Consider the following 69,405-nt stretch of genomic DNA (forward strand, 5'->3'; position numbering starts at 1 on the left):
TTTGACTTCGACACAAATTCCCTTTAACTGTACTTATTGGTTTAAAGCACGGATCTTAATTACTTGACAGTAGTTCACTTTTTAAACACTTAATTCTATGAATTTGTGCAACGCATTAACCTAGTTTTGAAGTTAAAACAGTTCGTTCGTTTCTTATCAGAATTAAATATCGTAATACAAAAATTGAGTTACCAGCAATATACAGTCTAGTCAACACGGCCGGCAGTGTATGGGTCTATACTGATGACAAATGCTTATACCTTTACAATTTACAACAACAGCTATTCGGGTTATGTTTAAGTTCATGCACCAGCTAAATGCACTCCAGCCATAGCAATAATGATTTTTTTAAATCAATGTATGAAAAAGAATGAAATCAGTGTATATTGAACAAGGTTTATTAAATTATGTTATGCAAGTCTCATATTATGTGATAATAACACATACATACTCATATATGTTCATTTAAAGAATTGTGAAAACATAACTGTTTATTTGTCTTATTCTCGTTCCTTGGTGTTCTATTTTATCATCATATATCTACCCTGTTATTAATAGTATACACTATAATACAATAAAATTTATATCAAATCATAAAAAGGTGATCTCCCGTTAACAAAACAATCAAAGGCAACAAGTGAAATCTCAGACATAGTTCATTTAAGTCTCTATTTATTGATGAAGACAATTCACAAGAAAGAAAGGCAATCGTTTTTGTATCAATTTTGTATTTACCAAAAGGGTGAATGCCAAAAATGTTTCAATCTGATAAACACAATACACAAGAACGAAATTGTCTACCTAATTTACAGATTGATATGAAAGTGACAATGACAATTATGTTTCTTCTCTTTGTTATAAACTACAAAATATATACTAAAACGAAATTCCGTGCATACTGTCAAACAATGGTCTTTTTTTAAAATGATTTTTACAAATAGTGGACAACAAAAATGATAAGCAAACGTTTTAAATCAAACACTGCATAATAAGTCAGTAGTGCATTTTGCTCATAATAATAAGAAATAATCATACAGTTTGTATTACGAGTATTCACTGTCCATATTTAGTAATGTTTGCTGCCGAGGACATAGATTGTGCGTCCATTTTATTGCAATATGTACACGTTCATGAATGTTAGATGAAGTCAATAAACAAAATGAAATATGAATAGAGAATTAGATACATTACTTCAGATCAAAAACTTCGATTGAATCACAACCGTCATATGTAACATACAGTCTATTCTGATTTGGGTCAAAACAAATCGAGAGATGCTCGGGTTTTGATTTTAGAATGCCCAATTTTCTTTCTGAATCTTCTCTGATCTGAATAATACACGGTGATTTAAATCCACATGCAAACATTGTTCCTTTGCCATCTGTACAAACCGCTCTCGCATCAATCAAATCAGGATCATTGAAACTAGACACATACGACCCTTGCTTTTTCGAGAGTTATTAGACCTTTGTCCATATCAGCCACATACATGAAGTCTTTGTTTGTGCTCAAACACATATGCCTTGTTTTACTGAAAACTGATTCTCCTGACTTTCCAGTTTAACCTCTTTTGTATATAGGTATTTTCCCTGTCAAGCATACAAATGGTACTTGATCCGTTAGTCATGAATAGTTCTCCATCATTATATGCCAGTCCACTACAATAGTGATCCATTTCAAGCGATCTCGTTGCTGTCATCTCGTTTGCCAGCGATATAAACTGAATGTTATTGTTTGAAAGACTTACTGCTGCTTCATCTCTACTTGTTTGACAAACTGCATTTGGTGCTGCTTCCAAACATAAATGGTCTTTTACTTTTTCTGTAGTAACGTCTATTCGTTTTATATTTTTATTATTACAATCTGCAAGAAGCAAACAGCCATTGTCGGTTAGGCAAGTACCAAATATTCGACAGGTCTTTTTATCCGTCGATATCTTGATATCAACATCTCTCTGCTCGTTTACCGTATAGAGCTCTTTAACTTCCTCTTCAACACATAAATGTCCCAATGATTTGGTTTGTTGAATGTAATTCTTAAGTTTGAACTCACCATGGAAAGTCTGTACCTTTACATCAGAAAGCTCCTGTAATAATTCTTTGGAGTTTTTGGCTTTAGCAATAGCCTTCTGAGCCATTTTGATAGCTAGACAACTTTGAACTTTGATTTCATTTAAAAATTCAAGCTTTTCTTTAAATTGTACTAGCTCATTAATATTTCCCTCTGCCTCTTTAATGGCATTTTGCAAATTTCTTTCAGTATTTCCGTATTCTTCATCAATTTGGCGAATTGATTCTTTTTCAAGCTTGCTGAGCTCAGTCACTAATTCTGCTTTGTGGTCTCTAACAGAATTAACTGCCAATTCCTTTTTTTCCATGAACTCGCTCAATACATTCATTGTAGCATTCTTTGTAGCCTCTAAATCTAGTTTATCATTCGAAAGTTGTTCAATGATTTGATCACTAGTTGCCATTTTACCTATCAGAGAATGTATCTTTTTTCTCCAAAGACAATAATTTGTAAAATGCAAAACTCTTCTTTTCCTCGTTATAGCTATTTTCCTCCCTAACGCATTTAAAACTTAACCTTCAACGTACATTTGTAGTAGTCGTTTATATTAGTGTAAAGTAACAAATTTTGTCGCCGCGTTAAGGGTATATCATGCCCCAAATCATTCGAATCCGTGTGTGATCATTGCACACAATATTATATGACAAGCGACAACAATGGTAGGATACTACGTCATCGCGCACCTGCAAACCTTTTTTGTAAACCTCCCGTCGACTCGAAGGTAATCTAAGAAATTGTTAAAATAATTTTTATCAATAAAATAATGTAGCGCACCGAAGGTCGGCTTTAGAACTTGGGTTAATTTTTTTAAAAGTTTAAAGTTATACTGCCAAGTTGAGTCCTGAAAATGGGATAAAGTATAAATGCTCCCACTCAAACACAATTTACCGCGTTTTCAGGTTTAAAGTTAAACCAGACAGTAAAACTTTTAGTAAAACTTTAAACGATTTTATATATTATATCACGTATGAAGGCCAGTCTTAGGTGCACTACATTACTTTTTGATATTCAATAAATAAATATATTTTATCTTCGAGCCTACAAAAATGTCCATTTTGCAGGTGCGCAGGAATTCGCATTGTTAACATCAATATTGACAAAAAGAGATGTCGATAATACTTATAGAAAAGCATACTGTTTATCGCCTAAATCTTTATACGGCTTAACAATTACCCCAACGTAATAGTGGTAGACAGTTTGCTTTGTGAGTGTAAAGACCCTGGTACGAATCTTGGAAAAAGCTTTTTTTCTTTCCTTTTTTGTTTTTAGATTTTTTACAATTTCTCATGAATTTCATTCACAGAATACTATTTTAGAACATTTAGTTTTACGCACATTCGCATTCAACAGGTTTAGTTAAATAAAGACAACATAGTCGTGATAAGAGTGATATAAAATGAGCAATGGAAGAATATATAGATTTTAATGATATGGCCTTCAGAGTTTCAAACAGAATAAAACTGATAATACTGTCAATCTGTTCAATGACAGTGAAAATTAAATACATTCAATTTGCTAAATCGTCATAAGCCTAACTTTAAATGTTGTGAAAAACATTAAATAAATTATAGGCTTATAAATAGAAAATAACGTGAGAAAGTTACTTGACACATTTTAAAAATATATTCTGAAAATGAAAACCATACTAAAATGTGCACAATTGCAGATTTGAACTCGAAAAATCAATTCCATTACACGAGGTCTTCATTATTTGAACTATCTAACAACAAAGCTACTCGGAAATTCGATTCCATATCCACTTAAAACTATTCTTCTTTGTTGCAAAATATGATAATTGAATAATTTGCTAAACTAATTATATCATAATCATAATGGTACGACGTTATCGTGTTCGACCAGGTATGTATATTAACAATATACGTACCTGGTTCGACTTATACGTACTTTGGTTTACTTATTGCATGGTTGGGAATTTTTATAGAACAGAACAGAACAGAACAGATACTTTATTTTTGACTTGTACAATCATACATCGTCATACATAAATAAACAATTTTACAATACATACTAACATAAATCACAAGATCGGATCTAAACATGTCTCTTTCATATCAATATAGAGGATGAATTATTAATATATTTAGTTGTATCTACTATATCTAAGGTATTTCTATGAGGCATCACATCTCTTACATACAAGAATGAATTTAAAAGTATACTTCTATTGTTTGATTTCAGCATATCAAGGAATTTAAGTATACTAGATCTAGTATAATAGTATCTTTTTATATTTTTTTCTTATATCAATATAACAAGACAAATTAAAATGAAAATGGTATTCATCTTCGACGTCATGTAGATTACAATATAAACAATATCTTTCATTTCTAACAATTCTATTTCTATGAAACCTACCAGTTTGCACATGTAATGAATGCGAAGATATTCTAATTCTTGTAAGATACTTCCTTAAAGTACTTGGTATTATATCAAGATAATTTTCATATACAAAAGAATCTTTAACATGATTTTATACAGATACAAAACAGGACTGCTCTCTTTACCAGAAAGCCAACTTGTAAAAAACAATCAATTACCTTTGTTTAAATATTGGTAAAAATATTTTACTATTTACGGAATCTGGAAAATCCCAAATATCACTAAAACCATGATTACATAATAACAATTTAAGATTTGATAACCAATTTGTCTTACCATTATTACAGTCTTCAAGAGCAATGCTATATACATTTTTAAGAATGATATTATCTGTCTCAAGCATTTTAAACCAGAATCTTAAAATCTTAACATATCTTGAAATATATAAAGGATAACGCCCCCCCCCCCCCCACTGCTTAGTTCACCATACACAGCAACATTACATGAATTAACTTTTACATTTAATATTTTTTTACAAAATTTAAGATGAAGTCTTTTCAATTTCCTTTGATTTAGTAAAAACCCCAGATTTCAGCAGCGTAATTTAAAATTGAACCAACAAAAGAAGTCAAAAAGCTGACATAACACTTTAGGTTTTAACTGATATCTATTACAATTAATCAATAGTACATTTAGAGCTTTATGAGCTTTACCAATCAAATGTTCTTGATTTAAACTAAAACTACCAGTATAAGTTAATAATTGTTCCTAAGTAATTGAAGCTATCGACAATATCTAAATGTTTCCCTTCGTAATAAATAATTCATTGTTTTTTAAACCTCCACGTCTTCTGAAAACAACAACTTTGGTTTTATCAATATTTACTTCTAAGCTCCATTTTTTACAATAATCATTCAATAACGTCAAACTTCTATTTATATCATCTGGTGTATTTCCTAAAATTACCATATCATTAGCGAACAGTAACAAAATCAAAACAATATCGTTTATAGTCAAACCACTATTTATATCCCTTTGTAAAAATAATTCAAAGTCATTTAAAAGTACAATACAATAAACTTATAGTACAATACAATAAATGGTAAAGAGCAATGCAGTATACAGTGCAGTGCAGTACAGTGCCATACAGTGTAGTACAGTGCGGTGCAGAACAGTACAATATGTAGCATAAAAGTGTGCCGTACAGAACATGAAGAATTTTCCAAGAAAACACAAATTTAATGAAAAAAACTAATTATAATAATAATAAATATGTGACAACTTTTAACTCAAGGAGCATGTGTTTAAGTCTAACCGGCATCACTACCATGTTTCGTCACGTGACACCAGTACTTGTCTGTTCCAAATGCCGGACTAGTGAGAATGGTTTGAATTGATTTCAAACATTTCTCCACATTCGAGCTTTCATGGAAACTAGTTTCACTCTAATCAGCAAAAAATTTAGAGTAGACTGAAAAAGTACATGATTTTTTCCGTATTCTAATGTATATCTCCCTAAATAATGATTTGATTATTTGTTTTTCATTAAAATATCGTGCACAGTACAATATTGAAGACCTCTGATTGTTATCATTCACAACTAAATTAATTTTAACATTTCGCAATAGCCCCCGAGACATTATATGACGTATTCGTTTTTATTTTGTATTAATTATTATGCTAAAAATATTAAAGAGTATTTTAAACGAAACTTGAAATAGAATATAACGGAGAATGACAACAAAAGTGTTTGCACATAAATTAAATACATGCCGATATTATTTTTTCATCATAACATTAGTGCTGATACTGACTACATTTGGAATAAATAACTTAGGTTTGTCGACTTTAGTTTGATTTGTTTTTAAATATAATAATTTAATATTTTATAGAATATATTTATGTGTCTATAATCTACGAGGGATGATCAAAAGATTTACGTGTCTTTAATGCAATCAAGGGGCGACACCCAATACATATTTCCTTTATATGTGTTGTTTTATTCTGTGTCAGATTTCATATTTTGGATTTCAAGAATCGTAAAAGACGTGTGTGTTCATTTACTACATTTAGTAAGAAATATTTTCAAATATCTTAAAATTTCACTCTAATATTACATATATTCTGCCTCTACGAATTTCAATAAAATTACCCTTTTTACGCATAATGCATGTGAACAATAATTTGTGACCTAGATTTTGACATGTTATTTCCAATCGAAACATGCGAGTTAATGCTAGAATGGTTTCCAATGTTTTATTTAAATGAAATAGATTAATTAATTAATTAAATTTATTTAGAATGGATTTAGTTGCAGTGTTCGTGCGTTCAAAAGTTGCAGGAGCAAGTCCTCAATGATAAACGCACTTTACACTTATTATTCTTTTCTTTTTTTTATCATTTTTCCAATCATTTTCAGTAGATTGGTTATTCAAGTTATCGCGTCGTCTACTCTGATGTGTTGTTTGTATATATATTATTTATCGCAGATGTCATACATGTATTTCATAATAAAAACGATCTGTTAAACTGTACAATATAGTTTTAAGAACCTTCAGTTTCGGACTATAGTATACAAAAAGGTCACATAAACGAAAACCAGGTCGTATTTCAGTAAACGTTTTTATTTAATCATTTCCATGTACATATTTCTTATTTAGAGACTAAACATGGTAAAATACAAGCACCTAGTTACTATAGCAGCGGTGGAATATTCGAAAATCTCCGACATGTTGGACTTTTGAATGATTCATACATGAGGCAAACGCAGGTACTTTTTATCTGTTTTCTTTACATTAGATTCTCATATACCTTTTTAGATTAAATGGTAGAATATGAAGCTTTTGTTTGTAGATCTATAATTTCTGCCAAGATATTTTAAACATTATTGAAAATTATTTTTTAAAAATAATAAAACCCTCCTTTCAAGCATATTTGGATAAATTTTTTTAGGTTTTCATTTCGGTGAAATGGCTTCTTATTCGCTATGTAGGTAGCTAGGATTATAAAGAATTTGCATTTTCAGGTTCATTTGTGTAATTTAACCAACTTGTAAACGTAGGCCCTGGTGCTTGTTGAAATATTTATTAGATCAACCACGTATCATGGCGTCCGCGCATCTGACAGTGATCGTTAGTTAAACAGGCCTAATTTATGAAGAACTGTAATAATAGCCGCTGCTAAGGAAATTGATATATATTTTGAGGGTGTACATTGTATACAATTGCATGTTTGTAGGTCACCTAAGTTATCGAAATGTATCTTAACAGTTTTTAATCATGAAAAAATGGGAAATATTGCGTGAATATGTTATTTTGGCGTGTTGTATGGCTCGAGTTGTATTACTACTAGCCCGCATGACAAGTTTGAGCAATCAACATGAGTGATATGATCCTCACTGTCTTATTATATATACAATTTATAAAATATATAAAATATAAAATATATACAATGCGTCAGAACCGAAGGAATTATATCTTTCTGATGAATAGGCTTTAGAATGAGCACATTCATCATGTATAAACTGTTCAAGCAGTATCGATTGATTGCACGAGTATGTAAATGCATTCAGTTATTTGTTAGGTATGAGATAAACTATTTGGTAATAGTTTCTTTATGTTTTTTTTTTTAAATTCTAATATCAATTATTTTCATCGCAATCACCATACAAGTACGCACACGTGTAAACTTCTTATTTGTTTTTTATTTCAGGACAAAGATACACTTATGTTGGCCAGGAAAGACTTAATGAAAAGAGTTTGTTCCGCACTGCACGAAAAACCATTGGTTGATCCAGCGCTTATACGTCTTTATCGCAACGAATATCTTCAAAATTTACTTGTCAATTTACAGCAGAAACTCTTATATTGTTATCTGCCAAAAGACTCAAAAATTCAAATCTGGTTGAACGATGCGGAACAAGCTGATGAAAATAATAAAGATATGGTTGATGAGAACGACGATTTGGAAAACAATAACAACAAATTCTTCTATCTGAAAAACGTGAAGGACAACCTAGTTGAAGAAATAGTGTGGAATTATAAAAAGATTATAATAGTGAGACATCCACTTGTTAGACTACTTTCTACCTATCTTACTAAATTTGATAATCGATCTCTTGAATCAGAACGGCAAATTTTTTACAGCAAAGTTTTAAAATTTTATTCCGATAATCCACAAATCAAAAGAGAATTTTCAGAATCTTTAGTCTATGCATCCAAGTCCCTTTCATTTGAGAACTTCCTGACATACTGGACGGACACCTTTGATATAAAGTCGTATGTCACTGAGCATTTCGTGCCGTATTTCTATCTGTGTAATCCATGCGGTGTGCCGTATGACTTTATTGCAAAACTCGAAACATTACAAAGTGATGTTGAATTCATATTTGAGAAGAATAGATTACAAGTCCCGTCATTTTCAACGGACAGCTTTAATATGAGTTTAACTACAGATGACATACTTGAGGAATATTTCGAAACAATTCCTGAACCATTAATTAAAAAGATTTGGCATATATTGAAATATGACTTTTTAATGTTCGGATACAATTTACCGCACTGGTTTAAACTGAAACTGAATTCCAGTTGATTTTATTATACTTTACAGTATGTTCAGTTGAATTTTGTCGTACCAGGATTTCTGTTCAATTACGGCTTTAATTACAGCCATGGTTCAATCGGACATTTATTAACATTTATCTTTTAAATTAAAAAAAAAAGAATCGAGATATTTGTTTTTGTTGTTGTTGTCCGGAAGAAGTTTAGTATAATATAAGACCGCGCACCGTAACTGTTGGCGCGTGGTATAGATAATAATGGATAAGTGCCTGTGATTTCTTTATGCATCGACAAAAATTAAAATATCAAAATCAATACAAATGTATGAAATTATCTGTTTGATCTTTTTGTCCTTGTAATTTGCATTCATTATTGAAAGATTTTTGTGCACATTTGCATTATTATGGTAAAGTTGTCTTTGTGCAAAATCGACAAAGTTCACGCGCTTGAAATTATTATTATCCCAATAATATGACTTGCAAAGAAATTTAGTAAATAAAATCAGTATCAGTTTGTTCCGATCATGAATTTCATGTTCTCTTTACACGCGCTAACATTTCAAAACAATAAATATAGAACAAGTCAGATTTTATAAAGGTGTGTTGGCTTGCTCGAGTACAATAATGGAATAAGTATATTAAGCCTTAAAGAATGTTGAGGGTTTTTGTTTGCAAATATTATGTGCAAAATTATTCTTATCAAAAACGACTGCATTTGTTCTGTTAAATCTTTATTCAGTAATTACTGTAAATATGTGGATATAGTATGGTAAAAATGTATAAAAACGTAAGCAAAATAAGTAAACATCATCTCGTCTATTTTTATATTTTGTTAAAACTCCAGCATACTTGTCCTGTCTTTATGCTTTCTAAAACAATGACAAAATATCAAATTCCATTTAACTTGTCTCTGAACCATTTCGGTAAATGAAAACCAAATAGTAAAGAATCAAATTTGATAATATCCCATGTTTTGTGTAGTAACCATTCAGGGATGGGTTTATAATACTCCTCTACCAATGAACTTGTTGAAATAGAAGAATAGTTGTCATTCCTTCCCGGAAAGTCAATATCTATGTTTAAATGGTCAAAAATATATTTAACATCGGTCTCTAATGACTCGTATTTCCCAACATAGTCATAACGTATGTTACACGGGTTACAAAGCTGGTTTGATGGCACAAAATGCTCGTTTAGATATTCATTGACTTCATACACATCAGTCATGTATAAAAGAAATTCTCTGAAAGAAAGTTCACCAGAGCGGAAATCTGTCCGAACATTGTTTCTGCGAATAAGGTGGGGGTGATTTCTGTAAAATGCGGTGACTCTGTCATGATACTCTGCCTTATGTCCTTTATTAGGATGAAAGAATTTATTTCTGTATCCAGATAGAAGACGTTCCAACGGATCTCTTACAATGATGAATTTTTTGTAAGTTCGTAGTAATGTTGACTGATCAGGGGGTTTAAATGATTTCAAATATTTAAACGTTTTATCGTATTTGAAATATATTTCATATCCACTGATGTTTCCGACATTTGATTTCGGCACTACTCCTTGTAAACCAAGAAAAACACGGCGGAAGTTTGTGTTGGCAACTTTTGGTAGAAAGCAATATAAAATCTGGTGGTTATCATCAACAATTAAATGTTTGAGATCTTCATGACGAAAAAGGAGCTGGTTTGGCGGAGAAACATTGTTTTCTTTCATCATTGCACATACTGTCTCTACTTGCTTTTTTCTTATCACCATCTTCTCCTCAACACTTGACACATGCGTCTGAAATTTACAAACAAGTACGCTTTTGAGATAAAAAAAAAAAGCGAAATCAGTATATGCTCGTGAATTTCGTCTCCATATCCAGTGACGCCGAAATGTGAAAATAAGCACGATTCGTGCATAAAGTAACGCAGAAAGAATTGTGCAATGAATGGCGGATACCCAGCATGATTTCCAACGGGGTAAGTAGACTGGCCAATACATTTTTTATTTAACCAAACTGAAAAAAAAGACTAGCCGCATACGACTGCAAAGACATTATTCTTTAACCCTCATCAAGATTATTCCCACGGTATTGTTTACTCTTCAAGATCATTGGTGAAAATTATGGCTTTGCCACCGTTTTGAGTGCGATTTTGGCTTTTCGTCGACTCTTGTAAGTACAACAACGCATATAATACCGTGTAATTTCAAGTTTTGGTACGCAAGTGACATTTACTAAACTTCTGGTTACACCGAAAATTAAAAATAAGCTCCTAAAATGTGATTCAATTTGTTTTTATGAGGTAACGCCGATGTACTTGAATAGTGCTTCGCGGTAACGCCGGAAAATGTGATTTTTCATAATATGGTACTGAATTATTACACAAGTTTATCGCCATTAATCGCCATCAATTAATAAGAACTCATTATGTTAAGATGCAAAGGATTCTTCAGTCCCCGGATATGGCTTTCGTTTCCATACTGACTTTTAAAAAAAAATTGTTGAATTTAAGTAAGAATTAAGGTACTTCAAGCGTATGTATGCACAAAATATAAGGAGACTAATAAAGTACAAAGACCCTGGGTATACAGAATACCTGTTTGCAAATAAAATAATGTTTAATCAGGATAATAACAGACACTATCTTTCAATCAGTACATGTATATAGATTAAGAGGATGGTTACTCATCGCTTAATTGTATTATTTCATTATTAACTTGATTGCAAAAAAAAATGTACTTTCAAAAAAACAGTGCAAGTTCATGTCAATTACATATTGTATGCAAAAAACAAGTATCTATGTACTTACATCGTCATATTGCAGAAAATCTCTACTCAACAACTGGTCAAAGAGGTCCCCTTTCCTGTCCTCACTGCGGATATTATGGTATACGTTATTGTGTAAACTCTTACCATCTTCTATTGCATATAATCTTTGGTCTTGATTAGTATCTATAATGCACAGATATATTTCTTAAAACATATTATACATTGTTTAATTTGTTTTGTTTTGTTGGATTTCAAGTCAAGGCGACGCTGTAAAAATCATACGGTGACTTTTCACCTTTACTGGTGCAGAAAGATATCAAATGCCTGTTTTGTCCTTTAATTAATTACGCTTATAGAGGACTATCATAAATACTTATTAATAATTAGATTATGGGTAATGATTATAAGCCAGGTACGTAGACAAACACAAATAAAAATCTAGTACAATTTGCTGTAGTCTGAAATTGTCGCTTCGTTCTCAGCGAAGAATATAAGAATTGGAAATTGGTAATAATGACGAAATCATTTCTATAATATATAAATTGTAGTATCTCTAAGAAATGATGTATACAAGCGTACTTATATTAATTGAAAATCCTATGGAAAATGATAGATGTTATTACTTAAGTAATGAGATATATTTATAAGATGTCCATATTAAATATAGTTTCACTTTGTTAAGTCTAATGAAGACCAACTTACTGTATAAGACAAAAGTTGCCATGACAACGAGGATAAATGCCGTACAAATGACTAGTAATAATTTGCGTCTTCTTAAAACAGCCATGATCGATGTTCTGCAAATATAAAATATAATATATTTAACCAATAAACATATCGTACAGCTTATTTTATGTTAAGATAAATTCAAGGATATTCGATACTGTACAAAACTATTAAATCGTAAACAAAATATTTGTATAAACCTGTTCTGTTGAACTGCCAAATGTTGTTTTGTGGAAGATTGCGAATTTGATAGGTATTATAAAACTTAACCACGGGCTATTTACAAAATAAGTACCTTTTACAAAATAATTTACCTTTTTACACTTCCTGTCATGATATTCCATTGAAAAATATATAGTTTGTTTTAATAAAAAACCTTTTAACCTTGAAACAATTCTTAAAATCCTTTAATATTTATGTAGTTTCGTTTTTTATAAATTTGGTATTAGCTGTTGGTAACCTTAGCAACATGCTGTAAACCTTTATCGATGTATCTGACAGATATAAAGAGAGAACATGTAGCTGCATATACAATAAGCAACGTAAAGTATAAAGTAAATTTAACGAAAATATACATAACTGAATGATGTTTATTTAATGACAAAAGAATTTAAGTCGGAAGATCAATACAGTACTGAACAATTATTATTCAAATTGACTCACATGTTCTCTTTAATTCCATTACAAGCTTAAACTAACATGTTCTTGCTGGCAAGCGGTTTGTTAACTTAGATTCAAATTTATTCTTTAATTAAGTCCGATAACTATCTGCATAGCCTTGATGGTATGCCATTACATACTAACACAGCCATTGTTACAGGGTTAATAAAGACCATCTATTATACCGATGTATACATGAAACCTACCACCGTTCAAGTTCAATCATGTTAATCCAAAACTTATATATTTAGTAAGCATTATCGGCTTATTTCGGGACATTTTAGTTTTATTGTCGATTGGTAAATATCATACATGTATATATGATTTTAGTAAAATGCGCTTACAAACTTCATGAAATATTATTTTTTATAAAAATGCTCTTTTTTGTTTTGTTTTGTTTAATTTTATCGATTGACTAGCTCAGTATTATATAATAATATTTAAATAATACCATCAAAAATATTTTGAAGTCGTCTCACTCAATGCTCATCCTCTATATTTTATAGTAAATCAGCCATATTTAAGGCTAAACTCTGGACTCCAAAATCCATGTTGAAAAATATATCGTTTTCAACTTTAAAATTAAACACTATTTAAGGAAACTACACCGAAAATGTACTATGTTAGTCATCTTTGTGCTTCAGAGGATTTCAATTTGTATTGACCAGTTTAAAAATCCTGTCTGCTGATGTTCATAGTTAATATCCTTCCGCCCAGAAATGAGGTCCTGAAAAATTAACGCAAACAACTTGTAATATTACTAGATAAAACACAGAAACTACACAGATGCAAAAAAAAATAATAATATTAAAATATGACCATCAAACTTGGATTAACTTCTATTTGGGCATATCAAATTTCTATAGAACTATTTTCTAGCCTCACAACCTTAATATGATTACTTCAAGTCTATTGGCAGACCCAAGTACTACCCTTTTCGTTGATTTAGTCAATTTTGAAATACCCTAATTTGATCTGAGCCACAGAGCTATATTTATCTCTAAGAAAAGTCTGTGATAGAGAGTTGGACAGTGAATCGGACGACCTGGGTTCGATTCCCGGACGGTGCATATTACTTCCGTTGTGGTTAATCATAAAATCCTTTCTACGGTCATTCGTACTGTACCACTACTCTGGCATTTATAGAAGTAACTAGCAGTGAGTTCCTTACGGAAGTAAAGACATCTAATACTGGTAAATTGCTCGAAAGCTTGCACCGGAACCATACGGTGGCTGAACTATGCTCTGATAAATCCAAAGTGGCTTTCTGTAATAAAGAAATATACTCAGAACTACACATAAGTTGAAAATCGATGTCTTTGTGCAATTCTTGGCATGATTTGTGAAAAGGCCCTTTCATATGTAACGGAAACAACGTGACCAGTCAATAAGGGCCAATATTTTGGAATTACATGTATGTCGATTTTATCTCAATTAATTTGGAGATTCTCATTTAGTCTATTCATCCATATTAATCGCCATAATTCCACGCTATCATCAATGAAAGGTCGTGTTGTCTCCTTTACGTTTACATATGCAAGGGATCTTTCACAATGCCGATGGCAATGGTTCGATCACATAGTATTATATTTTTAGCAAAGCTCTTTAAAGTATTTTTGTGTTGAGCCAAAGGAGAGGTTGGAAGAAAGTTGTATGCAAGATTAAATGAATAAACATTAACTTCATGGTAGACAAATCACTCAAAATATGTCTTCTCGTGAACGAAAACACAAAAGTCAATATTTGGCACAAGTTCTAGCAACGACCTTCTGGAATATTTCATATAGAAACTGCATCCAACATGATGAGCAAAATGTTCTACATGGCATAGCATTCTTCGATTTCTGAAAAAAAAATTCTTTAAAAACGAATATCTTTACCTTTTTCAGCTTTGTTTTGGTCGATGTCTCTAAAACGGACTAGAAGTGTCGAGTGCTCTTATTTAAAAGGCTAACCAAAATGTGAAATAGCCACTGTTTAGTAGGGGTGAAGTATGTGCTAACCGATCTATTGGACAAGTACACAACTGTCAAGCTGGACGAGGCGCCTGAAAATGTAGAAACGTCTATCTTGAATTATGTAACGAATGGCGATTCCCGAATTCAAAGAAAAACTAACATTAATTAAGATTCTTGCATGCGTTTTGAACTTTTCTGGCGTGCGCGCGTGCGTGCGTGCGTGTGTGGCGTTTGTGTGTGTGTTTTGCGCGCGGTAAATTGCATCATTATCTCCCATTTTATATGAATTTCTTTTCAGAGATCGACTAGATTAAAACCACAGCTTCTATGAAGAAACTTGAATTTTAATTGTGCACCTAAAAGGCACCAGAAGCAATAATTTAACAAGCAGTTTCCATTTTCTTATGGAGGGTCCAGATCAAAGTCATATTCATATGACACATGATGAATATGTATAAAGAAGAAATCGGAAGTGCATAAGTACTATGTTGTGTTATATTTTACAATTATTGACTAGTGAGCCATTGAATATGATGTGATATTCATAACGCCGAGGTCAATATGACTTTCTGCCGGTGAATATCACATAATTATATTCAATGGCTCACTGGTCAATAATTGTTTTATTATATGAAAAGTAAAACCTTACATGTACATGTACAAATTTTGCCTCCCTGAAACGCGGGAAAACAAGACGCACGTGTAAGGCGTGCAACGACTACGCGAACGCTGCGCATACAAAAATAATTCAAGTTTATACTCATCATTGCGGTGTAGCCTTTAATTATAATAGTAAATAATGATATTTTAATCAAGAAATATGCCATAAAGAACAAATAAATATTTAGATCATATAATAAAAAGTTATATGCCCCTGGTCTCGTATTATATGGTCAATAAAAATTTCTGTTTCATTTTCATTCCGAAGACATTAATTAGGCCTCATAAATTTTGTTTTAGCTCAGATAAGCCTAGCTATGATCTGGGACAGAAGATAATGTATCTTTTTGTCCCAGCTATGATCAAAATTGCAATTTTCAGGTATCATAAATTACATAATGAGTATAGATCTAGATATAGATTAAGACATACATATATGACCGTTTCTTTTTAATAATTCAAAGTGTTTGTCAATACAATAACAGATATGCATTGGTAATATACATTATTGTTTTATTGCTGTTTGACACTTAAGTTGTTACACCTGACAATAAGTTGATAATTCAATTATCTTGTAAACCACCCGGTATAATCCACGTGTATAGATTGTCGTGAAATTCCGCTTTTGTCACGTCGCGGATTTGATTGGATGTCGAAACTTGTACGGTAAAGCACGGCACAATATTTTACTTCCTGTTTTCAACATGGCGGGTTTGACATGCATTTTCAGTTTTCTTTGCTTTTTCGCGTCATTTTATTCAATTGATTGTTCAAATTATCAACCTAGAGCAATTCAACTTACAGAAGACACATGGCAAGATATTCTGCAAGGCGAATGGATGGTCGAGTTGTATGTATGATTTTAAATGCTGCTTTGTTTACATTATCTTCTGCAATATATTGTGGGTGGGGTATGAACAGTACATCTTTTTTAACATACTTGGAAGTCAGGGTGTTAAATATTAGATAAACCCATTTTGGAAGATAGATAGTATTTTTTTAAAGTTTGACAATTAATAGTCGGAAAAATCGGTTCTGTTATTGTTCCATTTTATTAACTTGTTTGTCATAAAGTCTTGTCAATCAGTGTCAATTGCATCAGGGTCTTTCAAATAGAATGGTCTGGAGACAGACCAATTTTACGAAAAATGCTGTCTCGGTTGAGTCACGGGTTATCTACCGACCGTGATATGGAATAGCACATCACCATTCAAAAATCAAATTATAAGATAATGTTTTGTTAAATCAATCCAAAAATTATCCACATACTGCCAGTTTTCAATCACAACCACTTTTCAATCATCCCTAGAATTTTTTTTATTTTTGACCTTATTTGTCATGTTACCAAACTGTAAGCACATCTTGTATTCACCTTGACTACATTTATTAGCAGCAATGTCAATTATGGCGATAAAAACGAAAATGCTAGCATTTTAGTTCAAAATATGTAAAATGTATGTTTTGCACTAATCCTTTATTTACCCAGTTACAAATCGCAATAATTTTCTAAAAATAATTGACTTACAGACTCAGTTTTTTGTCATTCTGCGGAAATGGATATTAAGTTGGACAACTGTTTCAATATCATGAAGTCATTATGATTATGTCTACTGCACTTCGAAAGCTATTATTTTAATATGTACATGTTTTACCATACAATTCTTATTTTAAAGGTAATACGTCAGTAAAGTAACATTCACTTATTGACTTAACCAAGGAAAACATTCTCTCTGATAACTTTTCAGTAAGCTTTCACTAGAATGGAGTCATATAGACCCAGGGCTCTCGATTGACACGGGGATCCGGGTTTTGACTCGTGAAAATCGGGAAATGCACAAAATTGACACGTGATAAAATCTGCTCAAGAGTCAATTTGCCACATGGGATTTTCAGCTATGCAAAAATAATTACCTTTAATCCACCCCTAATTACCTATCAAATCCTACATATGTTCAAATCTCACTCATTAAAAATGTCAACAGGCAGTATAAGCCGTGTATAAAATGCTTTACACACTGCATTGTTTATACCCTGTGCACTGAAGCGTGACAATTCAGTGGCTGCAATTTGACAGTGCTAAAAATAGCTCTACACAACTGATAAGAATTACATACTTGAGGTGTCAATTATTGATTGCTTTTAAAGTTTTATAATACGTCTTTGATTTACTTGGAGTACCTGTGCATTTGTTATTTCTTTTTCCATTAAATATTCCAAGGTACATTTTAATGTTTAAAATCAATATGATAAGCATATCAGTAAAGATGATTTTTTTATATTTTATACATTTAATCAGAAAAGCTGCTGCTTATTTTATTCTTTCACAGCAATTCATTTTTTTGTTTTATTTGGTTTTTTTTTAGGGGGGGGGGGAGGTATAGACATTTATAATTATGGATTTTTTCTGTCAATTTAGACTTTGGAATCTCCAAAAATGACCTCCAATACAGTCATTTTTGTAACATAAAAATGATTCATGTAGTCAAGTGACACTAGAAAAAAATGATTTGACTCATGAAAATTTTGGCCAAAGAGTCTTTGACTCGTGAAATTCTGACCCTACTGAGAGCCCTGTTAAGACCCTAAGATCCTAAAAATTTCTCAAGAACATGCTTTCTCTGTTATGCAAATTGAAATGTACATCCATACCCCAATTACGACAGCTTTACCACTGCAAATAGATATCAAGATTGAAAAATGGCATTATTATTAGGTTAAAATTGTTTATTACCATTTATCTGAAGTTGAGTTTGTCAAAATTTCTCCATAATACATAACTGATTATATTTTAACATTGTATGACAATTTTTGTGTGGTGCAGTTTATATTTTGTTAACTGATTGAAAAGTGGTTGTGAAATTTTGAAGAACAGGAAAATGGGTCAGTAATGATTTGTCCTCAATTCATAATAATAATTCAGGTAAAATTTTAAAAAGTTGGTGCATTTATTAGCTAAAATGGTAATATTCGCAGAATTGAAAGAGTTTTTTTTTACATATAATTTCACTGTCAGTTATTGTAGAAAAATCTGTTAGCTGATTGGAAAGAGGCTGTACGGGGATACTAAAAACTAACTCATGACTACATTATATTATCAGTTTTTACTTTAAAAGTAACAATTTTATAGATTTGCAATGAAACTAGAAATTTTTCGCTCCTGGTGTCAAGGTAAAAATCTACTGCTCATATTTGAAAATAGGTCCGAGTTTCATGAGCTTTTTTTTAATTTATGCATTGTTAAATGACAAAATAGAAATTGATTTTACAGAGAAAAGATGTTATTAGATTTAATAACATCTTTATGATACGATTGTATCATGTAAAAATAATATAATATTTCACGATGTTATTTGCAAATATTTGATGTTTAATTTGGTGCATTTTCAAAATGGCGCCGATTATCGGCAAATATTGTGAACAAACAATCTGGTTTTTTTTAACAAAGATGGCTTTAAAAACATCATTTCCTAAAATATTTATCTTTTTTTTCGAAAGTTTAAAGATTTTTAAATAACATCATGTCATTAAAATTTTCATTTTTGCTCTTGTATTTAATATTCGCCCTTTTCTTTATCAGTTACATAATTTGCGTATAGTAAACTATACTGATTTATACCGAGACATGTTTAATTGTAGCGAGAAGGGTTTACATTGCGTGTTTCCAGACCATTCTATTTGAAAGACCCTGATTGCATACTCAATGAGTGATGATACGATCAGTACATACAATATATTAATCTTAATATATAATCTTATATACTAATAATATGCAGTAAGATGTGATTTTATTTGTGTGAAAATTTTACTAAGCTTTAAATTATAGGGCATTAATTAGGGTAAACTACGCCATTAAGGTTTCTAGTTTCTATTCTTGTTAGTTTGTTTTTAATATGTTTGTTCTCATTTTAGTAAAGTCTATACTCTTAAAATAGCATGGTTAAATTAGTTATTAAAATTCATTTATATAAAAAATCAATTAATGTCATTTCAATGCAATAAAACACAATACAAATCAAGACAAAGTTGCATCATAACCATGTAGACAATTTTGCCAATACTTGGCCATTTCTTTAAAAATATACAGCAAAAATAAAAAAAAGAGGTGTTAACTGTCAAAACAATAGCAACAATAGAGATCAAACTACAAACATCTCATATATCAGGCAATCACTTTAATAACGTACTATGCTATTGCAGATGTGACAACAAACTATTTATTAAGTTGACGCGACTTTCAAAACCTTAATTATGAGGTCCATGTAAGTTCTTGTAAACTTCACAGCCAGAACCGAAATGGGATCGACTATTTAATTGATTGCTCAAATGTATTCATAATTGGCAGATCAATAAAATCAGACTATTCCTGCAATGTGTAAGCAAATTTTCTGTTTACATGGGACCGTAGTTTTAAAAATCGCTTTTCTTGTCTGGGACATAACTCTAAAACTAAAAGAGGTATCAACATGAAACTTTGTAGGTAGATATATCTCATTGAGTAGGTGTGCAGTGCACATGAACCGTAACTCTGTCTTGCCATTTTTTGGAGTTATTGCCCTTTGTTCATTTTACACTTTGAGTTTGAACTTTGTCCGGGACATAACTCTAAAATTATAAGAGGTATCAACATGAAACTTTGTAGGTAGATATATCTCATTGAGTAGGTGTGCAGTGCACAAGAACCGTAACTCTGCCTTGCCTAATTTTTGAATTATTGCCCTTTGTTTATTTTTACACTTTGAACTTTGTCATGGACATAACTCTAAAACTATAAGAGATACATGTACATTTCCACATTGATATGCTATTGCCTAATCTAGAAACCAAGCAAGTTTTAGTTATTCCCAATATCATTTAGTAGAGACCTTCTCAAGTTACAGGTGTTTTGATTGTTTAATTTGAGTTACTTAGTATTAATAATAATGTTTTTATATTGTCTAAATATTTATGAAATAAATTTACTTATTTAAATAGCAGAAATGCATTGGTGATATGACTAAGAAAAACTTAAAGGAATAGGAATGGATGGATTGATGTCTGTCTAATATAAATATTCATCATTTAAAAAGAGGAACCATGACAGTTTTCCTATTGACATCAATCCTATAAGAGAGAAATTCGTGTTTTAAGACACTATTTTTTACTTGAGAAATAAGTTCATGGGCGCCGCCATTTTGGCGTTCTGTCATTCTCGCGAGACAGACGAGACCGAGATTGTGACGTGTTATACCCACTTCCGGTATAGGTGTACACGCTGGTACAACTGAAATATATCTTGATGAAGAACTTATTAATTTTATTGCGTACATTATATATTATTTATGAAAACATCATATGGAACTGAATTGCTTTAATTAATTAATTGAAGACGCCGCGACATTAATTTAATTAATTAATTGAAGACGCCGCGACATTAATTATCATTTGTCCGATATTCAAGCTTGCTGATGATCCCACCACATGATTTAAGCAATGACTGCTTAATTTTCAAAGATAAACCATAAATTTAATTTGGGTACTATGAGAAACTTCTTCAATTTGACGATATATCCTTTTATTTTGTACTTAATTTTCGCTAGACAAGCTGTCCAAATAGGGTACATCGCCGGTCATGTATCTTTTTTTCAGGTAAAATATCAACTAAATCCAATATGCTGAGGACGCGATTTTCCGCTTGACGCTAAAAATGAGAAAGGCGCAGGAAAATCGGCAGCCAGACTAATATCGTATGAAAACAAAACTGTCCGTTAGGTTATTTAGGCACCCAGTCAAAACTGGTACCAACAGCAACAGGTTGCCCATTCCCCTATAATTACGCATATTCTCGGGTTTATCCAGTTCCCTAAAGCTTTTTTCCACGTTATCTACTTACCAAATTCCTTTCCCCGACAGATACGCATTTCTACTACCGTAAATTTAATCCAATAAAACAAAAAATCATAAATCTACTTAATATTTAAAATGATTATTGGTAACTGAAAAAAATGTGTTGCTATTTTATGACGTGCTGTAATTTACTACAGTATAATTTGACAGGTGTGGAACCTAATTCCCCCTAAGGTCATTCAGTTCACTGATGAAGCGTAAAAAATAGATGTCTATTTCGTCATTAGAATATTTGACAAGGGTGGTTAACCAATCAGGGAAACATTGTGCATGATCAAAACACACCGTACAATCAAATGGGCAGACAGCTGTTCCAGCGTCCACAGCTGTACGAGTATATACATGTCGGCGCGGGGAATACAATTGACGTACGGTAAGTATTCATCTATTTTTAACATATCCCAACTGTGTTCGAGTAAATCAATGTTATGGATTCACAGTCAACATCCTAAGGGACATGCTAACAAATTTCTGGCCCTGTGCAAGCTTTACTTCACGTGAATTTTGACTGAAAATAACCACACTATCCAATGTGATGCTGTGTTTTAGTTTAAAGTCACAAAAACTTATATTTTCTCATGATAATAAATCCTTTTATCATACGATTCGTAAACGTCAACATTTCGTCATTAAATATTCCAAACCATACCTTCAAAAAAGCTTTTCTGTTAAAGTTATAAGGTATTTAAGTTTGAGTGTCATCAAAATTTTAGTAACGTCATCAGCTGTTCGACTCTTTTTAATGATAACATCGACAGCAATTCATCGGCAAGAATGAATAACGCTGAAAGCCGTTCAAAGAAACAATTTTCAGCGCTTTTGTGCTACAGTAACTAGGAAAGAGTAAAAAATTTTTGCTCATTTAAAATATTACTTTATTCATGATACTTTCTAATTATATTATTTTTATTATTACTTTCTATTATATGGCCTTTATCTCCATTTACCGCACTGTATTTCAATATAAAAAGGTAGCAAGATCTATTAATATGTTTCTGAAATATTAAATTCAAAGAAAGTAAAGGCAAATTTAACGCTTAATACGAATACACTTTATAATAAATAAAGGCATCCATCAAGTCAGTGTTATTATAAATAATGGCATATAGTAGACATGTCCCGTGCAGTAAATGGCTGTGTAACCCGAGATGTCTGCCACATAAAATGATTTATTTAAAACAAAAAAAATAAATAATTTTTAAGAATGATTATTATTTCTATTGCACTATAAATTAAATCAGATTTTAAGGATCAAAATCAACATGTTTTTCCGTATTCAATATATTGATGGATGGATGGATGGATGGATGTATGGACGGACGGACGGACGGACGGACGGACGGACGGACGTACGTACGTACGTACGTACGTACGTACGTACGTACGTACGTATGTATGTATGTATGTATGTATGTATGTATATATTTTGTGTGTATGCGCATGTGCGTGCGTGTTTGCACTTATGAGTATATGTGTGTGCGTGCGTATGCATGTGAATTTGTCTTTAGTTCCATACCCCGATACACCAGTGACACTGTTTAACTCATATTCTCTATATTTCAGGCAGTTCAGCGGATGTGTTTCCACCAAATGCTTAATGATGTCTTGGAATATTAAAAATGTCAATGTTATAAGTATCCATTGCTGTATCTTTTTCTCCCTTATAAATTCTGAAAAGTCAAAAACACAATGTGTCATAATTGCAGTAATTAACTTCATCATATCATCGAATGATATAATCAAAGCACAGAAGTCGCTGAATTTGTTTGGGTCTCAGAATGACAGAAAGGTGAAGATTGTGAGATAATAAACCAATTTGTTTTTGTATAGTGCCACCAATGCTTTCCAGTGTTTTAACTGTAATAATTTGGCTATAAGACTACTTGCAACACTGATAGTCAAATTGACTTAAAAAAAGAGTTGCCTCCACTGGGATTTGAACTCCAGACCTCTCGATTCTTACGCGAGCTTGCAAACCCCTCGGCCACGGTAAAGTTTTATTTAAATGGCTTGAAGAAAACCATATTATTCTAAATAAGGGTTTGTAACTTATTATTTGACGCTAAACCTGTTGTTTAACACAGATGTAAATAATCATGGAGCTTCTGTAAGCATGTAAATCTATAAAGAATGAAACAATATTAGAAATCTTCGACCATGCGGGAACTACTTTGTTTGAAAATTAATGCGCCTGTCATTTGACAATCTTTACGCATTGATCCCCCCTGAATTTTTCGGCGTTACGTATAAAGGGAAGTAACCGCTTCAAAATAGTGGACTACTTTAGGCATTTGCAATTAACAGCATTAGGCTCTGAAATTTCGCTACCATTATTTGTTTGGTTTGACGACCCAAACAAATAAAAATGGTTGGATTGACGGATGGATGAATTTATGGTACCATATGTATGCAGTCAACCTTGTAAACACACACACATGCACGTAAAAATTACACTCTCATAAAGCAATTACATGAACGCACAGACAAAAAATCATAAATACGCACAAAACACTCACATACTACACGCACAGACAAATACACATGCATACGCACGCACACACACATACACATAAGTGCAAACACGCACGCACACGCGCATACACACAAAAACATATACATACATACATACGTCCGTCCGTCCATCCATCCATCCATCCATATATTGAATACGGAAAAACATGTTGTTTTTTATCCTTAAAATCTGTTTTAATGTATAGTGCAATAGAAATAATAATCATTCTTAAAAATTATTTAAACTTTTATGTTTTAAATAAATCATTTTATATGGCAGACATCTCGGGTTACACAGCCATTTACTGCATGGCAACATATAAAAGAAAACATATAAAACAAATAATATAAATTAATAATAAAAATAATATAATTAGAAAGTATCATGAATAAAGTAATATTTTAAACGAGCAAAAAAATTTACTCTTTCCTAGTTACTGTAGCACAAAAGCGCTGAAAATTGTTTCTTTGAACGGCTTTCAGCGTTATTCATTCTTGCCGACGAATTGCTGTCGATGTTATCATTAAAAAAAGGGGAACAGCTGATGACGTTACTAAAATTTTGATGACACTCAAACTTAAATACCTTATAACTTTAACAGAAAAGCTTTTTTGAAGGTATGGTTTGGAATATCTAATGACGAAATGTTGACGTTTACGAATCGTATGAAAAAAGGGTTTGTTATCATGAGAAAATATAAGTTTTTGTGACTTTAAACTAAAAATACCGCATCTCATCGGATAGTGTGGTTATTTTCAGTCAAAATTCACGTGAAGTAAAGCTTGCACAGGGCCAGAAATTTGTTAGCATGTCCCTTTGGATGTTGACCATGAATCCATAACATTGATTTACTCGAACACAGTTGGGATATGTTAAAAGTAGATGAATACTTACCGTACGTCAATTGTATTCCCCGCGCCGACATGTATATACTGGTGCAGCTGTCTGCCCATTTGATTGTACGGTGTGCAAAAGGTCTGTCGGCACAGAGGCATACAAGGAGCAATAAAAATCGTCAGTACACAGTGTCACAGTCACATATACAGTGTGACAGGAGCATTTGGTGCAAATTAGGAACAATTAAAATGGACAATGCGCAGTATTAGACATAAGTAGTAAGAACCAGCAATTGTGTGAATAAATTATGCAAATTAGATTTTTGAGCAGCCAATAAAAATGTTTGCCTGCAATTAATATTAGGCTACGATTACGATGCGCAGCATCATACGTTGACAGACATGTTAACAATTTACTTTTCAAAAGAGTTGCTTATATTTTTGACATGTGTACATCAATTATAACATATGTTCACACCTTTAAATTTGAAAGTCAGAATCAAACTGCAAAAATTTAATTATATGTACTATTAAGAACACGTTTTAGTAGGGTTTTTATAATGGAAGTGGCTAGCGTACGGGCCCGTACGGCTAGCCAAAAGTTTTAGCCGTACGTGAGTCACGTACGACTAGCAAGGACACGCTGTATTGGCTAGCCGTACGGCACTTTTCAAAATTTTATGGAAGTCGAAAATGCATATGTTATTTTATGACTTTAAGCGAGGATTTTAACCAAGAAACAGCATTAATTGTCTTTGGATGTTAACTTTTTAGAGATTAATCGCCTTGATCGCTATATATATATCGATCTTTGTCATCGCAAGATGTCGAGAAAAAATAGCCTTTGCTTGCATTTACACCAATTGAAATAGTTTACAAAATTTTGATAATAATCCTTTTTTGTTTCATTAAGTTTAATTTTCGACACCTTTTATATGAAAAAAAAAACAACAAACACTGAAAATGATTGTTGTTAGGCTCTTGATAATTGCGACAATTACCGACGGTACTGTATAGAAGTTTGTCCATCAAGGAAAGTTTGCATGTTCCGTGAAAGGCATTCTAAAATTCTATTGTCAGTCCCTGGATAGGTTTTAATTAAGGCTAATTAATTGATTGACTGTGCTTTTATGTTCGATATTTATCTACTGTTTTGAAAATTATATAATTATTTTTGCATTTCACCGTTTTTTTTTCATTCAATGTTCTTTTTATTTATTTATTCCACTCCGATCATTTTTTATTCGATCCATGTGCTTAAAATTAACAAAAATGATTAAATAATTCATACAAATAAAACAACAAATGATAAGCATGAAAATCAACAATTTTATAACGTTCGACTTCCATATAATTTTGAAAAGTGCCGTACGGCTAGACAATACAGTGCGTCCTGGCTAGTCGTTCGTGACTCACGTACGGCTAGAACTTTTGGCTAGCCGTACGTTTCTTTATTTTTTTTTTTTTTGATATTGTTACGTATTTTGAACCATAAAAAAATCTCCTCTACACCTCCTGTGAAAATTAAATTGTCTGGTCAATACTTTATTATATTAATATTTCCTTACGATTCAACTAGATTTATCACGAATCTAAAGATGTGGGGAAATGACATCACGCGCACCTGTTTTTATACGGCCAATACACAAACATGGCCGCGCTTACTGATTTGTAGAAATCGGTGATTTAGCGATTTAAATTTTGTTATCATTCGTTTAATATTATTATTTGGCGGCAGAAAATTTGCAGATTTATTATTTATAGTATTCTTTTTCTGAAATCAAGTTTTTATTCTAACCTTGTTTTTCCCTTTAATATCTCTTTATTTCAGTATGGCGCCATGGTGTCCAGCTTGTAGGGCATTTACAGATACTTGGGATAATTTTGCTAAGAAGTGGAGTAGAGATTTAGATATACAAGTTGGAGTGATAGATGTAACAACCTGTCCTGGTCTTAGTGGACGTTTCTTGATCACCGCACTTCCTTCGATATACCAGTAAACTTATAGTCTCTAGATATTAATTTTCATAAAAATTGTTTAATTTCTTACATAATTTTATCTTTATTAATTATTCTTGCATAGCTGACTGGCGCATTTTATGAATGAACCACGTTGAAATGACGTCATTTCAGCACAGATAAGAAGGGAACTATGTGCTTAGAATGATGTCATCATTTCGCAGTTGTTATTAAAGTTGTAAATTCATATGCTGCTGTAAGAAAACAGATATGTTTGAGATAACATTCATTTCCATGAACAAGTATTTTATAACCATTTTAAATATGAAATAATATGGCAGAATATGCAAGAAAAAATATCTGTCATATGTTATGGTTTAGATCGAAATATCCGTTCCTTAGGTACCTGCATATGAGTAGTAACTTGGCAAGCCTCGTTACTGCCCAATGGGCGGGTTGCCCTCGGGACGAATATTCCGACCTGAACAGTAACATATGACAGATATTATTAAGACCAAACAGTCAGTTTAATTGTTCATATTGTGTGTCAAGTTTACAGGGTAATCTTAGTTTTGATAACTCAGGCCCATGTTCACTAACGAAATATCAGGATCGTGGATCAGGATCAAATGGTTCATTGCTTTATAAAATTACAATTGATAGTAATAAGATAAAATTATATGGTACATAAACAATGCTTAAAAAAAATTCTTATTTGTGAAAGAACAACTCAATTTTTGGCAGAAATCATTATCTATAGCTATTTATAGCAATGTAGGAAATGGATAGGAATATTAACATCCACAACGATGCTTACATGTACATGTATTATATAATAGAAAGATTTCATGTTATTAGTTCATTATTAGTATAAATGATCATAATTAGAAACCTTCATTAATAATGATTTAAAAACATCAAGTTGCTATCTACAATAATAGATGTGTCAAATTTTCAGCGTGAAGGATGGAATATTTCGGCAGTATGTGAGTGGTAGAACCGAAAGTGACCTGATAACATTCATTGATGATAAAAGATGGCAAGATGTACAGCCTGTCTCCAAATGGACTGCTCCAGACTCCATTCAGTAAGTCTCAGCACAATAAATAATTGGCAGAATGTGGGTACTTGTAACTGCCATATAAACTAGGGATTGTGGGTTTGAGCAGTTTGAGGTCACATTTTTGTGCGGACATAGCATGATGGGAACAAAAAATGTTTGAACAGTTAGGCAATGGGCACATTCTTTATTAGGGTGGCCTTAAAAATATAATATTTTATCAATGTTATAAATGAATAATAAAAGAGCTGCTGTAACTTAACCTTTCTCATGTTTTTAAGATCATTTATTATTTAGTAAAAACAAAAAAACTTTGGTGTACTTTGTTCCAAGTATGTGTGTAAGAATGGAAATTAATTTTCAATTCTGAACAATAAACATTACACTTGAATTTTCTTATATACTGTCATTTTCTGGTCCATTTTTGCATTCTGAATCTGATATGTTCACATGTTTCTTGGAGAAAAAAAAACTTCAAATTTAATTCTTATACTTTGTTTTTAACAGGATGGGTATGGTTGGACTGTTTTTCAAAATGGCAATGAAAATAAGAGTAAGTTCTTATACATGTATTCTGCATTGAGTACTTTGAGTTTGACTTCTACTAGTATTCTAGAAGTAGTTGAACAGTTTCTTGGTTAAAGGCATTTTACAATTACATGTTATCATCCATGTACAAAAGAAACAAAAACAAAAAAGGCCGGTATGTCTATGACAGAAAATGCTCTGAATACTTTAGTCATTTTAACATGTCTTAAGAATTTTAACAGTAATTTGATCTGTTGAGGAATTTTCATTATCAAAATACTGAACTTAAATTCACAAACAAATCTGCTGTTAAGAATGTGCAGACATGCAGTCTAGCCTGTCTCCAAATTAGCGCAAGGATAAATGAGTACATCACAGCTACATGTCCATATATTTATTGCCCTCCTGCTCTCTCACTTTACATGTATAATTGTATTTTGCACAAAAATGAATGATTTCTGTTTCTAATTAAATTTTTTATACATTGACAACCACATAAGTTTTAAACAATCATATATTTATTGATATGTTCATCTGTTGAAATATGTTTCAGCTTGTTAGATTTATCTATTTTTACATGTAATGATAATACTTATAAATGGAAAAAAGAGAGAAATAGTGCTAAAACTTTATGTTGAACACATGTTTCTAAAGGCTATTTTTTATTATTAGCTCATCTGTTTGGAAGAAAAAACTGAGCTATTATGATCACTCTGGCGGTGTTATTAGTTGTGCAAGAACTTTAATGTAGCCCATCATTCAAACATTGTAAAAGTTATCAACAAGAATCTAAAAACATTTGTTTATCATGACAAGATGCAGTTGTTTGACAAGGGGCATATTTCTTTAAACAATAGTTTTGGAGTTATGCCCCTTATTAACTTAGAATCTTTAACAGACAAGCATGTGGTTCTTTTGTTTCCACAGATACCACTGTGTATTATGCGGCATGTAACATTTTCTCAAAAACTAGTGAATATAAAATATGTCTGACTGATTATTGAAATTGTACTTTATAACTTTTGAATATTTCAGGCATTTTATACATTAATGACAGATGAGTATGGTATACCAGAGTGGGGATGTTATGTTATATTTGCTCTACTAACTATAGTCACAGGTCTTCTCCTTGGTCTGGTAAGTATTCCTTACATATACTTGTTATGTCCCTGGGTTTTTATAATGGCTTGTCCCTGCTGTCAGTTTAGAAGAGTCCAATAGTACTTAAATAGGTTCATAATTCAGAATAATTGACTGAGCAGCTTGCAGAATAAAACCTAGACAGACTGAAATAATATGCAAGATATCCTGGCTCTATATTGGTGACATATATCTGTTAATATCACCAATAGTACCCAATACATTAATCATCTTCACATCAAATTGAACTTTTATTCAAGAAAATGGTATAATAAAATAATTTCTTTTATGCAAAAAGTTATTTCTATTATCAGACAATGCCGCAAGATTAAAAGGAGAGTATCTAAGGGATTAAACTTTGAAAGGATACATAACAAATTTTATGTAATCTACTAATAAGTGGAATTATTCTTAGCATGTGATAATGCACTGTTGATTGGCTATTATAATTGATAGTTTTATCATAATATTTATAGATATAATGTAAACCTGGTTAACTGCTAACCAAAGCCTACTTTCCAACTCAGTACACAATAAGACAGTAAAAAATTATGATACATTGGTAAGGGGTTATTGACTTAATTATCAGTGCCTGATTAAACTTTAATCTAATATAATTATCTAAGACTTGGCTTTAAATTGTTTTGGCTTGATGTCCTTACTGTTGATTGTACAGGTAAGCATTTTATATGTCTCAAATGCCAGTGCTCAGATACCTGAATTGGTAGATCAATTGGTATGACTTGACAAATTACAATTGTTTGTGATCATCTTGCTCAATGTTTAGTATTTAATGCCACCATGTCATGTTTCTGATATAAGTGTTTTGTAAGTAAGAAAATGATTATATACTATAGGAATAAATAAATATGTACTGATAAGAAATCTAGAAACTCTGGTTCTGTCACAGTTGCAGTACTAAATATTGCTTGCTGTCGATGGATTGTCATTACATAATATGTACATGTATATTTACAGTTACTGTAGTTAATAGAATGTTATTACATGATATGTATATTTACAGTAATTGTATTTAATAGAATGTTATTACACAATACGTATATTTACAGTTATTGTAGTTAATAGAATGTTATTACATGATATGTATATTTACAGTTATTGTATTTAATAGAATGTTATTACACAATATGTATATTTACAGTTATTGTAGTTAATAGAATGTTATTACATGATATGTATATTTACAGTTATTGTAGTTGTTAGAACGGTTATTACATAATATACATATTTACAGTTATTGTAGTTAATAGAATGTTATTACACAATACAGTTATTGTAGTTGTTAGAACAGTTATTACATAATATACATATTTACAGTTATTGTAGTTAATAGAATGTTATTACACAATACGTATATTTACAGTTATTTTAGTTAATAGAATGTTATTACACAATACGTATATTAACAGTTATTGTAGTTAATAGAATGTTATTACACAATACGTATATTTACAGATATTGTAGTTGATAGAATGTTATTACACAATACGTATATTTACAGTTATTGTAGTTAATAGAATGTTATTACACAATACGTATATTTACAGTTATTGTATTTAATAGAATGTTATTACACAATACGTATATTTACAGTTATTGTAGTTAATAGAATGTTATTACACAATACGTATATTTACAGTTATTGTAGTTAATAGAATGATATTACACAATACGTATATTTACAGTTATTGTAGTTGATAGAATGTTATTACACAATACATATATTTACAGTTATTGTAGTTAATAGAATGTTATTACATGATATATATATATTAACAGTTATTGTAGTTATTAGAATGTAATTACATGGTATGTATATTTACAGTTATTATAGTTATTAGAATGTTATTAAATGATATATATATTTACAGTTATTGTAGTTGATAAAATGTTATTATATGATATATATATTAACAGTTATTGTTGTTAATAAAATGTTATTACATGATATGTGTATTTACAGTTATTGGTGTGTTTATGTGATGTGATCAGTCCAACAAAAGATATTCCTCCACCCATACCACAAGGCTTGATGCAGCCACATATAGATAAGGTAATGTAAAAATAAATTCTGTAGAAATATTTCTTTTATTATGCCCCCGCCATGTAATGGCCGGGGCATATAGTGTTACCCTGTTCCGTCATTCCGTCATTCCGTCATTCTGTCATTCCGTCATCATCAGTTTCCGTTCATTATCTTAGTAACGGTTGCACACATTCAACTCAAATTTGACATATGGATATGTCGTGATACAGGTCAAGTTCGAATTTGGTCATGGTTTGATGATTTTTGGCAGAGTTATATCCCCTTTTACTTTAAAATAATATGAAATTTTCAGTTTCCGTTCATTATCTCCCCAATGGTACAACACATTCAACTCAAACTTGACATATGGATATGTCATGAGAAAATACAGGTCAAGTTCGAATTTGGTCATGGTTCGATGATTTTTGGCAGAGTTATGCCCCTTTTACTTTAAAAATAATATGAAATTTTCAGTTTCTGTTCATTATCTCCCCAACAGTACAACACATTCAACTCAAATTTGACATATGGATATGTCGTGAGAAAATACAGGTCAAGTTCGAATTTGGTCATGGTTCAATGATTTTTGGCAGAGTTATGCCCCTTTCACTTTGGAAATAATATGAAATTTTCAGTTTCCGGTCATTATCTCCCCAATGGTACAACACTTTTAACTCAAACTTGACATATGGATACGTCACAGGAATGCGCAGGTCAAGTTCAAAGTTGGTTATGGTTCAATGATTTTTGGCAGAGTTATGCCCCTTTCACTTTGAAAATAATATGAAATTTTCAGTTTCTGTTTATTATCTCCCCAATGGTACAACACATTCAACTCAAATTTGACATATGGAGATATTTTTGGAATGCCCAGGCCAAGTTGGAATTTGGTCATGGTTCAATGATTTTTGGCAGAGTAATGCCCCTTTCACTTTGAAAATAATATGAAATTTACAGTTTCTGTTCATTATCTACCCAACTACTCAAATTTGACATATGGATATGTCAAAGGAATGGGCAGGTCAAGTTTGAATTTGGTCATGGTTCGATGACTTTTTGGCAGAGTTATGTCCCTTTCACTTTGAAAATAATATAGACACATCTTAGGAATAAGCAGTTTAAGTTTGAATTTGGTCGTGGTTCAATGATTTTGGACAAACTTATCTTTCTTGAATGTTGTAAAAATTTTGAACTTTCAGTTTCAGCACTGAAATATATGTAGCCATTATTTTGGCTACAAATATGAAATATGCTATTTTCAAAAGGTTTAGACTGAATAATTTCAGTGCCTTGAACATTGTATGAAAATGGTTTGTGTTAACATTGAAAAGTTTTAAGGGCTTTGAACTTAAAATGAAAAAAATTATTTGTGCAAACAAATTTGGAACTAAATATTATAACATCTGAAATTTTGGCTGCATGCGGGGGCATCCGTGGCATGATGACACATTTCTAGTCCTTTTAATATCTTGTGTGTTCATTACGAGATAAATAATACAAAGAGTGTTATAACTTGTGTATTTCATAATATGAATTAAACTGTTAAAGTTTCAGCATCAAGGCCTTGAAATGACATGGATAGTAAAATTAGTTTTAGATTGCTTTGTTTAAATTACTAAGACTGGGGGCATAATTATATGATAATTTTAGTAGACCAATCACTGTCACTGTAACACAATGAATGATCAATTAGGAATTGTGTTCTTCTTAAATATTCAGCTACTAAAACATAGAGTGGCAGGTATTACAAATTTAAAATCAATTAATAAAACAAAACTTATGATAGTAAACATTTGATCAATGTCAATTGAATGTTGTTATTGAACCACAAGACCCCAACAAAATGGAAAAGAAAATTGCCTTAAAATTTATATAGAAAAAAAGGGTTTGATTACAACAATGGAATAATTATCTTAATCAAGATGTATTATTTTCATTCAAGATTGTAAACTCATGTGAGATATTGAGATTGATTTTTACAAATACGGTACTTCCTGTTCCTCTGTTCAGGCGAGCATCTTCCGAGGCAAATAAGAGATTTATGTCAGTAGATATCATATTGTTTTCTTCTTTGTGTCATGGTTACTTTTTGATCATGTTGACCTGATTAGTTTATATAAATTTATTTTAGTTTGATTGTGTTGGAAGCTATAAGCTTATTGAAACACTCTCAAATCCGTTCCTGAAACCAACCAGTACTAAGAAATTAATGTAAAGTTTCTTGCTCAAGGAAACAACGGCTTGCCCCTGACATGATTGAAATTTTGTTTTAAAAAGCAGATGAGAACGTTAATGTATATATTATATAATATACTGTAATTGATTTATCACATTACATATCATGGCATTATTGATGCACTCATTGCTACAGACTTTCCCTCAAAAATTCCAGATAACTGTTTCAAATAGAATCAGAGAAAGTACATTAGTGGTTATGGAATTGAAAAAAAGGCAGCTAAGGATATATTGTGAGCTGAAAGTATACTTTATGTCAGTTGCAGACATTTTAAAATACTGTGTGGATATGAACTATAAAAGAGAAAATTTAAAGAAGCTTCACTTCCTTTTTTAAGAAGAAAAAAAAAATCTATTTTATGTCCCCTTAGAGCAGTAACGGAATAATTCCTTCTAAATTTAATAGGAGTTAATCAGTTATTGCACTATGGTGATATAAAAATATTAAAAACAAATGTATCAGTATTTTTCTGCACTTGGTTGTATTAAGGGGAGGAAATCTAACTTCTAAGTAATAGCAAGATTTTGATAAATGATAACAAAAAGCCAAGAGTTTGTTTTCCTGTTTAATAATGATCTCTTCCTTTATATATCTAGTATAACTGTACAGGCCTGTTTCATTTCCTTTTGTGTAATAGTTTTATAAAGTTTTACAACTTGTAAGCAATTAAAAGGTTACGCTTGGATAACTTTCATGGGATAACTTTTATGGGTTTTTTAAATGCTTGAATTTTTAAGCTTTGAGCTTCTGGAATGATATAACGGAAAAAGTTGTGTCAACCAAGTTTAACATTTTTGGTGTAAAAAAAAACCTTGGAAAAATAAATTACACTAGAAACAAGTCCTTCCTATTTTAAAATACGATCTTAAATATTTGATGACCACAGTATTGAAAATATGTGGGGACAGTCTACACAGTGATTTTTTTACTATTTTCACAGCAACCCGTACCCCTGGAATTTTTGCGTGATAAATTGATAATCTGTCAAATTGTGAAAAAATAAACAAGAATAAATCATCACCTGTACTCACTTTATTCATACATTTAATAATTATGTTCATAGTTTCAGCTTTCTTCTTTTTATTCCCTCAAATATATCACTCAAATTCTCAAGAAATTCTCAGTTCATTATTTTGTTTGGTACTGAAAAGCAATCCTGCTTATTGTGAATTCTTTTTACACATTTTTGTGATTTTTTTATGTTTTTTAGGCATTGTGAAGAGGCCTTATTTCGGGGTCAAACTCGGCCAAAAAAATCACTGCTATACACATACTTTATAACAAACCTTGTACATGTACTAATAATAAAACATGTGTAATAATATAAATGATTTAGTGAGAATGATTATGCAGAGCAGCAGTTTGATTGCAGAATAAATACAAACTTATATTATTTTTTGGTTATAACAAAAAATAGCAATAAAGCACATGTTTTTATACATTATATTGAAAAATTTAAAATATATGAAAAAAATGTTATAGAAAAACTTACAGATTTGTAGATTATTAAGCCTGAACTATTTTTAACATCACTGCATTTAATATTATTTGACACTTACACTGTTTAAATAGTTTGAGAAGTAGTGAAGAGTAGCAAGTTATTAAGTGCTTATGCAAATAAAATTTGAAAATGACAGAAATAGTTGTATGTTTTGCCATCCTGTTGTTTTTAAACAATTAATTTTCTGATGATACTTTTAACAAATTAAATGATTTTTCACAGAAGCATTTCAAGCTTAGTACCTTAATAAAGTGGACTGAGGATATGAGAAAATTAGTCCCTACCCTAACACATAAAGGCAACATTTATATATTAACTTGAGCCAACCAACCATTGCACTGACAAGTATCCCACATTCTAGTAATTTTTGTACAATTATAATGAAAGGAACATAATATATAATTATTTATAGTACTACTTGTACACATGTATGTATACAACAATGTGGGACTGCATTAAAACCATTGTACAGTGATACTTAGGTAGTGATGACCAGCAAGTATCATTACAGAAATGTTTCATTTCCTTTTCTGTTGTATTTTATTTCCTTTTCTGTTGTATTTTATGTTGTATTTGAGCCGCATCACAACAAAACCAACATAATGGGTTTGCGACCAGCATGGATCCAGACCAGCCTGCGCATCCACGCAGTCTGATCAGGATCCATGCTGTTCGCTATCAGTTCCCACTTGTTATAGAGTTTGTAAGTGAACAGCATAGATCCTGATCCATGCTGGTCGCAAACCCATTATGTTGGTTTTGTCATGACTCGGCTCATTTTATGTGAACAACACAAAATGATAAAGAGTTGATGACAGAGTCAGAGATAACTCAGTACAAGCTGAGTTGGTCTGTTTATGAAAATCAACTGGTTTGATAATGAGAAATTAATACTGAAATAGAGTATCCAGTAGTAAGTGTGACTGCACTGATATACAGTATTGTCTGACTTCACTTAGACAGCTATGGCAAGTCATTATACTTGATATTGCTCAAAGCATTTGGATGTTTGTGTTCTTCAGGTTTGTTTAGTTGTATTTATTGATTTATGAAGTAATAATGATAATCAAAAATGGCCATTCCTTCTCATATAATGCTATGGCAACAAGCTTTGAAATATTGTGCTTACAATATTCACTAATTACTTGCAAAGTATGAATTTCCTGTGAACTTTTTTTCTGTATGATTTAAGCTTCTACATTTTCTGTGAGATGCTGTGATTTACCAACAAAATTGTCAATAGCATGCAAATGCAATACTCCAATCAATTACTATAGTCTGTCTTGTATGATATTTGCATATACAGTCAATGCTTAGTTAAGGACTGCATTGAAATATAAACTGCTGCTGCATCAAGCAAATTTGTCTCAGATTGTTTTTCTTTTACTGTCCTGTGTGAGTATTTTTACTTAAGATAAGATAAGATAAGATCCCCTGTTTTGTGCATTATCCTTTTAACAAGGACCTCCATTTTTTAAGACAAATCTTAGAAGAATACTTACTAACTTAGTTTTGTGAAATGATTATAAGAGTCTATACTGAGGTTTTGTTTAAATGCTGTCTTATCAATCTCCATACTCTTTATTTCAATCTTGATGGTTATTTTATATATGAGCCGCGTCACGACCCCCCAAACCAACATAATGGGTTTGCGACCAGCATGGATCCAGACCAGCCTGCGCATCCGCACAGTCTGATCATGATCCATGCTGTTCACTATCAGTTTATTTACTCGTTATAGGGTCTGTAAGCGAACAGCATGGATCCTGATCAGACTGCGCGGATGCAAAGGCTGGTCTGGATTCATGCTGGTAGCAAACGCACAATGTTGGTTTTGTCGTGACGCGGCTCTTATGTAATTTATGTATTATTCTACAATTACTTTACTCAGTATACAATACTGTGCATATCTGTAATGAAGTTGTGCTGCTTAAGTTTTAAAACTATCAATCAGTCCAGTCTGTTCGTGTCTGGAATAAAATGCACTTCTTCCTTCACTAGCAAAGCTGGAAAGTTACCATATGACCTATACTGGTTGGTGCGATGTAAAGCCCAACAACAACAAAAAATAGTCTTTGCATTAGGATTTTATAATACAAAATACAAAATCATTGATAAACTACAATAAATTAACCTGCAGGTTGGCCTTGTGATTTACGAGTACATACAATAATTGAATATGAGGGGTCAACATTATATTCTGCCATAATTCTGGTCATTTTGCATGGACATTCAGGTTGGTCTTGTTCTTAACTTGTACAAGAATTGTGAGGTAAAACAGTATCGTCCGGTCACTATGCATGGATATGCAGGCTGATTTGGATCTTAACTATAGGTGTAGATCTTACATTATGTACAACTAGTGCAATGAATGTTAATTTCTAGGTTATTTTACAGGAAGGAGACATTATAGATGACACAGAGACAGAAGATGGTGATGCTCCAGTAAGACGGAGAAATGTACAGAAAAATCCTGATGATGAAACAGATGATAAAAAAGCTGGCACTAAAGATAAAGAAGAAAACACAGATGAAAAAGATTCCAAAAAAGATAAATGATTTAGCTTTAAGACATTTTATGTTATTCAATTATTTATGTTTTATAATAAAATGTGAAGTTTGAAGATGCTAGATGGAATTTTAAGTGAATTTTATTTATAAACTGATTCAGTGAATTTTGTAGCATGTAATTGGAGGTTATGTACAGATACAGAAAATTTCAAAAATATTTCTATTTACTTTATGCTATTTATTTTTTAGTGTCTTGCCAATGTCTAACTTAAAAATGCTGTTATGTTTCAGTACTCTTGAAAAGAAATGTTATTAGAATTGTATGTAAAGTAATATACTTATGCTGCATGGATCTAAATCCATAAAACTGTCTTAGAATTTCAGTGATGGATGTGATAGGGATGGAAAAATGTTGCAAAAATGGATAACTTGGTTATTCTTTGATGATTAAATGATAGGAGATAAGGTCAAGTTTTGGCTGCTGGGATATTAGCATGGCATACACAAATACATTATACATATTGAACTTGCAAATTCATTTGAAATCATTGCATAACTGTGTAGATTTTATATTAAGGAGTTTAAATGTGACATTCTGAGGTTTGTTTATAACATGACAAATTATGTTAATATAGTTGTGCCTGTTTGCTGTTACACTATAGGTTAAGTGTGTTTTAAAACTTGCTTTTACATTCCTGTATATGGTTTTAATTGCATATCTAGATTTGGTTTTTATGCTGAGTTTCAGATTGTTTCATTTTAGACTTGTACAATTGATTTTAATGTTTCATAGACCACATAATGATTCTACATTACTTTTATTGTTGTTTTTTATTTTCAAAAGATTATTTTCTAACACATGTTATGATCTGTTTTTAACATGATTATGTTAAGAAGTTAAATACAGAGCCAAACTTATCACAATATTGTAAAGACAGTTTTTTTGGAGGGATTTTAAGTTTAGGGGTGTGATGATAGGCTGATATCATTATTAGCACTATGTCACTTTAGTGATATATTTATCTCCCTTGATCTGTAATGATTCAATTATAACTTACTAACTTGTTCTATAATCCATCTGTAGAAAATTGCCTCCCTTGTCCCTTGACATTTCTCTTTTAGAATGTTCAAATTATGTACACTTAATTTGCAGAGTAATAAACTAAAAAGATGCAGTGCACATGTATAGTTGATTACTTTTATCATTTACACCAATGTTATTGCCTGCATTTCAATTGAGTTTCAATTTCATTTATTATTTAATACGTATTACCTTTAATCTCTCCCGCATAGTTTTTTTACTTCTGTTTTATTGAAATCCAGCAGAAATTATTACCTCCCTTACAATACAAAATCTATTTAACTATGTCTTTAACCTGCATATTGAATTTCCTGAAACTTTAAACATGCTGTTCCAAATTCAATACTGCACAAATCCATTACATAAACTTAGGCTAATTTCATGTGTTACATCAAATACTTATATTGATAAATATTGTTGTTGGACATGTATGTAGTGATAATGTACATGGTATAACTGTTACAATGCATGTGTATAAATCAAATACTTTTTTCCTTCAGAACTGCTGATATTTGATTGTTGTGGTTTTAATTTTTGCACAAATCATATGTCACTCTGTCTGTATGTACCTCTGTGTTACTTTGAGTATACTAATGTCTTTGTTTAGTACATGTATAAAGATTTTAAAATTTGTATTAAATTCTGTATTGGCATTTTCATAAAAGTAGAATTAAGAATTTTTTTTTACCTTTTTCATTTCATTACATCTACATAGTTTGAACTCTTTTTTTAAACCCATAGTTAACATCTTACTTGAACATTAGTCTGAGGTTTCACTGCTATGGCAAATTTATGAAGAAAATTTTTGTTAAATTTAACTTGGTTTGCAAAGCATGGAATATATTAGAAGTTTGTTTGACAAAAAAATCTTTATTACAGATACATATATCTAGTTTTTATTAGTGTTTTATGAAGTTTAAATAAGTTTATCCAGTTGTCATACTGTATTTAAGTAGGTTTTTTAATAACAAGATATTGTTAAGATGTATTCTTCAATTTAAATATTTTCTGCAAGTTTATTTAATTTATTGTTTGTATTAACTGTGTAAAATGTAAATGATCAAGATAAAGAGGTCTTTATGAAGTGTTTGAAAGTGGTATATTAGCAGTGTTGTCATTTTATATTAAAAAAAAATTGGGAAGATGTTGGCCTTTTCTGAATGTACAAAAAGTGTTGATGTTCCCAGTTTACATCAGTAAAACTTACAAAAGCTTTTTCCATACATCATTCTTTATTACCTGCAGCATATTATTGGGCATTTATGGTTAACCTATAAAAACAAAAGTTAATTGTACAGGGTAACTGGGTTTGTTTTTTTAAGGGGGGAAGTGGGGACATTTTTTCCAGTATTCACGCTTCACATATTACAAGATTAAAATTTCCCAAATTGATAAGAATAGGTTATAGCAAAAGGAAAAATAAGTCTTTATGCTAATGCTTTCTGGTCTTGAGAGCATTATTGCTTGTTTCAGTAAGGTTATCTTCAATCATCAGACTTTCATTAAATTATAATGATAAGAGTATGTATAATGTAATGACAGTAGTAATAAAAATCGTTGTTGACCTTAAAATTCTTTATGGATGGATAGGCACTTGTGATTTTTAAGAGTAGGAAGCCACCAACTGGTATGAGAAAAGTTTCTTGAGTGTATACATACTCTAGGTAGTGTTTAGCACAGGATCCTGGCATGTTTAATGCGCCAGTAAAAACTTGATTATTGCTATTTTACCAGAGTTGGTTTGTTAAAACTCAACCAAAACTTAATCTGTTTTTGAAATTCAAAATTAACATGTGCCAAAGGGTGATGCTGGAAGTGTAATGAAATCGTATTGTAAGATTAACCAAAGTCTTTCATATGGCTTATTGGAACAAATATTTTCATCATGTTTGGTTTAAATGTTTTGAATCAGAAAAAAATTAAGTCAAGAGTATGTCGCTTTTTCAAGTATGTTTAATGAAATTTCAGATGTTTTGGGCAAATTATCTTAAGTTTAGCATTGAATAGTTTAAATTAAAAAATGTGCTTTAAATAATTTTAATGAGAATTCCTTTAAAAGATTTTAGCTACAACTTTGTAATATATATTTGTCTCATATTGTGAGAGTAAAACCAAAATGTTTTAACATTTTATGTTTTACAGAAGTATAATTTAGCTCAGCTATGTGCAACTGTTTAACAGTTGTAAAAATAAAAAGCTGTATTGATAACATTATATTTAGAAGAATTTTCATATTTGAAATTCGCAATGTCATTTTGTGCTCACTGAAGTATGTACTTATATCACAAATTTATATGTCTGAATAACTAGATCTATGCCTAGGATGCCTAGAAAACATGCTTATATGTTGCATACCTTCTGTTTGTTTATTTATTTTTGTGAAAAACATGTAGCTACTTAAAAGATGTTGGAAATGTTTCAGTTTGTAAACTGGAGAATTTTAATTATTTTGTTTTAGATAAATAATTTTTTTATTATTTTTTTTTTCAATTTCAAAAAACGATTTATTTTTTACAACATTAAAAGTGTGAGCGAAAATATTATACTTTGTTTATTTAGAATTGAGATAGTTTTGGAATTGGATTTTTGTGCCCCCACGTTAGTGGCGGGCATTTAGATTTACCCTTGTCCGTCCGTCTGTCCGTCCGTCCGTCCGTCCTTCCGTCCGTCCGTCCGTTCACTTTTGTGTCGCACGTAACTCAAAAAGTATTTGACCTAGAGTCATGAAACTTTACAGGAATGTTGATCAGCATGTGAAGTTGTGCACCTGGGTATTTTCGTCTGGATATTTTTAGTATTTTCAGAGTTATTGCCCTTGACTTAGTAAAATTTTGCAATTTTCAACTTGTGTCGCATGTAACTCAAAAAGTATTTGACCTAGAGTCATGAAACTTTACAGGAATGTTGATCAGCATGTGTAGTTGTGCACCTGGGTATTTTTGTGTGGATATTATTAGTATTTTCAGAGTTATTGCCCTTGACTTAGTAAAATTTTGCAATTTTCAACATGTGTCGCACGTAACTCAAAAAGTATTTGACCTAGAGTCATGAAACTTTATAGGAATGTTGATCAGCATGTGCAGTTGTGCACCAGGTATTTTCGTCTGGATTTATTTAGTATTTTTAGAGCTATTGCCCTTCACTTAGAAAATTTTTGCAATTTTCAACTTGTGTCGCAAGTTTCTCAAAAAGGATTTGACATATTCATTAAACCTTACGGGCAGATTGCTCAGCATATTTAGATTTGCACCTGGGGTTTCGCTTGTGGATTTATCCAGTATTTGTAGAGTTATTTCCCTTGACTTAGTAAAAAGATTGACAGAACAGTGGCGCGGTGGGGGCACCCGTGTCCTATGGACACATTTCTAGTTTATTTCTGAAATCTTTAGGCTTTTACAATAGAATCCGCTTATTTTTTTGGGCTTTTAGATAGAACATTTTTGTGTGAGTACATTATCCTGAGCAACTACTTTTTAAATCAATCTCTGTATTTTTTACTGTTGCTAATACGCCATTGTAACATTTATTTTTCATTCATTTACTGTTTGTTAAACAACCATTAATGATCTAAATGATCCATTCATTATGTGTTGACTCATTCGTTCAAGACATGTATCATTGTAAATGATTAAAGTCACTATGCATATTTTTATTTTCACATGTAAAATAAAGATTATTTATGGTATAATGAGTGTTTTATTTCTTCACTGAAAAAAATAAGGTGTTTATAGTTACCATATAGCCTTAAATAAACAAATAGACAGACTGTGGTGATAAACCTTGTTAAGGCAGTTACTGTTTCCGATCATATTATGTGTTCTTTTTAACCATATACATTTTTGTAACAATTAATTTATTAAATGGACATATTAATCTTTCAATCTGAACAAAGCCATTCTATTTTCGGTAGAATTTCTTTCCAATTTATGTATTAGCCGAATAGCCAGCAGCCCCGGGCCCCCTGTTGTTCTGCACTGGACTCGTACTTCAATTCATTTTCAATCAGTTATTGCCAGCAGGGTAAGGGTTAATACACAAATATTATCAATGGTAAATTAAAATTATAATAGCATACGGATTGCCTGAAAAGGCTAGCGAATAGTCCGTAAATTTACCGGAAGTCCTGGTAAAATAAAACTGCCTACGACCGAAAAATTTAAAACTTATTAATTTAAGGTTTAATGTATAGACGGACAGCATCGCTTATTATTTCTGATGAGGGTTTTACTATCAGAATTCAAAAGTCAATACTTAACTTCTCTAGGCAGTTTTCAATAAATTAAGATGATGATAACTTTATTGTGCATAATAATTTATTATGTTTGTTTATACTGTGATTGAATCAGCATTATATTATCAGTATATCCAACACAGACTTGATACTACAAATTACTACAAAGCTTACAGATTCCAAGCGCCTCAAATAATACAGCTATGTTAGAGGACAAGTCTGTTGATGTGTTCTGGTACATAAGCAAGAACGCCAGGGACACTACTCAATGGCATAGCCTAACATGCAGTAAGGAACATCAAATATAGATCTGGACTGTCAATGTGTTTGATAATAAAGGTTATCACAAACATTACCCTTTTCCTTATTGTCTTAAATGTACGATTGAGGTCTATATGAAACGGAACTTTTTAAAACGAGTGCTTTTTTATCATTTTTACCAGCTTTTTTTATCATTTTTACCAGCTTTAAAAAATTGTGTTAAAACATTTTATCTCTAAGATGTCCGAATGCCCTTTCTTTGTACATGTATAAGCTTATTGTAAAGATCATGTCAACAAGTATACACCGTCGGCATGTGTCTGATGTGTTTTTGTGTGTTTTTTGTTTGATGAAACCAAAAAAACACATCGTATCCAGATGAAGAAAATCAAACTTGAGAAAAATGTCAAATGTAAAATTTGGTGAAAAGTAAAAAGTACTTTACATGTTATGTGCGAATAAAGACTGATTTATTTATCACCATATTTCTACTGTCTCAAACTAACGCAATAAGATTATTTTTTTGCATTTTTAGTAATGTAAGAGCCGTTTGCAATGTGCAAATTACTTTGTTCCTTCCTTTAAATACATTAATTTTCAATTTTTTCATGATAATTAGCATGAATATGGAGGCACGCTGCTTTAATGGAGTTATATGATATATAGCTTTTTTCTGTCAACTCTGACCTTTGGTCACTCCAAACTTATCATATTTTGATTTATTCACCGGGCAAAGTTAATGAGTACAACTTCAAATGTACCAACGTTTGAAAATTTATTTGCCTGTTTGGTTTCACATCTGCTCTTGAGTCTTCTCAAATATAACTTAGCCTGACGTACACTAAGACGGTTCGTAGAAAATGGGTCTAACATAATTATTATAGATTACAACATCATCAGACTCGTTTGAACATGGTTTCAGTATTTAGATTAAAATAATGATCAAAGAATATAATACCTGAACAGAAATTCAATAAACTAGTATAAAAGTGCAAAATATATTTTTATAAGACATTTGGCAAATAAATATTGTCGTGGAATAATTCCAACTGAATGAATGTGCATGACGTAAATATGACACGCATTATTGTACATTCATTCATTGATGATTCTTGATACGCAATACACAGAGAATATTACAACAGTTTTACAAAAAAACAATCTAACAGAGGACATATTCTCCTTGTTTAATTTGAAGCGCATTATTTGCAAGACTGGTCTTGTAAACATTCGAATCGCGCGATCAGATTAATTAAAGAATACGTTAAGATCAAGGGTTAGTGTTACAAACTTTGTAAAACATATTTGTCAGTCCCATATTTTTATTTGCTTATAGATAAAAGTCACAAATGCAACATGTTTAATCACTGATATAGGAACAAAACCATTGCAGATTATCGAGTTTTATAAAATCAAGCACCGCAACAGTCAATCAAGTTTATCACAGCAAGAAACTCGACAGAAATTTTTCAGTCCCATAAAAAAACTTAGGAAGAGCTTAGTGCCAGGTTAATGTCAGGTGCATGTATGTTTAACCATTGTTCCTTGATTGAGTTTTTTCAGTATTTGAGAGCATTTTTATAAAAAAAAACATGGGTTTACTTAATTTTATGGTCGAATCTGGTTGGAATTTTAAAACGTGCGAGCACGCTACTCGAGATGCTCGGTGATGTTGAGAAACAATTTAAACTTTGAGAAACGTCACCACACTACATGGTCATGGTTTGAACGTGACAGTATCATGATGTTTTGTCACAATTATAAAGCCTTTATCGTGTTAGAGGGTAATATATTTCATTTTATCCTTATAAACAATAACCCATCGTTACATGATTAATAATGTTAAATTCGAATCATTGTCGGATACCCACGGCCGAACCATTAACATTTACATGTTATGTTATATGAATTCGAATAATTGAACAAGTATTCTAGTTGTGTGCTTAATTTTTTTACCTGATCAATTAAAGCAGCTTTTTTTATTGCGTTGACGAATAAGAAGCCTCTGTTCAGTATGTCCTTATGAATAAAAACATTTCATATTTAATTTATGAAGTTAATTACATTACCACATATGATTATCTAACAATTAGATCGACGATAACGCATTGTTCAATTATTCACATTTTATTTTACTCATCATGAAATATGAGGTTATCGTTTATTTAGAAACACATTTACCCCTAACACGATAAAGGCTTCAAAGCACGACCATATAGTGTGGTACAGGTCTAACGTTTTTCAAAATACTTTGATCCTGTAAAGACGGGTCGAGTAAAATTAAGTATCTAAAGGAATTAAGCAATTTACATAAAGGTTTTCAAACTGATTCTTCTTTATGCACGGATAATCGTAAAGAAATTAGCATTTCCTATTTGTCATTAAGCAGCCATGAGGATGAAATTTCCGTAGTTTTGAATGGAGACGACAACAATATTACTAATTCGTATTTGTTTTAGAACATCCGGGCATTTTAATGGAAGGCGTGTAATTTGGCGACTGCTACACTTACATTTTATAAGACTTTTTCGAGCTCCCGTACTCTGTCTTGTTTAATGAGTCTCATAACAGTGAACAACAGGTAAATATGAATTTATTGAATGATGTCATATTCCATCTTACTTTTTCCTTACTTTAATTTATTGGTAAAAATGGTATTACGAAATACTTAATAGCGCATGTACCGGCGAACTCCTGATTGGATATACTCGCGAAGGAGTGATAAAATTAGCCAATGAAATATGTTAATTTATGAAATTGGCCTTGACATTAACATCAGCTGTTATGAAAACGTGTAATATTGTGGTTAAATTAGCCTCGACATTACATTGTTAATGTTTTCATGCTGACGTAATTTTTTTTTAACACAGAATACTTTTAAGAATTTGATGCAGTACCCATACATTTGTAAGATATATCATTAACCATCAGTGTGTATAGCAATATTTCAATATTAAATAAATCATTAAATGATATACTCAACATCACTACATTGTAATTCCGCGTCATCACTTATTTCATGGTAATGGCATATTTCTATGTGACCAGTGTTAAAATTGGTCATAATTGACATATTTTATTCAAACATCTAAACAACAAAGTTTTTGTGCAAAATATTTTAAATCTACTGATTTTTACGTAAAACAGAACAACATTTTACAAACTTTTGCAAAAAGCATCAATAGTCCGTTAAATTTGTACATACGTCATTTTCTAAGGTTTGTAAATTTGAATTTTATATTGCTAAGAGCCAGTAAGAGGTGCTTTTGTTTTTCAAGAGCATTTTCTGTAATAGTTTGTTTTTAAACACACAGCATTTTGATGTACTTCCTAAAAAATTAGTTTGGAAACATTTTAGACCAATGGGAAACAGTTATTTTTTAAGAAAATTAAAATTCCCTTTTATGAAAAGGGTAAAAACCCTTCAATCCAGGATTTTTTTTAGGTTTTTTTGCCACAATTGAAACACCCTTTTAAAATGGGGAAACAGTTTTTGCTAAAAATCCGATTATCTGAGAAATTTGTTAAAAGCCCTAATTTTAAAGGGACTGTTCCTTTGCCCTTTATTTACTTTATCCACATAAATAAGGTTCCTTCTTCTGACTACAAATTTCATTTTCATCTTCTTGCTTATAATACTGGTCTACATAACTGCTTCAAGAAAATCTCTCATGAAACTGACTAAATCTGGAAGAAGTAGTGGGATACAGCCATTTGGAACAGCAAGTTGTTTGTCAGAAATAGAAATATAGAATTCATGAAATATGTTCAGATAACAACTGGTTATTCTGTATCTTATGTTTTTTTAAGACATGTAGCACAATTTTTTGTTTTTATAATTATTCAGTATTGTATCACACTTTTGTTAAGTATATACTGAATATATTTTATTTTTGGTACAATTGTGTATGAAGCTTCCCGGAAATAATCAGTACTAAGCCAGTCAGTGTAGCATCTAGGCCACACGATTGCGCATATTTTATGCAGTTTGCGTACTTTAATGAAGTCAATGCGCGCCAAGTCGTGCATCTGACGATCTTTTCAACTTAATTCAGTTTATCTTCATCGTATCTTGAATGCTTCAGCCAAAATGTTTGTTTTCTCTCGCAGTAATGACTAAAATACGTACTAAATTGCGTGTAGAAGCCAACTAGGTCATCGCGCGTGTGCATTGTTGTATTCGTCAATATTATATTTTTTCTATTTCCATTGTTGAGTGGACGATAGCTGTCAGAAATGCCTAAATGTAAAGTAAATGAATTCTTTTTGGTAGGTCATATTGTGAGGTAAATGTATGTCCCCCACATTTGTTTCAAATCCCCCACATTTTTCAGTTGAATGGGGGACAATCCCCCATAATTTTGAAATTCTAGATGCAACACTGCAATGAGTGTAAAGTTTCTTACCTAAAAATACAAAATGCTTGCCGCAGACAAGGTTTGAAACCAGAGATCATGAATACTTTGAAGATACTTATTATTGATAAAATGATCACTAACAATGTAACTTGATTTGCAGTGGAATCTTGCCTGAAAGTAAATGCTGGCAGATTATGTAAATTCATATTTTGTCTGTCAGATATGATGCAAGTTTTTCATTGGCTGAAGACAAAAAGTGTCTAACTTTAATCATTCTCTTTGACAAATCTTTTATTTGAGATCTGGCAGAAATTTAGCTTTTGAAACCAATTCAGAATAGTCTTTAGACTAACATGGATTAAACATGTACTAGAAAATGAGATTGAGTTGGAGGGAAGAGTTTTAATGTAAATTTGTTATACAGCATGTACATAATGGTTTTAGTAATTTCCCTATTGAATATCCTGTTGACAAATACCGATTTAATATTCAACCTGCTAAATTCCTTGAATTGGCTCGACCAGCTTCCATTCTTAAAACTACGTATTTAAACTTTATGCAATATTAATATATCAAGATGAAAATTTTAATTCATCGGTCATTTGTATAGAGCCTGTGATCTGACTGTCTATCTGGCCTGGCACTTTACTGGTAACAAAGGCTTATCAGCAGTGTAAAGGTTGACAGAGTTGTTTTACTGACTGTTTTGTTATCAATTTGTATAAAGCAAGTTAGGCATTGTGACCATGACATACATTATGTATGTTGATCCAGCACCAATAAAGTATTAAAGGAGAGATGGCCTAGTGGTTAAGGTGTCTGCCATCTCAAACCTTGGATTGTTAGCAACTGGTGTGAACCCTACTCTGTCACAACCTCTTTCTTCATATGATTACATGTACTACAGACTAAATAAGCTTCAAACCCTCACCAAAATCAAGCTTAGATAAATTTATTTATATATAGATATTATTATTATTATTTAAATATAGATAAAGCCTTACTGTCCATTAGAATAAAACTGTCAAGACCATTAAAGCTTAATATTAAGTTGAAAAATGATTGTTTATTGATTTAGTTATTGTGATTTGAAACTACCACTCAAATATACCAATCTAAATAAAACAAAATTGATTATTTCCTGTTTAATTTTATATCAACTTTTCTAGTTATGCTTGTTCAGTCAGGGAAAAAAAGCTGCTGTAGTATTAGCTTATGAGGCTATGACCTTTTGAGCATGGAGTCTCCTGGAATCAATAAAATCAATAGGAGTGTACTTCCCTTAGAGTAATCTGATCAAACTGTATTTCTTCAGACAATTCCTAAATTAGCTGATTCGGCATTCATTGAAAATATTGATCAGAGAGTCCATGTTAAGAGTGGAGAGCAACTTTCATGTTAGATTATCTACAGTTTGTTGTAAGCAGTTAATTTACTCCATATACGGTATTATTTTTACCATAGTTTACTATTTACATAAGACTTGTAGGATTGTTGACTGCATATAATTTTAAAAGGCTTCTCTCTAAAAGGATATTGAGGCATCTTTTCTAGGTATTGGGCTATCAGGAAATCTTGCCAGTATAATAAGTATATTATATTGTTAATTTAGCTGCTGGAATGTAAAGAAATGCATTGCTGATAAGAATGAGCTCAAAGTTTAACATATATAAAAGTCAGTAAAGAACCTATAGATTTGTTTGTAACAAATTTTACAATTAGAGATGACGTGTATGATGACAGCTAAATTTTAAGTTGATAAAAAGAAGACGAATTTGGACATTTTTCTCCATTTCGATTTTACTGATAAGAATTGGTTAAGGGTTTGAAAGCAACTTGAATCTCATTTTTTGAAAGAAAACTTTTAATATATTTTTATACATATTTTGGATCAAAATTGTAGACATATATAATTCAATTTTGTATATTCCCATTGCTTAGATACATGTACAAGCTTTATCTTTAAACAATCCCAGAAAGTATAAGACTTACATAAACTAAGACCTGTAACTCTAGCATGGACTTTCACTTAATCAGTCACCTTTGTGAACCTTATAAATCTATGCTGCTTTGTTTTCTGTCAAGGACTAAGAAAAGTAGAGCATGCTGTATGTCTTAAAGCACTTGTCCCCTTTTATATTCTAATCTACATTCAATAAAAAATGAATCTTTGCATGCTAATTTGTGCTTTATTTTACAAATTATGTAGCAGATTTTATTTTAATTATGTATGCACTCTTTTACATTAACAACCCATTATTTCCTGTTATGAAATATTTCAATTTCCATATTTTTTTTATCAGAAAGGAGGTTTTGCTCCAATTTAATAGAAAATGACAATTGGAAGGGCATAATAAAACAAAATTACAGCTTTACACTGAATCTTGCAAATAGAAAACAAGAAAAGCATTGATGCAAAGCATCAAAGGGCGACGCCAAAAGAATTTGATCCAGGTTTGCACCTAAATACTTAACAAAAGATGTGTACTTTATAGCAGTACCATTTCATGTGACCTGGAGGCTTGGCCCAGTTTATGTTGAAACTTAAACCAAAAAGAATAGACTCTGTCTTGCCAAGATGCAAAGACAATTTATAGTCAATAAACCAATCTTAAGATTTACTTTACCAGATACAAGGATACCTGAGTCATCATCATATAATGACAGGCACAAGTATCACACGTGGGAAGAAAAAATATGACCAGATTAATAAAAAATCTGTGTTCATCTTAAAAGTGTCAAAAACCAAAAAAAAAATGTAAATAATGACCCCCTTTAAAAATATACTATTAACTTTAAGTATATTTTTAAAGGGGTCATCATTTACATTTTTTTTTTGGTTTGTGACACTTTTAAGACGAACACAGGTTTTTTTATCAATCTGGTAATATTTTTTCTTCCCAGGTCTGATACTTGTGCCTGTGCATATAATAAAAGCTTATTGCTTAGGGTTGCAGACATGTCATTGACATATATTAGACATAAAAGTCTTTAAGAGGACCTAAAATGAACATCAGGGGGACACCATAGGTATTCAGAGAGAAGGAGTACCAGCCACATTCACCAGCTGCTATCAGAGATAAGACTTGAACCATGCAAGAATGTCATTACATATGGCAGATGCTTGAAGTTCCATGAAGAAGAAGAAAAAAGAACTTCTTCATGTGCAGTATAGTGTGATCAACTGTACCAAATGCTTTTTGTAGATTTAAAAGTATCACGCAATACTGCCTTTGTCCATTTCAAATTAAATGCAATCTATTAAATGAATCAAACATGTGTCAGTTGAAAAACCACTTCTAAACCCTGACTGAAACTGCCTGACCATGACTCGAACCCATGACTTTCAGAAGACCAACTGAGCTATCCGGCCTGCTACACATTTTCTCTTTAATAATGAAACAGTTCTAAACCTAAACCTTTTTCCCCACTATATTGATTCATGTACTTTAATTTCTGATGTTTACAGAGCATAGTAAATTAAACTAATGGTTATTTGCAGTAACAGGATGAGAAAAACTTTCAGCTTGACCAGAACTCAAACCTGTGACCCACAGAATAATGTACCGCGGCTGTAGCGATTGAGCTATCTGGCCGCTTACACATTTTCTCCCCTAAATAGTGAACAGTTCTAAACCGTGACAGATATTTAGATTTTTAAATTAACAGATAATTAATTCTTAATTAATAAATAAAAAAAAAAAACCTTACATACTCATAGTCTTAATTAAAATAACAATTTATATAATTATTATTGTATAATTATTTTTACTAAAAAGGGCTAAGACAGTTATTGGTTGTGCCATTATTTATAACAGGTCAATTTGAAAGTGAATATAACTGTGCTAATACATGTACAATATCTATGATAAGAAATTTTATGAAGGCTGATTTGTATTTTACATCAAGGGCACCGGGCGAAAACATGAAAATGCAACAAACAAACCACTTTGTGGTAGATTGTATTTTCATGTTTTCATCTGGCGCCCGGTTACTTTTTGTACTTTGTTGGTTTTCATGTGGCACAAATCACCCACTATAAATTTAGTGCACAAATTTATTCAAGGACAAGTAACAATCTACTCTATGAAAAGTCTGTTGTCGGGTTGACTCAAGAGACCTGGAGGTTGAGACCGGTGTCCCTCCATTACAAATAGATAAGACAGAAGCTGTCCTTTTCAAACTATGCACATGTTAGAAAAAAATTAGAATAACTATTCAGAACATGATTTTTTGAGGCTTTATCAATTATATTGCTTGATCCAAGTTTCAGGACATTTTCAATCAATACATGTATTATCATTTATAACTTTAAATGAAAGTCTCATCCCTTTAATAATAATGACATAACTGCAACTCTTTAAATTCAGAAATATTATAAGTCTCATCATACCAATATACTAAGATATAAATGTATGCACATAACATTAATAATTCCAAGTTTCTATTAAATAAATATGAAATATTGGGTATATAAAGCCAGTAAAAGTATATATATATCAATATTCACTCATCAGGGCCTCTATGCTTTTGATGACCTTACAACTGGTAAATTTTATAAAACAAAAATTGTAAGTAATACCTAAGATAGACAGAAAAGAACAAATAATTTAGTAAACATGAGTTACTTCCCTTGAAATAAAGAAAACATGAAACCCAAAAGAACACCCTAAACATCAAAATTAAGAAATGTTGCAGGCTCATTTTAATTATGCCATGCAAATAAATGGTAAAGTATTCACAAAAAAGTAGATGGCCATGTGACAGCAGTAATTGCAGAAAATCGGATAGCTGTCAACATCCAGATACTGGTACACTTTGTAAAAACAACCATTCTGTTCAACAGATAAACGTAATATGGATAAAATCAATGGGATAATCGTTTACAACAGTCCATTACCTATCCTAATACTCATTTGCAGGTGAACTTTCTTCTTGTAGGAAAGTTTTGAAAATATATAAATGAATGAGCATCAATGTAGACCACAACGATATTCGAAATCCGGGTTTTAGTATTGTCAATAAAACAAAGGGACAAGCTGTTAATCAGAGCCTGCAATTTCGTGAAAATAATATCACAATGCACATGCTTTTTATATAAAGTTATTAAATACAAATATAACAACATATTTGTTTACTTGATTTTTACGAATCAAAATAAATATAATTAACACAACATGAAATTAACTGCTAATAATAACAGCTCCTTCCATAGGCAAAAATAAAAAGCATTCCATATAAGACGACGCCGCTCACCGGCGTCGCCAATATTAATAATGACAGTTAAAATGAAAGGAAAAACAACAACAAAAACTGGCACACAGAATTGTAGATAATTGCTATTAATCTATTTGTTTATGTTATTTTAAAGTTGCAAACAAGAGAAAGTTATCAATCAAGTGTTGAAAGATATTCCGTATTAATGAAACAAAAACATAACATGAGCAGGCGTTTGATGAGACAGAATAATTGAAAATAATTGAAAAGAAATCAAAATCACAAGAAGGTGATAAGATAGGAATTAATTAAATGAAAAAAAAAGCGGGAAATGTTTCTCTCGTATAATTTCAATTTGCATGAAATGACTAGTTTAGTGTCTTTTCTCAAAGATAAAGCAGTTTGTGGTAGCCCAACTTATTCCTTGTGATTTATGAAGCATATTAAAAGTAAGCCTTACGCAGACTATAACTTGTATTGATTTAATAATATCTAATATCGTCTAAAATTCTGTATTTAGAATTGTCACTTCACATGCAGATATTTGTTCCTTTAAATGCCAACTGATGCTAACCAATTTTTTACTGGAGTTTTATGTCAGATTCTGGAACTCTTAAGGTTTACTAAAAGTACACAATGCTGAAAGATGGTAAAAGCCTGATGGCTCAGCATACTGGTTTTCTAGATAACTGATTAGGGCTTTATACACTGGAAGAGGAAGCAGCCCTTCCCCTAATTTTGGGGAAAAATAGTATGGTATTTTTTGTAAAAGGAGAAGAAAAAACTTGATGTCATTTCAATTTTTTTGGGAAAACTGCATTACTTTAAAGCATTTTCCTTTGTGGAAGCCACCCTAAAAAGGCCCCTACTATAGAAGGAAAATAATCCCTTCTGATGTTTGTAAACTTTCACAATGTTTTCCAATTTCCACCTTGGCCTGCCTTAGCAGTGCTTGAACTGATGCCAGCTGTGTAGAGAGACGGACAACTTGATGATTGAATTACCACTAATAAGTTGCTCAAGTTCATGACACAAACATTCAATTTATTGAAGTTGTAGTCCTGTAAAACATGAAAAAGTTATTTAGTGCCTTAAGTTCTTTATAAGCAGAGGAAAACTCTGCCTAAAGTGCTTATTAATATGCTGGGGGTAAATTCTGTCTTAGATGGGGGACTTCTTGTCATAAATAGGAATAAGGAAAATGATAAATCATTGGTGTTAAGTAATTATTAAATGTTTTCTGTATATATAATTGTTAAAAAAATATCATTTGTTCTTTTTTTTAAACAGATAAGCAACAGATTAAAAGTTGGTATAAATGTATAGCTGATGAAAAAATCAAGGTAGGAAATTTTGTGAATTGCAACCTATAACTTCCTCATTAAGAATATAAAAAATAGATTTCTGATAGATAGATATTATCCGTCTTATAAAAATGCTGTAAACTGATAGATAGATATTATCCGTCTTATAAAAATGCTGTAAAATATCATAATATTATATTTACCTGCCATTAAAGCATTTGCAAGGTACTGTACTTAATGATCAATGGAAAAAGAAGCAATGAAGTTTATACAATATAAGTGCATATATTACACAAGGGAAACAACTCTTATCACAAACTAAGTAAAATTAGCACGATGTCTGGATTTCGAAATACCAACTTGGTATTGCAGTAAGATAACTATTAACTCTATCCAGGTACATTTAGCTGCAGCATACAAAAGTGAAGATTGATTAAACTGTATTGATTGAACAGATGTTCTAATGAGTGGATTTATGAAAAATATCTGTAAGTTGTTTTTTTTTCACTTGCAAGAGATAAATTGCACTTGCTACCAAGTGCTTTTTGAAGGTTATATAAAATGTTTTCTATTTATAGACTTTTTTACTATTTGGAATAGTAAATAAGATTTTTAATGAAAAATTTGGTTACAGTTACCTAATCAGTTTTTCAATTTATGTCATGTATGCATATTGTAATAATTGATACAAGATTTGTAGATTGACAGACAAAAACATGAGGTTTTCATTGGCTGATTTAAATTTTGAATTGACCAATTAAATCACAATAAATTTATCTTCTGTATTGAAATATATTTTTTTCTTTAATAAAACATATCACTGCTTGCAAAACAGTTCTTGTTGCATGAAGATCCACTCAAGATCTGTCATAAATTGATGAATTTTGAACCATACTGAACATTGTGGACAGTTATTTATGGCATAATAGCACCTATTTATTCTTTATCTCTTTTTTCTTCCAAGTTTTTGCTTAAGTTTATTTCTTGTAATGTGCCAGTAATCAGTTATATTAGATGCATAGTTATGTAACAAAAATTAGGATGTAGACCTACATTAAATAAAGACAATAACAAGATTATTAAGTTGAATGTAAAGCCTAAAATGCATACCTGAACACTACTTTGCAGTTGGTACAGGTTTGTGGTTGAGATAAAATTAGTGGTTACCAAAATATGTTCGTTTTTGCTGACAGACAGGATTTAGTTTATTTTATTTATTTTTTTATATATGTAAAGGGATTGAACTTTACATTATCCATATAGTTGTACATGTACATGTATAGATAAAATACAAGTGTGTTTAAACCAATCAGTCTTTATGTATTGTTTGCGGATGATCTACTTATCAACTTTGCTGTCTTTGACAAAGTTATTTCCCTTTAAGACTGTTTTGTAAAAGTTATTTCCCTTTATTAAGAATATTTTTTGTGTTTTAATGGGATTTGAAAGATACAAAATTGTGTTTGATTCAGAAATGGTTTATATAAATACAATGTCAATATGAAATGAGACTTGCTTTGTATAATTTGTCATTTTTTGCTGTTATAAGATAGTATATTGATGACTGTCTTTGATTTACAAGTACACAGCATTGTGGAATCTTGTATAATAAAGAAACTTACAAAAAGGTTGTCCATTTGGTGATACATACATAGGTTGGCTGTTAGTAAAATGATATTGATGTGAAGTGTGTTCTCCTGAGGTCATTGATTGATATCCCCATGTCTTGAGATTGACACAAGTCTGAAATTTTGCCTATGCTTGGCAAATACCAGGAACATTTAACAGCCTGATTTCTAAAAGAAAAATCTTGTACTTAATGTCTGATTTTTGAAAATAAAAAGTTTTACTGAGACAGAAAATAATTGACACATTTGAATCCTCGCTATGCTTATAAGGGAATACTTCAGACATTTTTTTGTTGAGTGAGAAAATACAATTATCCCAGCTTGAATACTAGTTTGCCATTAAAAGGGAATTATTTTGCTCTATAATGTTTTTATTTCATGTAAAGTTGACACTAAATTTTACATAATTGTTAGAAACAAAACTAAGAAAAAAAGGTCTAGTACATTTTCAATATAAAACGCCTACAATTTGCAGATATTAAATTGTAATTTTAACTTTTTTTAGGCTTCATGTAGCTGGATAATATTATATTGATTCTTTTGTTTACAAATGAAATAACTGGCACATGTTTAAAAGAGTTGAAAATAAATGTGTTTGTTCAGTTAAGCAGGAAAGCTGACAGCAGCTTCTAGTGGTGGTGGTGATGTTGGTGGTTTTCACTCCAGATCACGGTAGGAAGCCCCATTGAATTTACCAGAGCACAGTTCAGCCACGACATGGTTCTTGGGCATCCTATTTAGTATAGGTTGCCTTCACCTTCAAGGAACTGATAACTTTTGTACTACAGTGCAAATGACATTAGTAAGGATTTCATGATTAACCACATTGAAAGTGACCTTCACCATCTGGGAATCAAACCCGGGTCACTACTCTCTACATATTGAGGTAACTGAACAGGTTTACAGCAACAACTAGGATAAAAATTGTTATTTTATTCCATATATAGCAATGTATTTGTGTCCAGTAGATCAGTGCTTCTTGTATACCAGAGGTAATATTACTCATTTTGAAAATGGGATTAGCAAAATGCAGTTAAAGATAGTTCAATGTTTAAGGTAAATGAGTTGAGTTTGACATGAATCTTGCAGGCTGTTCTTTGAAAATGGACATGAATGTCTGTCTTTTGTAATTATTTGCTAATAGACCATGGTTTGAAATGACCTTGAAAAACTTTTTTTTTTTATCAATGTAGCAGATTTATATATCAAATACCCATATTGATTCAAAAGGTTCAATTTTTAATCATATTAAATCTGACAAAGCCTGAAATGGATTAAACTGACAATTTATATGTATATTTATCTCCCCATGTGACAGTTTTTTTAATAGCTCTATGATTATTTATTCCGCATTTGTGATTCTACAATATATACCAGACTCTCATGAGATCAAGATATTTTCTAGTATAGAATATTTTGATTAAAACAATTGAGCTTATGATATATATTTAAAATTGCTGCACCCCTGTTTCAAATGATTTATGGGTTAACGATGTTGGCCTTCGGATTTAAGGATTGAGGCAGCATTTTTTCCCCTATATTTTGGGAATGGTGCTGGTACCTGACAAATTTTTACTCAACATAATCTTTTTTCAAAGGCTCTACATATAAACACTATCAATCATGGCTGATTTTACAGTAAGTTTTTGGCTTTGAATATCAATCTAGCAGGTTCACTAGATGTATTCATCTTAACTTTTTGTGTTGATGAATATATCTTCATAAACTTTTTTCAGTTTTAGTGAGTTTGTTTGGCAATTTTGTTACTGACTGTGAAATTAATGTGTCATAACTATCACTGATCATGCTATAGAGTAATGCAAACTAGAATTTGTTAATTTATTGCATGATTCAGCTGACTTAGGTAAGAATACTTGCTGTGACAGCCTATTTTGAAGTCACGAAAAAGGGTGACAAACATGGTGGTTCTTGACTTTCAAATAATGTGGTTGCATCCTTAGTTTTTGAAAACTTGTAGAGTGGTAGTTCAGTAAGGCCATGTTCGTTCCAGTGTTATTTTGTGTGGTCAGTTTGGGAATTTAAAAAATGCTTCCCTTTTTAGATCAGAACTTGGTGCTGTTTTCTGTTATTAGTTAAATTGATAGAAAAAAAGTAGTTTAGTATAAAACTTCAAGTTGATCACATTCGATCTTAATAAATATGTTGAAAGTAAATGATTAAAGGAACTCTACTGAGGTTTATAAGCCTTAAACCATAAAATTTTAATTTCTCACATAGATCAACAGTTACTGGTGCACCTAAAACGGAAATATACATGTATACAAAAGATAATTAAGAAATTTACCCAGAAGTACACTGAAAATCGTATGTTTGTGTTATTCTCAGTCCAATTTGAGTGAAAAGCGTTTAAACGCTTTTCAATTTTAGGTCATTTTTGACAATTAAAACATTTATTCTGGAAAAACAAAGTGAGCTAATGATCTGACATTTTGCACATAAAATGTTGGTATAGACCTACATCAGATGGAGTAATAATCTCAAAAAAATATTTCCAGTCCCGTCATGTCAAAAAACCTCAGTGGAGTCCCTTTAATGTGAAGGAATAGAAAAAAAACATAGTCTTAGAATTAAAAATGGGGCTAAAGCTGACTAGCTTTGTATTACACACAGCTCTTTGTTCAGAAAATCTGATATAATGAATACAATATTTTAAACATATATTCATCTTTGACAGTATTGATATTGTTTAAACATATTTTTAAAATAAAGTCCTATGCATTTTTTTCTGGCAAGATTTCTTATTATTGTGGAAGGATTATAAAATAGCAATGTCAGCTAAAACATTCAGGTTATTGGTTGTTGTTTACTTGAAATTTAACTCAGCTAATTTTGTTTTCAACATGCATTAAGGATTTTTAATTTAAATTCTGCCTTTAAGATGTCAATACAAATTTGACTTCAAGCCAGAATCGAACAAAATGTAGATTAGAAATCCGAATCCCAATCCAATTATGGCTGATATGATTTGTATTAGAACCAGTTAAGAAAATCTATTTTGGCAATAAGTTCGCTCACTATGACTGATTGAATGGTAGCAGTCTTTGTCGAGCAGTTTTTCTGTTGTTTTATTTTTTTTAATTCAATTAAAGATTTAATAATGAATGCCATGAATATAATTATTGATTGACTTGTTAGTAAACTGTTAAAACTTCAATTTAAATTTATATCTTTATATTTTTGCAATCCATGCATTTGCAAAAAAAAGTTTTAAGGCATTCAGATAAACCAAGTTATTTAATAGATAATGCAAGCATGTATTTTGTCAAGCAGGTACATCCGTATTGCATTTTTCAATGATTTTTTTTGTTGTTGAATTTTTATAATTTATTGACATGATAATGTATAGCTGTCCCCCCCACACAGACACAACAAAAAAAAAGTCCATTGAGTATTATAAATGAACTTGAATCAATTCAAATTATGTAAGAATAAACTTCTCTTTAAGTATGTTCATACCTGAAAATACTATATTAAGTATTTATTTTGGATTAATGGTTTCAAATAGATGTAAATGTTGAATTGATATTGTTCAAAATTTAAAGATCCTGCATGTTGTAAATAAGGTATTAGAGCTGTCATCGATATCGACAATATCGATGTATCGTTGATATTTTTTTGTCGATCAATAATCGATACACATTTTAAAAAATCGATACTTTTGACTTATAAATTAAATGTCTAGAAATTATACAATTCACTCAAAATATATGCAGAAACAATTATTTATATCAAATGTGATGCTTTTGTTATATAGTGGAATTATTTCATAGCAATGGTGACAAAATATATTGTCTAGAAAAAATCATGCAGTGGACAAGACACTGTACAGAACATGTTTTTGACTGAAATCATTGAAACAGGTATGAAAGTGAATGACAGACAAGTGAGTATAGGAAATTATCGATATATCGGTGTATCGTTGATTTTAGTTACTTGATATCGATATATCGTTGATATGCTTTGCACTGAATCAATGACAGCTCTATAAGGTATATAATTATTCTTCTAAACCAATTTTCAAGCATCGAAGATTTGATATTTCAAATATGTACTGCAAATATTTGTCCACATTATAATATGTAATCATTCATTTCTGACTGAAATATTTGACTTACGGAGACTTGATAGAAAATAAATTTCTAATTACCTCCCTTTATTAACATGAAATGTAAATTCGGTAATATCTTTACAAATAATGCTTTTTGGAACAAACAATATTGATAAATCTTCATTTGAGCATTATATTAATTTTATGATATAAAACCATAAAAAAATTGAGTTACAGGATCTTTAAACTGTAATTATTAAGTACTGTTAAGATGGGCACACACATTCATTAGATGATGGACTACAAATTGATTATGATAGAAATTTGACCTGATGTATATTAGATTTAAAACGATTCTGTTAATTTTATTTGTAGAATGTATGAAGATGCAGGTGATGTAACTAAGGCATTTGTTTGTATGATAGTCCTAGAAATATGCTGGTGTCAGGGAGACTTAAGTGATGTTTCTTTATGGATATTTTAGGCCTGTTTAATGTAAACATGATCTTGGATTGTCAAAAAAAGATTTTTACGATGCAATCTGTTATATTTCTATTTCATTTATATACCTTGGGGAATTCTTTATCAATATTTATTGTATATGAAAGATGCATGGTTCCATAAATTGTGGAGAAATACTAGTAATAAACAATTATGAAAAATGGGGTTTTCTTACAGAATAACTAATAAGACCTTTGTTTCGGTAACATTAAACATTGTGAATGTATATTGTTAAATAATGTATGCCCTTTCAACATATTTAAAATACATATTATGCAGTAAATGACAGCTAGCATCTTCAGAATACAAATGTAGGCATTTGTGTGTCACTTGCATAGCATTAACTTAAATTGAAAACCACAAGTTATTCATTAATTTTTAAGTTAAAAATTAATAAAATCTAGGCGTTTACCTTGCAGCTTACTACAGAAGATTATTTCCTTGCACTTTGGCTTATTTGAAATTTTTCAGTTGCAAGACTAGACCTTTTACGGTATTTTAGTATATTTCTGTTAATATGACTATTTATTTTCTGAGTTACATGTAAAATTAAATATATATGAAAATTATATATAATGGCTAGAATAAAAAAAATCTTCTTTGATACAACTGCCAGTGCAGTCCTCTAGCATGGGTGATTTGTTAAAGAGCTGCTTGTCCCTTAGGAAAATTCATCCCCCTCCCTCCCCCGCGTCTGCAAAGGTCAATGTCAGACCATCAAGTTTTCTTTTTGGCATTTTTCACAATGTTTAAGAAAAAGCCCTAACTTCTCTTTTATATCAAGAGACGCAACTTCAAGTAATTTTTAAAAAACATAGATTTTGGGCATATACTATATGATATTCATACCCCCACCACAAAATGTGGGGGGGGGGGCTATAAATGGATTCGCTTTGTCGTGTCGGTCGGTCGGTCCATCTCCATTTTTGTGTCCGCTCTATAGATTCTATACCAATTGAAGGATTTTCTTCAAACTTGGCTCAAATGTTCGCCTCAACAAGGGGATGTGTAGAACCCATACTGCCCATGTGTCAGCTCAAGGTCAAGGTCACAATTGAACGTCAAATATCAAACACAATCAAATATTAGACAGTATGTCGTGTCTGCTCTGTAACTTCTACACTAATTGAAAGATTTTCTTCAAACTTGGCTCAAATGTTCACCACAACAAGGGGATGTGCAGAATCCATGTTGCCCATGTGTCAGCTCAAGGTCAAGGTCACAATTGAAGACCAAATATCAAACACAATCAAATATTAGACAGTATGTCGTGTCCGCTCTGTAACTCCTACACTAATTGAAAGATTTTCTTCAAACTTGGCTCAAATGTTCACCTCAACAAGGGGATGTGCAGAACCTATGTTACCCTTTTGCCAGCTTAAGGTCAAGGTCACACTTAAAGGTAAAAAATTGACTTAGAAAATATTCTTAAATCTTCACATGTATTTGAATTTTTCTGAAACTAGAAAAGGTATTTGCTTGAAACTTAAAATAATATGAAATGTCACAAATAAGATATGCTTGTCAAGTTTCATAACTCTGTATTGCATTTTAACAAAGTTATGCCCCTTTTTAAGTTTTCAAATTTACATACAATCAAATTAGACAATGTTGTGTCCGCACTATAAATCCTATACTAATGGAAGAATTTTCTACAAACTTTACTCAAATGTTCACGTCACCAAGGTTATGTGCAAATCCATGTCACCTTTGTGTCGGCTAAAGGTCAAGGTCACACTTGAAGGTCAAAAATTGACTTAGAAAATGTTCTTAAATTTTAACATGTATGTGAATATTTCTGAAACTAGCACAGGTATTTGCTTGAAACTATAAAGATGTATGAGGTGTCACAAATAAGATATGCATGTCAAGTTTCATAACTCTGTATTGCATTTTGACAAAGTTATGCCCCTTTCTAAGTCTTTAAATTTACATACAATCAATACTAGACGATATGTTGTGTCCACTCTATAAATTCTATACTAATGGAAAGATTTTCTTCAAACTTTACTCAAATGTTCACCCAACTGGGCAATGTGCAGAACCCATCTTACCCTTGTGCCAGCTTAAGGTTAAGGCCACACTTGAAGGTCAAAAATTGACTTATAAAATGTTTAGTACATTGGGAAAATGAAAGGTTATTTGTAACTGTTTCAAACATGACTTGATAATATATATTTATACTATTACCTGTACAATTAGTCTTTTTTTCACCAAAGATAATTCCTTTTTTATGTATTTGTGCCACTAAAGTTATTCCCTTCACCACCTTTCCAAGTCGTCTTCTGTCAAGGACATTAGTGGGGGTATGATTTACATTCAGCACTATATTTCTAGTTAAGAGACTGGTCTAAATTTGAGACAGTAGACTGAGTGTTACAAAAAGTAGTAATTTAAAATATTTTATTGTGTTTACAAGCCAGCAGTAAAGTGCCAGCAAAGACATATTGTTGCATGCCATGTTTGTGATGGACTCAATCTATTGTTATTGCAAAATGTTTTCTTTTTTAATGTTAACAAGAATTCTAAACTGTCAACTGTATATTATATCCCTGTGAAATTCATTGTTTGCATTTTTTAACACTGTTTGTGTGGCTGCTGGTTGACAGGTAATTTAGATTTGAACATACCATGATGCAATAGAAGCAAAATGTTAAATATTTTTTTAAGTTTACTTTAGAGACATTAAAATCCACCACTGTCTTGAGCAGGTATAGAGAACTGTATGTTTGTGGATGTGTCGAATCACATAGTGCCTGGTAGAACAGAGTGCCTGGTAGAAAAGGTAATGTTTCAAAAGGCATTTGTCCTATAACACAGGTTCAAATCATCCATATGGAGAGGGAAACCAAATAAATGTAAGTGCAGAATCTTCGAGCATCCAGTTTATTATTTATTGAAGCTTATAAAAAAAGCTTGAAACTTATTTCAATATATAAGATTAAAGGGTATTTATCAATTTATCAGTGTATCGCCGATAATGTCATTCAATATCGATTTATTGTAAATATGCTTTGCACTGAATTAATGACAGCTGTAATTTGAACATGTAATTTTGTGTCAATTTCCTGGTATGATATGAATGCCCATTATGATGAAAACAGGGTTGTGAGTAGAGCTTGAATGTTGAAAGATTGACATATTCACCACTAGGCTGCCTATGGTTAAGAAGATTATTATGGAAACTGTTATTGTATCAAAAATATGTTAAAACCCTCATCTTGCAGAAACCATAAGTGATAAGCCTTTGCCACTAGTATAGAGCCAGACAAGCCTGCAATTTTGTTCAGTATGACCAGGTTTTACATTTAATGTATATAGCTCAATTTTTGTTTCCCAAAAGCATTGCATTTATAAGCTGGGCAAGTAATTTATGTTAAAGGTATTGAAATAAAGGAATGAAAAATGAAATTTGGCAAGATGTCTTACTCAAGAATCAATAGCTGTTTTAAGGTGATAAAAAATGAGTCAGTAAAGACTGACATTGATTTTTTAAAATAAAACTAAAACAATATTGAACAAGTTTGAATACGAAATTACTTAAATATTGAACAGTTTGAAATGTTAATATTTACAGGAAATAAGGAATGGTTTGTGTTACGGTGATTTGTTTTTTGTTAGCTTGCAAGAGTTTTGGTAAATCTGTTAAAACAGGAAAAGCTATGGAAGAAAAAGAAGATAAAATCAAGGGTCCATAAAACCATTCTTTGTTGCTAGCTCTTTATTGCTTTACAGTAGTGATATGGCCAGCTCTTTAACTGTTCTATGTCTGCAGTAATAGCAATGTGTGTGTACTAAATGTCCTTGTAATGTTTGTTGTGCAGGAGAAAATACAAATAAAATGTGCAATCATTGTTGCATCAAAGTGGAAGAACACATGTGTTAAAATCTAATTAACCAGTTCATTGATTAGTTACATATTGATTGATGTAATATGTTGAATATTGTCTTGCAAGTTGTCTCTGTGTGCTGAGAAAGTGGTGAGGGAAATGCCATTGGCAAAGATTCTAGTCAAGATCTTTTTTTTATCCACTGTTTTCTATGAACAAGATCTTTTCCATCATTATCACATGATCGAACAAATAATTTTTATCAGTGAAGGGAAAGATTCAATTCTTTTCTTCTTTATTAGTTAACTGATATTGAATTTCCTGTTTGAAGAAGGTTTTTACAATATGTCGATTTATGTATACATTAAAGAAGCGAGGAAAGCTCTTTTACAGGCAACAGATTCTACCCGTGCAAACTATGCAGACCAAAATCAGCCTACACATACTTACTGTCTGAATAGGTCTGCAGTCAGTTCTTTAGATGTCTAGTTTGGAAGTCCATTGAAGCACAAGGGTGATGAGGGTGATAACATACTCATAGGGAAACAGCTATTTAATTTTTATGTTGCACCCGCTTCTTAAGTGTACAAATATCTGTCACAAATATTTATCTTAGACAAAAATTAGAGGCAGTATCAATATAGGCCATTTTAATTTATTATAGAGCAAGTTAAAAAAACCCAAAAAACATTCTTCACAAAATGTATGTATATTGTAAAATGTATATGTAATTAGCAACACTTTGATACTTAAATGAATACTAAGAAAAAGAAAGATTTATCTCTAACTATAATTGATGATTTTGTAGAATTTTTTGCATCAGAAATGTTTGCGATTACATGGTTATTTGGAAGATCATAAGCAGTTACCCTTATATACACACTAATTTATGAAAGTTATAATGTCTGTAATCATTTGATCTGCTTAGTGTTTGGTATTAAATGTGTAAAATGAAGAAATAAGGAATTGCAGGGTTTAGTACAATTATTTGCCATCTAATAAAATTATGTTATTTTTAATAATTTATTGATAATTTATTGTAAGCATTTATGTCTGTTTGGTAATATGTAACAGGGAGCAATGTTAAGATTATACCAAATTATCTGAATTCACCTAGCAACCACTACTTTGAAACTCTCAAGGTTGCTTTTAAATAAGTATAACACTTTCAGTAGCTTTAAGTGGCAATCTGTTAATTTATAGCTTTTATTGGAGCCAATAAAAATTTCATAGTAGCCAATTGCAAACCTCTCATCATTATTAAACAAGCATATATCTGACTTATCATGGTTGGGCAGAAGTTGTCTGTAGCCAGAAAAGTGGGGCTTGCCAAGCTAGCAGAATGAGCATACTATGCCACCAATATAGACCCATGTTCTGTTGTATTATTTACCCAACCCTTATCATATTAAATATCTGAAATGGACTTGTTCATCTTTCAGTCTGGGCATGCATCTTTTTGAGAGAAAAAATCCAAATGTTTGCTCGTACTTACTGAATATTAAACAGTGCACATCTTGAAAGTGCTGGCTGATTGTTGTCTGTACTGTTCTTGTGGATATAGAAGCAGTTACTCACAACAGGACTCACAACAGGCTAAAGGTTACTATGAAGTAAAATACACTGAAATTAAAAATCAAAACCAAAAAACAAAAAAAAACAACAAAAAAACACCAACTTACAGAAGACATAATTATTTATTGGCGACGCCGGTGAGCGGCGTCGTCTATTATGGAACGCTTTTTATTTTTGCCTATGGAAGGAGCTGTTATTATTAGCAGTTAATTTCATGTTGTATAAAATTGGAATGATTAATGTGAAGTGTCTCACCCAGTTGCCTGAATCTCATTTAGAGGTGAAAAAAAATGCTTGGAGATAAAATACAGGAAAATATAATTTTTTAAGTAATGATGAAAAGCAAAACGTATCAGTTGTATGTCATACAGGAAGCAAGGTGTGAAACTTTAGAATTAATCTTTCTGTTTTCAATGCTAAATGAGTCTTATATATTCTGAGACTTACTTCATTGATGAAATTCTACACAGGGTGCCATATTTTCCTAGCTTCATGGTGTTTTTCATTTATAAAAGTAAGACATTGATTTAGTGATAAAGCCTTTGTTTTGTTTTCTAATTGTCAGTATACTTATTATAGTTAAGAATATTGTTGTCTGCACTAAATATAACATCACTTATAAATTTGGTGGAAGCTTCAAAATACTAAGGAGTTAGTATGATTATTGATAATGCAAGAGGAGTATGCAGTTTGACATCTTGTTGTAGGCATTTTCATGTAAAATATTTTTTTTATAAATAGTGAAAAAGCCAATGAAAACATTTTTTTGCTTTGTTTAATACAATTATGTTAATTGTGGCTTATCAGTTAGTCGTTTAACCCTTACCATGCTAAATATCTTAAAACAGACTTGTCTACCTGTTGATCTGGACTAAACCATTCATTATTTTCATGGAAATTTTTGAAAATATCTACTGACAGTATAACAAACAATGTTGACTGTGAACAAATAACATCAATGTGGTGAGTTGGACTGCACTGGTTGCATGGGCTGATTAAGAAGCCACCAACAGACTAAAGGTTAATAAGTCTATGCTTTCTGTAATTTTCCTCTGGTTGTGATTTTTGTTTTTATTTGAGCTATTAATGTGATCCAAATGATTTATTCCCCTGTTATTTTGTGTGATTTACTCAAGGGAAAATTTTGTTGATGGTCTGCTAATTTTTGCCAGATTTTTATCATGATAAGATATATATGGAGTATTTACTGTAACATCACAACAAACAAATCAATTAATGAAAGCCTTGAGAGTGTGACAGTCTGATAAATATCATAGTGACAATCTTCATCTAAATGATGACATTATGGCCTGTGAGCTGACAATTTTATGTGAGAATCAGTTTTCCGTAACCTAATTGTCCACTGATACTACGTTCCCCATCTCAACATGTGTGCGAGACATGTGACTTGTCTTGTTTGAAATCATAACCATGTTAAAATGATGATGATGTACCGCTTTAAATTTGAAAATTTTAATTGTTTATAGCAGAGTATAGGGTTTGCAATATCAGAATTAGACTAAGAAGCATTGGTTTTGTTTGCACTGTTATACACACTGGCCGCAGGACACCATATTTGTAACTGTAGGAAACCATTTGAAATTTTAATGGTTTTAAATGTTCATGATATATTGTCACTGCACTGAATGATAAAGTGTCAATTAACCAATGGAAGTTCCAAGATAAAAGAATTATGCACATCTAGATGTATATGATGTGGTCGGATGTTCTCTTCCAAATTTTAGAATATTAAAGAAAAAAAACTCTTTAAAACAATTTTCTTTATTTGCACTTTGCTTTTAATACAGAGTTGATAATTTGGACAATCGTCCATAGTCTTTAAATAGATTTAGTACTGCCCCTTGTCCAGAGTTGAAAGACCACAATTTAGGACGCATTCTAGGTATATTAAACTATTAGTCTCCAATGGGCATTTGAGATAAGACCTGGTCATTTTAAATGATAACAAGTATGTTGAAGGCCATGTCAAAATTTGTTTATTTGCAGTCACTTTAATCACTAAATCCTATGCTTGATACTTGAATGATTTAAACCTTAAAATTTCAACTTTGGCCTCATATTTCATGATGTTATATGACAAGCAATAAACTTTTGAAGATTTTTTTTTTGTATTTTAAGGTTAAACATTGGTTTTCTAAATGATTCTGTGTTTGTATTGTAGAATATAAACACGAACATGTATCAAGAAATGTTGGCTTTGAGCTTACATAAAGAAGTTTTTCACAATTTTGTCTTTATGCCATGATTGTTCAAGTTTTGCCAAACGTCAAATTTTTGTTAAAATTTTTCTTGGAAAAGATAGTGTCCTTGATAAATATTCATGTACAAGTTTGATTAACATTTTCATTAATTTTTCTCTTAGCTTGTAAACATGTTTACCTGTTATTCTAAAAGGTAGAAAATATTTATCAGCCTAAATGGTCAAAGTAGTGGTCATTGACCTACCTGACAGGTCAAATATGGCCTTACTTCAAAGATATGATGACCATAGGATATAGAACAGTTTGACCCTGTTAGTGTCCATTTAGTTGACAGATAACTAAAATGTAACAAACACCTTTTATTGATACAATGGTAATTGCCATATGTACTGATGATGTGTTGATGGTCATATTCATCTTTATTATTGTTCAGTATGCTTGTATGAATACAACGTTAACAAACATCCTTATGTCTTTTTTTATTATCTTGAATGTATTTCTATTGTATAGATGAGTACATTGCACAGTTTGTGTTAAAAATAGTATATGTACTATTCTGTTTGGCAGAAAAATTTTATAACTTTATTTTACATTAAATACATTTCTAAATAATTGATTCTAACACGACCCGCATTTTTCCCTATTGAACATAGAAGAACCAGAAGTGTGTATTATTAAATCGCTATAAAATCACTGTTTGACATTCTATATTTATATTTGTGACAGTAATCGTTATACACATGACGTAACCACTAAAAATATGACGCGCGGACAATAAGTACGGAAACAAATCAGGTGCAATCAGCTAATTATTGTGGACTGCAGCATTTATTTGTTGATGTCGTGTTAGAATCGAAATAATATATCCAAATCGGTGATTTTATTGCTTGATAACATCACTGTTTGTCGTTCGGATGCGCATCATTTTATCACTCGGGCTATGCCCTCGTGATATAATTCCAGGCATCCGAACTCCAAACAGTGATGTTATTGAGCTATAAAATCACAGTTTGGGATGAATTATTTCTTTATTAATATGTCAACTGAATAGTTAGCAAAGCGACCAGTCAAGTTTTGGTTTTTCTTTCAAATGACTTTCAATATTCAGTAGTCAAATACTATGCAATTTTCGCTAAATACTTTGTGTTAGAGATTGTTTTAGGTTATAATATTATGGTGTTTTTTCAG

At 31.2% G+C, this 69,405-nt stretch overlaps 3 protein-coding genes across 5 annotated transcripts; 2 read left to right on the forward strand and 1 right to left on the reverse strand.

Moving 5' to 3' along the window:
• Window positions 1-6,062: 6,062 nt before the first annotated feature.
• LOC132713723 (carbohydrate sulfotransferase 14-like) lies at window positions 6,063-9,000 on the forward strand. Its single transcript, XM_060696402.1, has 3 exons — window positions 6,063-6,247; window positions 7,071-7,180; window positions 8,122-9,000. Exons 1-3 carry the CDS (start codon window positions 6,145-6,147, stop codon window positions 8,998-9,000), a joined length of 1,092 nt encoding a protein of 363 aa, XP_060552385.1. The 5' UTR covers window positions 6,063-6,144.
• Window positions 9,001-9,240: 240 nt separating this feature from the next.
• On the reverse strand, window positions 9,241-35,994 carry LOC132713951 (carbohydrate sulfotransferase 11-like). 3 transcript variants are annotated; one of them, XM_060696682.1, is made up of 7 exons: window positions 35,421-35,994; window positions 15,113-15,156; window positions 14,281-14,376; window positions 13,561-13,836; window positions 12,426-12,520; window positions 11,764-11,906; window positions 9,241-10,750 (listed from the first exon to the last, which is right to left on the reverse strand). In XM_060696682.1, the coding sequence occupies exons 5-7, from the start codon at window positions 12,508-12,510 to the stop codon at window positions 9,857-9,859; spliced, it is 1,122 nt and encodes a 373-aa protein (XP_060552665.1). In that variant the 5' UTR covers window positions 12,511-12,520; window positions 13,561-13,836; window positions 14,281-14,376; window positions 15,113-15,156; window positions 35,421-35,994; the 3' UTR covers window positions 9,241-9,856. The 3 variants fall into 3 exon arrangements, with proteins under 3 accessions (XP_060552665.1, XP_060552644.1, XP_060552655.1); XM_060696661.1 differs by having other exon boundaries at window positions 14,990-15,156; XM_060696672.1 differs by lacking the exon at window positions 14,281-14,376 and having other exon boundaries at window positions 14,990-15,156.
• LOC132713957 (thioredoxin-related transmembrane protein 1-like) lies at window positions 16,406-41,346 on the forward strand. Its single transcript, XM_060696696.1, has 7 exons — window positions 16,406-16,577; window positions 26,790-26,954; window positions 27,876-28,004; window positions 28,485-28,530; window positions 29,541-29,642; window positions 31,630-31,719; window positions 37,827-41,346. Exons 1-7 carry the CDS (start codon window positions 16,432-16,434, stop codon window positions 37,986-37,988), a joined length of 840 nt encoding a protein of 279 aa, XP_060552679.1. The 5' UTR covers window positions 16,406-16,431; the 3' UTR covers window positions 37,989-41,346.
• The last annotated feature ends 28,059 nt before the right edge of the window (window positions 41,347-69,405 follow it).

This window comes from Ruditapes philippinarum, unplaced genomic scaffold (genome assembly GCF_026571515.1).
Source record: "Ruditapes philippinarum isolate M1 unplaced genomic scaffold, ASM2657151v2 ctg635_1_1_1_1, whole genome shotgun sequence".
NCBI classification, from domain to species: domain Eukaryota; kingdom Metazoa; phylum Mollusca; class Bivalvia; order Venerida; family Veneridae; genus Ruditapes; species Ruditapes philippinarum.

Excerpts from the sequence above, each read along its gene's own strand:
- LOC132713723 (XM_060696402.1), top strand. The coding sequence starts at position 6,145 with ATGACAACAAAAGTGTTTGCACATAAATTAAATACATGCCGATATTAT. Across the intron at positions 6,248-7,070 it reads ATTTGGAATAAATAACTTAG|AGACTAAACATGGTAAAATA; the intron begins GTTTGTCGACTT and ends TTTCTTATTTAG. Across the intron at positions 7,181-8,121 it reads CATACATGAGGCAAACGCAG|GACAAAGATACACTTATGTT; the intron begins GTACTTTTTATC and ends TTTTTATTTCAG.
- LOC132713951 (XM_060696682.1), bottom strand. The coding sequence starts at position 12,510 with ATGGCTGTTTTAAGAAGACGCAAATTATTACTAGTCATTTGTACGGCA. Across the intron at positions 11,907-12,425 it reads GGCAACTTTTGTCTTATACA|ATACTAATCAAGACCAAAGA; the intron begins GTAAGTTGGTCT and ends TGTGCATTATAG. Across the intron at positions 10,751-11,763 it reads ATTTTCTGCAATATGACGAT|ACGCATGTGTCAAGTGTTGA; the intron begins GTAAGTACATAG and ends TGTAAATTTCAG.
- LOC132713957 (XM_060696696.1), top strand. The coding sequence starts at position 16,432 with ATGGCGGGTTTGACATGCATTTTCAGTTTTCTTTGCTTTTTCGCGTCA. Across the intron at positions 26,955-27,875 it reads GCACTTCCTTCGATATACCA|CGTGAAGGATGGAATATTTC; the intron begins GTAAACTTATAG and ends TCAAATTTTCAG. Across the intron at positions 28,531-29,540 it reads AAATGGCAATGAAAATAAGA|GCATTTTATACATTAATGAC; the intron begins GTAAGTTCTTAT and ends TGAATATTTCAG.